Genomic DNA, 52,800 nt, shown 5'->3' with positions numbered 1-52,800 from the left:
GGCCAGAGGCAGCAAAGGCACAAAGCATTTAGAGTTCCATTCTCCAATAGAAACCCAACGATTCACAGACATATGAGAAAAGCATCTAATATGAAAAACAGAGCTGGAAACAGTTAGATGAAAGCAATTTGAAAGACACTATTATGCAGACAGAAAGAAATTTTTTTAATTATTTATCCTCAGAGAAATATGATAACTGCATCTGTGAAATAAGAATAAGATGCTACAAAAATGAACATTCAGAGAACAAAATGAGATCTTAGAAATTAAAAATCTAACAGGATTAAAAATTAAATAGAAAGACTGGAGGTTAAAAATGATCTTCCCAAACAGTAGCAAACTAACAAACAAAAAAAAGAAGGAAAACAGAAGACAATGAAACTAGAGGACAATTTCTGGAAGACCAACAACTAAATAACAGGAGAACTAGAAAGAGAAAGAAAAAACAGAGAAGAGAAAATCCCTGAAAAAAGTATCGTAAGAGAATTTCTCAGAATTGATGGACATGAGTTTCCAAACTGAATGGGCCTAAGAGTGTATAAAAATGTCCCCTCACCAAAGCATAGCATGGCATCATGGAATTTCAGAACACTGGAGACAAAAAGGTGCTACAAACTTCTAAAGAGACAACTAAGTCACAGGAAAGGATCAAGATTCCAAACAGCTCTGGTTGTTAAACACACTGTTGTAGAGAATGATGAAGTATAGCCTTTGACGTTTTAAGAGAATATATTTTTCCCAACCTAAAATTCCATACCCTGTTAAACTATGAATTAAGTGTTTAAAGGGTAAAAACATGTCGAGACGAGCAAAATCTCCCACAACTGTAACTTCCATTCACCGTTTCTCACATTGGAAGGGGAGAGGATGTGTTCCCCAGCAAACAAGAAAAAGGAAGTCGAAGATCAACATAAGAGAAGGGTGAGGACCCCCTGCCAGGAGAGGAGCCACCAGGTTGGACTGGAGAAGTCAAAGGGCTCTGATTTCTTCAAGAAGCTGAGATGCATAGAATGCCTAAAACTTGGACGTATTGGGATGAGATCTACACTACTAGGGAAGATTTGGAGAGTGGATCTAATACGAGGAAAACGAAGCAAATGAAAAAGGGCAGTTTGCTCCAGAGAGAACAAAATGTTGGAAAAAAATAATATACTACATGGTTTAGCTATAAATAACACTTCATCATAAAAATGAAGACATTGAGTCCCCCATCTAACCAAGCAGATGATGAAACCACATCAAAGAACGAGGAGACAGGAAGGCGGCCTAGGGGAAGGTGATAAGGGGCAGGGTGGATAAAAGAGAACGTAATCCACATCTTATAGAGTGAAAATGTAACTGGCATCTAAAACTGAAACATCAAAAAGTAGCGATGCCAGTCTCTTTTCTACAGATGCTAAAATTCAAAAGGAAGCATTTAAAAGAATTGAAAGTGGTGGTGCCTGGGGAGTGGCTGGGGGCGGCCAGGTGGAGGTGGGTGGGGACAGGTGGTGGGTTGGGGGCGGGGTGGAGGAGGTGGGGTGCAGGGTGGGAGTGGTGCGCAGGGAGCGAGGACACTGCCGCTTTTCTTCACAAGGCTGGGATAGCTTGATTCTTCCAACCAAGGCAGGTAGCTGTCTGTGTTCTACTTCCAGGCTGATTCATCAACCTGCCTTCTAGAACGCAAGGTCTACATGGACAGGAGGCCCCATCTGTCTTGTTGCCTCAGCGCCTAAACCAGTACCTGTCAGACAGCAAACCCTCAATTACATGTTTGTGGAATGAATAATTATTGGTTCAAGCTGGGAGGGAACTTTCATTGCAACTCTATCATTTTACAGGTTAGAAAACTGAGGCCCACAAAAGAAAGGGCGGGTTCTCCAGGGCTCAGGGGATGAGTGACAGCTTTGAGGCTAGGCTGTCAACCTCTGGATTCTCTGGCCATCCTCCTGCAAGTCCGGGGGGCTGCCATTGAATCTGCAGATAAGTGACAGCTCTCTTGGGGAAGAGAATTTAAAGAGAGAGGAAAGGTAACAAGAAGAGGGAAGACAAGCACCCAGGAGGAGGTGGCAGAGAGGTGGGTGTGGCACTGCCCAGGCCGGGAGAACAGCATCTCCCAAAAGAGGAGGTGGCCACCCAGGACCCATCAGTAGGCTACTCCTCTGAGGCCCCATGGGAGCTCAGAGTTCAAGATCACACCCCATGGCTGCCGTCCAAGGATCAGGAAGCTGCTCTTGCTGCTGCCAAACTGGCCTCTCAACAGCCAGGAAGCTACAGAATGGCCCTGGGATGCCACAGCAGAAAAAGCACATTTCCTCCACATTTCCCGTGAGCAAAAGCAGCCACAAAGGATGCTCACTGCTGCTTCCAGATACCACCCAGTGCATCCACATTAGGCTGAAACTTATTGGCACTTATTGAATCCCTATTGACAGCAAGTTTTGAGAAATGTGGCTTTCAGCTCTCTGAAACGTCTAGAGTCGAACAGTGGACCGGAGGTTGGGAGCGAGAATTCATAGCCCTCTCTGTTGATTTCACATCATCCCTCTCATCTCTCCCTCTGTCTCAGGCAACTTCACCAGAAACCTCCCTTCTCCCAGCTTCCAAGGAATGCCACCTGCCTGCTGGTAAGTTCATGCAAACAGATGCCTGGAGGGACCCAGGGCCACCCAGCTCTGAATCCTAGAGCTGGCTTTACGTGCCCAAGGACATATTAGTGTCATTAAGGTCCCCTCTCATCCATCAAAGCATCCAGCATCCAATGGGGTGGGGAATTTCAGGTTTAGCTGGTGACATGAGAAGACTATTGGGCAGGATGCCAGGACACAGGCAGGAGGGAGGTCTGTGCCAGGGAGATGCCCCACGTGGGCAGCCTGGTAACCATCACAGCATGGGCACCGGGTAGCAGGAAGCTTGGCCACATGGGTCCCCGGACTGGTGAGCTAGACAAGCCAGGAGACCTTTCCAGAGATAATATCCAGTTGGGACCATGTGAAGTCTGGTGGTGCCTGGAGGGGTCGGGGCTGGAGTCTGCCTGGGTCAAAGAGCTCTTGGCCGTGGAATCCGTCTCCCCTGGGGTTAACCCGTGATGCAGAACCTGATCTCCCATTTCATCTTGCCCTCCTCAGCTGGCTATGCACTTGCCTGGTGCCCAGACAGTCCTGGACAGTCCTTGACAGGAGCAAATTGGGCGACCCCTCTCTCTCCCTCCTGTTGCGGAACATGGGTTCTCCTCTGTTCTCCCAGCCCTCCCCTTGCCCTGCCCCTCTCGGAGTCAGACAGACTTAGGTCCAATCCATGCTCTAGCACTTTCTAGCTCTGAGTCCGTGGGCAAGGTGATGTCGCCCTTCTGAGCCTGGGCTTTCCCATCTGTAAAATAGAGCTGAAGGTAACATTCTCCCAAGGATGTTGTGAGGATTAAATGAATAACATGCGTAAGGCTGTCAGCAGTGCTTGGCACATGATCAGTTGTCTGTTACTGTGTAAAAACTGCTCCAAAGTTTGGTGACTTAAAACAACAGCTTTTTCCTATTTCTTATGATTCTGGGGGCTCAGCTGGAAAGTACCGGTGGTCCTTGTGATGGTGGTGGGGTCACCATTGGCTGCGCTCAGCTGGCAGTTCAGCTGGAGGGGCTGGGAAGCAGTGGGCACCAGTTCCAGCAAGATGGACTTCTTGCACGGCAGCCCAGGGCCCCAAGGAGTCCAGGTGGAAGCAGTCAGTTTCTAGGCTGGAACTGGCACAGCTTCATTTCTGGTGTGTTCTCTTGCTCCAGGTCAGCCCCAAGGCCAGCCTAGAATCAAGGGAAGGGGCAAGAGCCTGTGTCTTCTGGTAGGAAGAGCAACGTGGCACAGGAATGGGAGAGGCTGTTGGGGGCTGACTTTGGAGACAGTGCACTAGCGCATAAGGTTGGCGCAGTGGTGATGGGGAGTGCTGGGAGTTTGGCTTGACCACTCAGATTAGCACCTTCTTGGGGTCTGGCCCAGAACAGTGTTTCCCAGACAGTTGGGGCTGTATTACTGGTGTCCCAGAGATGACTGGATGGCAAAAAGTAACTCTGCCTTTTGAATTCCTTTTCAGTCCTTTTGGTACCATCAAAGAGAACGAACTCAGCTGAGTGCTAGCCTGTCTCTAACTCCTCGAGAACACTGGCCATCTCTGGCTGGGCATTAGCAGTGTCCGGTAGGCAAAGGGTCTAGCCGGTACATAGTATGTTGCTTTGTTTCACTAAGTATAGAATTCTAGGTCGACGGTTTCTTATTTTTTTTCTCTTGTATTACTTTAAGGATGTCTCTCCGTTGTCTTGCCACCTGCAGAGTTTCCCAGGAGAAATATGCTGTCACTCTTTTTCTTTGTTCCTCTGTATGAGCTGTGTTCTTTTTTTCTCTAGATGCTCCTACAGTTCCCCTTTTGTCCCTGGTTTTCAGCCATCTGATTATGTTGTGTCCTTCTGTGGTTTTCCTTCTGTCCTCTTCCGCTTGGGTTCGCTGAGCCTCTTGAATCTGTTGTTTTTAATTTTCATCAAATCTGGAAATTTTTTTACCCTGATTCCTTCCAACAGATTTTTTTGTTTGCCCCAATCTGGGTCTCCAATGATTCATATGTTAGATAACTTGATAGTATCTCAAACGTCACTGATGTTCTATTTATGTTTTTTCCCCTCTTAAATTTTCTCTCTGGGCTTCATTTTGAATGTTTTGTTTTTTCAGTGCTATATCTGCAAACTCACTGCTCATTTCTTCTACAGTGTCCAACCTGTTGATAATTATATCCAGTGTATTTTTTATATAAGATATCGTATCTTTCATTTCTGGACATCCCATTTGGATTTGGGGGGAAGGGCAGGGAGATAACTAGGTTTATTTATTTATTGTTTTTAGTGGAGGTACCGGGGATTGAACCCAGGACGTCATGCATGCTGAGCACATGCTCTACCGCTGAGCTATACCCTCCCTCTTGGGTTTTTTTATACTCTTTTATTTTTCTCCCCGTCGTGCTCATATGTTTCTCTACCTTCTCAGATACAAGAGGCATATGAGTGACGCACATTTATATTATCTCTTTCAATGTCTTTCTCTGCTAATCCCTTCGTCTCTTCATTTCTAAATCTCTCCCTACTGACTGATTTTTCTCCTGACTGTGGGTCATACTTTTCTACGTCTTTACATGCCTTTTGTGGTTGCTTGTTGCTCTTTATCAGATGGAGGAATTTTCCTTCTATTCTTAGTTTTCTGAAAGTTTTTATCAGGAATGGATGTTGGATTTTGTCAAACAGTTGTTTTACATCTACTGAAATGATCACAAGGTTTCCCTTTTTTAGTTTATTAATATGGTGAATTATATCGACTGGTTTTCAAACATTGAACCAACTTGGCATTCCTGAGATAACCCCACTTGGTCACGATGTTTTATCCTTTTTATATATTGTTGGATTTGATTGGCTAAAAATTTGTGTAGAATTTTTACATCTATGTTTGTGAGGGACATGGGTCTGTAGTTTGATTGGATGCTGGACATTGTGAATTTTCTATGGTTTGCTGTAAGAGTTTGTTGCATTCCTTTAAGTAGTGTCAGACTTTGCTCTGATACATAGCTAACATACTTGGAGTAAGAGGTATACTTTTGAGGCTTGCTTTTAAGATTTTTAGGATAGATACAGAGTAGCTGTCAGTCGAAGGTTAATTTAGACCTCTGCTACGGTGATCCCCTTTGGAGGGCTGTACGCAATGCCCCATGTATTACAAGGGCTTTCCACTCTGCCTGATGGGGACACAAACTAATCCCTGCCCCGTGTGTTCTCCAGGAGTTGCTCTGCCTTCGGTGGGTCTTTCCCCGGCCTTTCCTTTCACGTTTGTGTAAATCAGTGCTCAGCCAGACTCAAGGAGACACCTCTGCCGGCCTCTGGATATATGTTCGGCTCCCCCTCCCTGGGACTCTGCCCTGTGAATTTCTAGCACCTTTCTAAATCTGTCTTCTCAATCAGCAAGGCATCCAAGCTCTGTTTGGATTCCCTCCTCCCTGCACTGAAGCCTGGAAACCGCCTTGGGCGGGGAGCTGGGGTAATTACAGGGCTCACCTCATTTGTTTCCTTCTCAGGGATCAGTCCCACGATGCCTTTGTCCAAAGTCTGAAAATCATTGTCTCATATATTTTGTCTGGAGTCCTGGATTTTTAAGGCAGGAAAGTAAACCTAGCCCCTGCCACTTCATCATGGCCAGGAGCTGAAGTCCCATTCTGTTGGTAAACTTGTTTTGTGTGTGTCTGTGACAGGCAGAGCCTTCTGAAGTGTGGGTTCCCGGTCCGAGGCCCCTTTGCCTACGTCTAAGAGCACTGCTAGCTAGCTGTGCTACTTAGGGCCAGCTACTAGTCCTCTCTGTGCCTCCATTTCTATTACTGTCAAATGGAGGGAACAATAACAGCACTGCCCCTGAGGACTGCTGTGAGACATGGCTAAGGTTCCACAGGCAGAGCACCTAAAACAGCGCCCGGGTTTCCACAGTGAGAGGGTGTTCAATAAATACGGGTTATTTCAGGGACAGTCCCGACCACCCAGCTAGGACTCCCTCCAGCTCCCACTCTCCTCCCACCTTCGCTCAGAGAAGGAGGAATCCTTCCTTTCCCTTTTTAAGGCCATCATACCCCCTGGCTAATGAGGGGATAAAAAGATGCTTTGGGGGCATATTTTTCTCTTCATTCCTTTTTTTTTTTTCCTCCTGATTTCTCAGCCCCTCTGTCTTTCCAGAGACTCTTTTCCCTCAGACCAAAACATATTCCTGTCTACAGCCTTCTAAACACAAACACACACAGACATTCCCTCTCTCTCCCTCCGCCTTGTGCTCCCTTCCTTGGGCTTTATTTCCTTTCGCTGCCAAATTTCTTGAAAGAGGGCTCTGTGCTCCCTGCCTCCCATCCCTTACCTCACACTCACCCCACATCTCTGCACACCCTGCCCTGCTCAGACTCCGCTCTCTCGCAAAGCCCGGGGCCACCTTCTAATGCCGTGGCCTCTTCTTAATCCTTGTTCCACTCAGCCTCCCTGGAGAACGTGACAGCGGAGGAAACCTCTTCTTCAGGCCTCCATGATTCTCTGCAAACAACCTGTAGACCTGGACACCCAGAGTCCCTGACAGAACAAGGAGCTCTTGGGGCCAATGAAACATGCCTTCCTGTAGCACGTGACTTGTCTTCTAGGCCATGCTCCAGGGACCCAATATTTGGGCATCTGTGCCCAGACAGCCCGAGACCCCCGTCCAGCACCTGCAAGGGCTTCCTCCCTTGGTCTGTCCTCTTAAGGGTGAAGCAGGACTGGCGTGTGTGCCCCAGGGCCTGAGGCACGACCTGGGGCGGCCGTTGGCAGGTGGAGGGTGTGGGCAGGGCTCGGGTGCATGGCTGGAATGTGCGTGCATTGCATTAATAGGAGACTGTCACTCTGCAGAACAAGCTGAGAGGGTGAAGAGGAAGGGGGAGAGGGCAGGCTGGGGGCCAGGAGCCCTTTGCGTTTACCGGGCCCTACAATTGTTACAGGTGGGCTTGATTTTCCCTCCTCGTCTCTCCTGCTAGCTCTCAACCACCTTCCCCGTCTCCTCCGCTGACTTTGCTCCCTCTCCCATCCTCCTGGAAAAGGCTTCCCAGAAGGATCTAACCCCTGAGCCTCCACTTCTCTACCTCTGTGCCTTAACTGGTGCTCTTTGTCCTACCTGGAAGGCCACTGGCATCATCTCTGCTTAGTGAAGCCTACCTGTTCCTCAAGGTTCAAATTAAATGTGCCACCTCCTTGCAGCCTTCCTGGATTCCCACATCCTGGTGTCTCCTCTCCAGTTACACACGCATGACGTGCCTCCTGAAGGCCACAGTCCTACTCCACACAGGTTGTGGTTATGCCAGTTCAAGCCCCAATCCTCCATAGAGTTGGAGCTTCTTGAGGGCAGAGGACCGATAGTTGGTGCTTAATGGATGTTTACTGAATGAATGGTTGCAGGACATTCTAGATGCTCTGGCAATGTCTGATAATCTACAAGGACAGTTTCCAGGGAGTCTTGAACCGAGGCCTCTAAGATAGCAAACATACCTCCTCTAACTGATTCTTGGGATTTAAAGGGACTTTGGCTTGCTGAAGAGCCACCTCCAACTTGTAGACAGGTAATAATTAGCAGGGCACTGACCCAGGAGGGCAGACGGGCAGAAGTCTTTCCCTCTGTCTGTGCTGTAAATTCAGAGACAGGATGGTGTGGTATGAAGATGAAACGACACGGTGTTTTAAAAGCCCCAGTGGAGGGCCTGGTGCGAGGCTGGCTCTCGAGAAACGGCAGCATCAGCAGGAGCGTCCTTGGTGGCGGTTGTTATCGTTCGGAAGAACTGAGTCTGCAGGGCACGAGGGCTGGGAGGCTGATTCATTCGCAGTCAGTAAGTGGTAATTTCTGCTTGAGGACTGTCTTTCCACTTCCAGCCCCATGCTTGTCAGTACGTGTGTTACTTTCCTATCACTGCCTTAACCAGTTACCACCACGTCAGCGGCTTTAAACACTGCAAATGTATTACCTTACGGTTCTGTAGATGGGAGGTCCAACGTGGGTCTGTGGGGCTAAACTCAAGGCGTTGGCAGGGCTGGGCGCCTCCCTGGGGCCCAGTGCCCCTCCCTCAGTCTTCAAAGCTGGCAACGGTCGGTCATGCTGCCACCCCTCCGACCCTCAGCCGTCAGTGTTTAAAGCCACTGATGTTGAGTATCTTCCCTCTGTACCTTCAGCAGGGAAAGTTGCTCCACTTTTAAGGATTTATGTGATCAGATTGGCCCACCTGGATAATTCACAATAATCATCCCATCTCGAGACCCATACTCTTTATCACAACTGCAAAGTCCCTTCTGCTACATAAGGCAACGTATTCATAAATTCCTGGGACATCTATGGAGGGAGGTAGTCATTATTCTGCCTGACACAGTCTATTCTTTTACAAGTTGTCTTGAATGTGTTTTCTCTGTGGGGACTCTCCAGTTTCCTCTTCAGAGGGTCTCCCCATCGTCATCATAACAGCAAATCACTAGGAAGGGTGACCATCTGCCAGGGACTTTTCTAAGGAGTATGCATTTCTGAACTTCACAAATTCCTTAGGAGGCTCCCCACTCCTTAGGTGTGGACTGTACACAGTCACTTCCTTCCCAAGAGCACAGTCAGGAAAGAGGGCGATAACTTCACAGGAGAGAAACCTGACAAACACCACCTCAGCCAAGTGATGCAGGTCCACATCCGCCGTCACAAGTCACGTCGATAGGATGATATGAGATGAGAACACTTTCCCCCTGGGACCTCCCCGCTGCAAATCCATAATCCCAGTCCAACCATGAGAAAAAAATCAAATTCCAATAAAGGGCGTCCTACAATATACCTGACTAGTACTCCTCAAAACTGTCAAGTTCATCAAAAACAAGTAAAGTCGAGAAACTGTCACAGCCAAAAGGAGCCTCAGGAGCCATGACAACTAAATGTAATGAGATGTCCTGGATGGGATCCTGGAACAGAAAAGGACCTTAAGGGAAAACTAAGGAAATCTGAATAAACTATGAACTTCAGTTAATAATAATGTATCAGTATTGGTTCATTAATTATAACAAATGTTAATTGCAGAGAAAACTGGCTGTGAGATACTCAGGAACTCTGTACTGGCATCTCAATTTTTCTGTAAATCTAAAACTTTTCTAAAAAATAAAGTCAATCAGAGAAACAAATAAATAATACATAAATAATGTAACAGAACCCTACAAGACCAGTGCCATCATTATCCCCATCTTACAGAGAAGGAAACTGAGGCACAAAGAGGTAACCTGCCCTGTAAATGGTGGAGCCAGGATTTGAGTCCTGGATTCTAGCTCCAAAGTCCACACTGTTAACAACCGTGTTTTCCTGCTTCTCTAGGGGCTGTCCAATCTCCGCCATTAACCCGGAAGTTTCCCAAGGTCAGAATCTGTGTCTTCCTTCAGACTAGGGCCGGGATTTTACCTCTGTCCTTCAGGGACAGGAAATATATTACTGCCAGACTGGGCACCATTTCCTGGCCTCACTGCGCACGTCCAGTGTGGAGATACACCCTGAGTTTTGGGGATAGGCCAGTGCTTTTCAACTGGAGTGCTTCTGCTACCACCACCACCCTCCTCCCTACCCCCTTCTCCCCAGGACATTTGGCCATGTCTGGAGACTGTCAGTTGTCACAACTTGGCATCTAGTAGGTAGAAGCCAGGGATGTTGCTAAACTTCCCACAATGCCCAGGACAGTCCCATAACAAGAGTTACCCGGCCCCCAAATATCAAGAGCGTCAAGAGTGAGAAACCCTGAGATAGACCCTGTTTCTAACACTCTCTCCCATTTTCCTCATAAGGACAGTCATATGTGTCTAACCATGGGTACCAATTTTTGGTTTGGGAAATATGGTCACCATAAGTATAGCAGAGACTCTGCGGTGGAGCTCTCGACCCTGGGGAACAGAGAAGGGAGGAGCCCTCGCAGGGTCCTGCTCAGGGCTCTTCCCGCCCGCCTGCCTCAATTGACCAGACTACCTGACCTCTAGCATGATCCTGTTGGCAGGGACGCCAGGATGCCCTATTTCCTGGGGCAGGAGGAAGTTACCGGCCCTGAGGAGGTCACGGCTTGAGTCAGCCCTTCTTGGCGTCAGCTCCAGCAGCACATGCAGACAAGAAAGTGACATCCACAGCGAGGCTCATGGCTTGCTCGGGGCAGCCAGACGGGGAGGCGCAGCGGGGAGCGGGGTGCTGGCAGCCGCCGACTCAGCCCTGTCCTGGCCCACAGCCTTCCTGGGACTTGCCAGATGGGCATGTCTTGGCAGCTGGGTCTCTTTGGGCAAGTCATGACTCTCTGGACCTTGGTTACTTTGTATGTTGAGAGTGGAGAACACTCACTTTCTCTGTCTGTGGGAGGATAGCCTGGTCAGGGAGAAGAGTCTAACTGAGCACTGACTCAGGCAGGCGGCCGGTTCCAGGTGCTGGAGAAAGTGTGGCGGACAAACAGCACTCTGTCCTCAAGGAGGTCGTACTCAGGTGAGGGGAGACAGAAGATGCAGTGGTCCACATGGATCTATTTCGGAGGGGGGTGGGCGGTGAGTCTGTTGGCTCTCAGCTTTGTTCCCTCCCTCCTGTGTTCAGCAGGAAGCCTACAAACTACCTTTCCCAAGCTCCAGTTAGGGTCTGTGACTGGGAGGAACAGGTGAGTTCTGTTTTATGCTCTTAGCTATTCAGAAGCACTTTTTGAATATCCGATGCAATTCCACCCTCCATCCATTTTGCTTTGTTTATCTTCAACAATGTCAGATTGTCCTCAAAAACCCACGACTTGGGTGGGGGGAGCGTACAGCTCAGTGGTAGAGTGTGTGCTTAGCATGCACAAGGGAGGTCCTGGGTTCAAGCCCCAGTACCTCTGTTAAAAAAACAAACAAACAAACAAATAAACAAACCTAACTACACCCCCCCCAAATTTTTAAAATTAATTAATTAATTTTAAAAAACCCATAGACTTGGAAACAGGGCCACAGAAGTGAACAAAATTCTCTCTTCCCACCTCCAAATGTCCTCTGTGCAGATGCCTGAAATTCTACCTCTGAAGCAGTCCTTCAGATTAAGGCAAATAATCTTAAATGAGGCTTTCTGGGAGTCTAGGAATCTTCCAAACTTGTATTGGAAACACCATGCTTATTTGAGGAAAGTTTTTTGAGAGTGCCCACAGCTTTCACTAACTTGTCAAAGAAATATGGAATCCAGAAAAAGCTGCAACCGGTAGGCTAAGGCAAGGCCATCTGTCAATCACATCTATCCCTTCAGGAAGAGCAGTACATCATGGTCTCCAAAGTGGGATTTAAGAAGAAATACTCATTTCTATTTACCTCTGTTTATGTTGGATTTGTTCATATTTACTCTGTTTCATGTTTTCACTTTGAAGCATATTTATTATGTACGTATATAGCAACATAATAGCCCAGATATATAATTCATAAGTAAATGGCACATATGGGGATTCATGTGCATTTTTTTTAAAGTGACAGAGGCAAAATACTTCGGAGGAAGCAGAGCTTGAACAGATACTTGTACACCAATGTTCAGTGTAGGATTATTCATAGCAGCCAAAAGATGAAAACAACCCAAAAGTCCATCAACACATGAATGGGTTAAAAAATGTGACATATCCATACAATAGAATATTATTCAACCATAAAGAGGAATGAAGTTCTGATACACACTGCAACATGGATGAAACCTGAAAACACTGTACTAAGTAAAATAAACAAAAGGACAAATATTCTATAGCACTTATATGAAATATCTAGAATAAGCAAAGTCATAGAGACAGAAAGTAGACTACAGGTTGCAAGGGGCTGGGGGGAGGAATGGGGAGTATTACGGATTGAATTGTGTCCCCCCAAAAAGATACACTGAAGTCCTAAACCCCAGTACCTCAGAATGTGATGTTATTTGGGAATAGAGTCTTTTACAAATTTAACCAGATTAAGATAAGGTCATTTTAGAAGTGGTCCTAATCCAACATGACTGGTGTCCTTTGGACACAGAGATAGGCAGACACAGAGGGACAGTGATGTGAAGAAACAGCGAGAAGACAGCCGTGTGACTGGAGTGATGGATCTACAGGCCAAGGAACACCAAGGATTGCCAGCAAGGATTCTCCCTGAGAGATGTCAGAGAGAGCATGGCTCTGATGACACCTTGATTTCAGACTCCTAGGTTCCAGAACTGTGACACAATAAATTGCTCTTGTTTTAAGCCACCTAGTTTTTCGTACTTCGTCACGGCTGCCGTAAGAAACTAGAGTTACTGCTTAATAGTTGTAAAATTCATTTGGAGTGATGAAATAGTGTTGGAAATAGATAGTGGTGATGGTTGCACAATATTTTGAAAGTAATTAATGCCACTGAATTGTATGCTTAAAATCGTTAAAATGGAAAATTTTATGTTATAAAGATTTTACCACAATTTAAAACAATGAAAAATGTAATATAGCAAAAACCATTAAATTATGCACCTTAAATGGGTAAATTATATCACATATGAATTATGTCTTTATAAAGCTGTTAAAAAATAGAGGGGCAAAAGACCCAGAATAACCAACATATTACTGAAGAAAAACAAAGTCAGAGAACTGACCCTATCCAACATTAAGACTTACTATAAATCGGCAGTAATCAAGACAGTGTGGTGTTGGCAAAAGAACAGACGAACAGATGAGTGGAATGGAATAGAGAGCCCAGAAATACTCACATAAATACAATCCACTCATCTTCGATGAAGGAACAAAGGCATCACAATGGAGCAAAGACACTCTTTTCAACAAATGATGCTGGAACAACTGGACATCCACATGCAAAAAAAAAAATCTAGACAGTTTTCACAAAAACTAACCAAAATGGATCATAGGCCTGTAAACACAGAACTACCAACCCCCTGGAAGATAACAGAGAAGAAAACTAGCTGACCTGGGGTTTGGCAATCATTTTTAGATACAATACCAAAGGAATGATCCATGAAAGAAATAATTGATAAGCTGGATGTAAAATTAAAAACTTCTGCCCTGCAAAAGACACTTTCAAGAGAATGAGCAGACAAGCCACAAACTGGGAGAAAATATTTGCAAAAGACATATCTGATAAAGGACTGTAATCCAAAATATACAAAAACTCTTAAAATTCAACAATAAGAAAATAAACCACCAGATTCAAAAACAGGCAAAAGACCTGAAGAGCCACCTCACTGAAGATGACAGACAGATGCAGACAAGCATATGAAAAGATGCTCAGCTTCATGTCATTAGGGAAATGCAAATTAAAGCTGAGATGAGATACCACCACACACCTATCAGAATGGCAAGAATCCAAAACACTGACAACATCAAACGCTGGTAAGGATGGGGAGCAATGGGAACTCTCAACCACTGCTGGTGGAAATGCATAATGGCACAGCCTCTTCAGAAGAAAGTTTGGAGGTTTCTCAGAAAATTAAACATACCCTTCCATGTGCTCCAAAAATCACACTCCTAGGTATTTATCCAAATGAGCTGAAAACTTATATCCACACAAAAACCTGTACACAAATGTTTACAGTAGTTTATTCATAACTGCCAAAACTTGGACACAAACAAGATGTCCTTCAATTTAAAAAAAAAAAACTGGATAAATAAACTCTGGTACATTCAGATGATGGAACATCATTCAGTGGTAAAAAGAAAAGGGCTATCAAGCCATGAAAAGACCTGGAGGAACATGAAGTATATATTATTAAGTGAAAGAAGCCAATCTGAAAAGGTTACATACCGTATGATTCCAGCTATACGACATTCTGGAAAAGGTAAAACTCTGGAGACAGTAAGAAGGATCAGGGGTTGTCAGGGCTGAGGGGAGGGAAGGATGAATTGGTGGAGCACAGAGGATTTTTAGGGCAGTGAAAATACTCCACATGATACTATAGTGGTAGATACATGTCATTAGATGTTTGTCAAAACCCACCGAATGTGCAATACCAAGAATGAACCCTAATGTTAACTATGGGCTTTCAATGATAATGATGTGACAAATGTAGATCCATCCATTGTAACAAACGCACCACTCTGGCGGGTCTACAGATAGTGGAGGCTGTGCAGGGGGTGGGGGCAGGGGTGTGTGGGAACTCTCTACACTTTCCACTCAGTTTTGCTGTAAACCTAAATCTGCTCTAAAAAATTGTCTCCTTTTTAAAAAAAGTACAAATGTTGACACTGTCCAGAAAATGTTAACAGGTTTACTTATAATTGTTATAAGTTGAATTACTTTTTTAAAAAAGCCTGGAGGCCAGTGCATGAGGGCATTTTTACATGATTAACAGCTCAGAGTTAATTAACTTACCACGAGGAGAAGAGGAGCTACACAAGAGTGGATGATCAGGGCTGACCTGAGCCTCCTCCCTCCTCCCAGGGAAGATGGTGCTGAAGGGAAGGCTGTGGGGCTTAAGCAAGTTGCTTAACCTCTCTGTGCTTCCGTTTCCTCATCTGTGAAATGGGGGATATACTGATATTTAATATTAATTGATACTTAATGTTGTGTCTACTAAACTGGTTGTCAAGTGCTGTGAATTGTGCCTGTCACATAATGAGCACCAGGTAAGGGTTTGAGACTACAGACATGCCTTGTGATGCTCTCCTCGCTTGCTGCTGGGTGAGGGTTGGGGAGGGCAGTGCTGGGCAAGAGAGTTAACATTGACCGAGAGCCTACGATGTTGTACCAAGTGCTCACTTAATTTCTCCCTAGTTGTGAGGTGAGAACTATTCCCCTGGATTTACACAACAGAACTGGAAGCTCAGAGAGTTCAAATGACTCGCCCCAAATCGCAGAGCTAGGTAGCAGTGACTGAGCCAGGATGCAAATTGGGTCTCCAGGACACCAAACCAAGCCCCACTCTTTCTACGATGTTAATTACCAGCGAGACAGAGGGGCGCCAAGGACCACGTCTCCATCTCCGGCAGCCAGCTTGGAGGTGAGGGACACGTTCAGAAGAAGACCACAGTTCTCTCTCTCGGTGCTAAAGGCCGAGTCAGGAATTGGAATGAGCATGGCCCTGGGCTTCAGAAAATGCAGTACAAGTCCCCGCTCCATGAGCTGCTAGTTGTGTGGCCATGGGCAAGTCACTTTGCCTCACTGTGCCTCAGTTTCCTCATCTGTAAAATGGGGATAATAGCTACCTGGATTGTGTGGGTATTCACGGAATCAACAAATCTAGAAATATCTAGCAAGGGGCTGGCAGATAGAACACACCCAACTCATGCGTACTGAATGTAACACCACTTTCCTCACCATCACCAAGAATAGAAAAGAGGACTAGAATCAGGCTTGGGGCCCAGAGCTCCCCTCCCACCATTACATGCCATTTCCTTCAGGAAGGGAGGATCAGAGCCCCATTCCCCCTACTCTGCTCATCAGGGAGGGAGTTCCTCTCAGGGTGTTCCGTTCCGTTCCTGTCTGCAGCCTTCCCCCCACTACACACAAACACACCCCCATCTACACAGCCCTCTGCAGAGAGGTTGCGCCACAGTGTCCCATCTTCCATTCTCCAGGGCATGGAGACTGCAGCTGTGGTCCAGATGCGGAACTCAGCCCAGCCACCGACTGGCCCTGTGCCACAGACAGGAAGCTGGGAAGAGCTGTGCATGCCTGCTGGACACCGGGGAGGGGTGCACACCAAGGGCTGGAGCCCAGCCAGGGCCTGTAATTGCATTGTGCGGCAGGGACTGGATGGGAGAGCTGCGCAGGGTCACTGTCACCCTTAGGTGTCTGGAGGGCTGTGGGAGTGATGGAGGGGGTGGTGAGGATAAGCCCCAGGAGGCAGGAAAGAGCACTGAACTGAGAGTCTGAAAATCTGGGATTTAGTAAGCTTTTGCCACTAACTCACTATGTGACTTGCACTAGCCCCTTCCCCTCTCTGGCCTCTTGTTTTCCCATTTGTGAAAATGGAAATATTGACTGAGCTTTCTGTGTCAGACCCAGTTCTAGGAAACACACTAGCAGACAAAGCGAAGTCCCCTCTCTCCTGGAGCTTTCATTCTACTGATCAACAAGCAAATATATAACAGGAAAAGTGGCAAAAAGATTTATGAGGAATAAAAGTGGTGGGAGGAGACAGAGAGTGAGGGTCTGGGATGGCCTCTCTGAGAAGGTGGCATAAGCAGAGGAAACGAGGAAGGGGGCCACGTGACTATCTAGGGGAAGCACATTCTGGGCAGAGGGAGTAGCAAGTGCAAAGGCCCTGAGGCAAGCACACAAGGCAAGCTGAAAAAACAAACTGAGGAAGCAGCAAGGCTGGAAGGAAAGGAGTGAGGGGAGATTAAGGTGAAGGCCAGTAGAGCCCAGGTAATGGAGGGTGAAGGCCATTGCAAGGACTTTGCTTTTGTCTCTGAACTGATCTGTGGGCCCCAGGAAAGCTAGGCCTGGGCTTGAATGCAGAGCCCACTTGGTGTTGTGTTTGGTAGGGTGGGGGAAGCATCTTCAGCCTCCACTCATTTACTCTGGGGTCCTAGCCGGGTCTTTCAGGAGACAGAAACAGGCCAGGAACAGGGTGAGGTGTGTAAGGCCTAGAGTGAGTGAGGCACTTGGCTCAGATGCAAAACTTTAGGGAGCATCAGAAAACTCGGTAACTAAGATAAACCATATTTTCTTGCAATATATCTAAAAATTAAAATTAATGCAAAAAATCCATAATGAACAAAATGCCAAAATTTTAAATAAAGACAGGCCCTAACCCTGAACTTGTATGATCCTATCTCACTCGATTCACCCTAATCCTGCCCTGGTTCCAATAAAACTTTATTTATACAAATAGGTAGCTGGCTGGCAGGGCTGTAATTTGCTGATTTGGTTTATTTTTATTTTTTATTTTTTAATATTGAACTAAAATGTTTTTTCTTGGCACCTTCCTCAATTTGGTATTAGTGAGGTAAGTGTTACCTCACTAGTCCTGGTCCTGGATAACAGTGAAACTATTAGGTTCCACGTTGAGGGCCCCAGTGATCATCTCTTCTGGGGGCTCAAAGAGGTAAAGGGACTTCCCGAAGGAAACATGTGGATGGTGCAGCTGGGATCTGAACTGGAGTCCCATGCCAAGGCCCACTACCTGGCCATCACACTGTTACTGTGCTCTGTCCTGGAATGTTAATTTAATGTGTTGATTTTCTTTTAACTTTTAATTCAAGTGTAATAGTCAGTCATTAAAAAAGTGCTTGTACTTTAAATGATCAGCTTGCTGAATTTTCACAAACTGAGCACACCTGTATAACCAGCATCTGGGATTAAATTTAAAGCATATTTTACATTTCCAACAGACATATTAGTTAGTACTGGGCCAGATTCAGAGAATTTTTAATCCCAAGCAAGCGACTTGGAACTGTAAGGCTAGAAGACTGAGCTGATCCAGAGTTTAGAGGCCCTGGATAGAGACTGAGAAGCAGGGTGGGTAGTGGTGCGGTGCTAGGATCTGTGGTTGGGGAGGAGGCCCCACTTGAAGGAGAAGACAGAAAGAGACCGTGGGGCTGCCCTGGAGATAATGTCCATCCCCCTTTACGTCCTCCCACTTCCACCCTTGGACGCAGATGAGGCCAAGCCTGCAGGCCCAGGTAAGCCGGTGAGAATGTTGCCCTCGCCAAGCCCGGCGGGTGCGTCCCAGTGACTCAGCCCTTACTGGGAAGGGGGAGACCGCCCCGCTCCCCGGAGCTTCCAGAAAGCAGCCTGATTCGGGCTGGCTCCCGGGACGCCAGGCCAGGCCCCGCAGCAGGCAGCCCGGCCCCGGGAGCGGGACTCCCACCTCCCAGCCCAGGGCCCCCTCTTCCGCCAGCAGCCACGTGGGCTCCTCGAGGGGACTCGGCCTTGGGTGACGAGAGCCTTGGGGCCACGGCGGTCCTGGCCACGACGGCGCCGCGAGGACCTACGAGTGCTGTGAGTAGTGACTGCGGGGCCTGGGGGACATTAAGGAGAGGCCTCGAGTCCCTAGCTCGGCCCCGGCATCCCAGTCCCGGCTTCAAGCCCGGGCTGGAAGGCGGAACCGGGAGAACTGGCCTGGCGCCTCCGCCTCTCTAATTGCTCACGGGCCTTCGTGGTGGGGAGCCCAGACTCGGCTCCGAGGCGTCCTTGGTCAAGCGTAGCCGACAGGCTGTCACCCCAGCGGGCAGTCCCACCTGAGGATCATCGCACGGGCCCGCCCACCCCGACACAGCGGGCCAAAGGCTCCAAGCCCTCCCCTGTCCTCCAGGACCTGGTCCCTGGGCGACGCTGAGGGTCGTTGAATTCCCCCCGTTCCCAATGCGTGGCTCCTTCCTACCCCCGGCCCTGAGAAGGGATCCAGCTCACAATTCCAAATGTGTCGCCCAGCTGCCCCCGCCTGGAGGGGCTCCCTCTCTCCCCTTTCCGGCGCACCCGCAAGCTGGAAGGCCTAGAATTCCAGTCTGGAGCCAAAAGAAGGGCTGAACTAGAGAACCTCTCTTTGCCTGCAAAGTTAGGTTTCTGACCCAAATTCCCACGCACATCTAGTAGGGCTTGGGGCATTAGGGATGCTCAGGGCTGCTCTAGGACGCGGGAGGCTAGATAGTCACTAACCGGATTTCCCGAAGAGACAACTTCTGGCGCCAGGTCCGTGCCAGAGCGTAGGACCCCAGGCGAAGACCGAGGGGGTGGGCAGACGGTGCCTGAGAAACGTGATCACTCCCATCTTTGGGACAACGAGATTTGGGGGCACAAGTACCCAGGCAATTGGCTCGAGGTGGTTGTGGTCACCGTGCTTTCCCTCTCGCGTTCTCTTGCTTTTACGAAAACTTTTGTAGCGTGTGGGACCGGCGAAGGGAAACGCGCGGCCCCCTCTGCAGCCCCCCCGGGGCTCTGAGCCTGGGAGGGGGGCGGGGATTTGGGGATACTGGGGCCCAGCTCTGAGAACGCTGAGGAAAAGCTCGGAGCCGGCTTCCTGTCGGGGCTTCGGCAGCGGCGCCCCGCAGACAGACGTGTCCGGCCCAGGCTGCGCCTAGCCCGGCGAGGGGGAAGGGACGTGGTAAGGGGGCGCTTGGAAAGGCGAGGAGGGGGCGGGGAGAGGGTGGGCCGGGGAAAAGGGGAGGGGAGAGGCGAGCAGGGGAGGAGCGAGGGGGCTGCAGGGAGAGAAGGCAGAAGGAAGGGGCCGAGCGGCGCGTGCTGGCGCTGAAATGGGAGAAAGGAGCGAGTGAGAGGGGAGGGGCGCGGGGCGAGCGCGGAGGAGCCGAGTGGCTCCTGGGCTGGGGCGCCCGTGGCCGGCACGCATGGCAGGCCCCGCGTGGTGATCCCCGCGGGGCGAGAGAGAAGCGCTCAGCTCGCAAGAGTAAGTCAGGCCCGGACCAAGCTGGAAAGGGGGAGGCGCGCGGCGGGGAGGCGCGTGGCTGCTGCCGGATCGCCCCCTGCCCGGCCCCCTTTCCCCCCGCACGCTCGCGGGGACCGTCCGCCCAGCCCGCTGAGCCCTGTTTCCCGCAGGTCCCGGGCCGATGTCCCAGGTGAGTGGCCAGCGACCCCCTCACTGCGATGCGCCCCATGGAGCCCCCAGCGCAGCCCCGGACCCAGGTAGGACCAGGGATGGAGAGCGAGGCTGGACTGGAGCGGGGTAGGCGGCTGGGGTTGGGGGGGTGGTAATTCTCCCCCCTCCTCCCTGAGACGTGGGGAGACGGTTCGGGGGAGCTTGGGTGGAGGTGAGGGCAAGGAGTCTGGATATGAGAACCGAATCCAAGGAGAGTGGAGGGCTGGGGCAATGGGGGCAGGGCCCGAACGGAGGCCGCGGCCGCGCCAAGTTGGCTCAAGCTCCCCCAACTCCTAACACCAGACACACACACACCGCAGTGTCTGTCTGTCCGTCTGGGATTTGTGTCCCAACCGTTTCTGCCCAGTGTGTAAATATTTATGGGGGCCTCAGGTGGGGGTGGGGGTGTCTGAATCTTTCTCTCCTTCCCTTCCCCCAACCCAACCAGAGCCTAGCGCTTCCCGAAAACTTTTGTCCGCAGCAAGCGGCTGCAGGACCCAGCCCCTCCCCTCCTTGCCATCTCGTCTCGCTCGCCTTCTTCCCTACCCAAACCTGGCCAGTCCCCGCCACTCCTACCCTGCAAGCACACAGGCACACAGACACACACACACACATTCTCTCTCTTACTCTTTCTCACGCACTCACTCCAACCAAGTGCCCACGACCCGAATGAAATGCCCCTCCCTCCAACTCACAGGGTCTGTAATCTCCCTGGGATTCCTGCAGGAGCCTCCCAACCCCAAGAGGGTTGGTGACTCCCTGATGGCGTCTGGAGGGATTGGAGAGTCCTGGGACTGTGGCTCTCAGGTCCAAATGTAGGCTGAGGCCCACAGTGGAACATAGGGTCTGAGAGAAGTCAGGTACATGTGGGATTTGTTCAGGGGCAGGGGGGTGGTGTGCGGGAGTATAGGCCCAGATTTCATGCCTTTAATCCCAGCTCTAGGTGAATCTAATCTCCTGCCTTCCTCTCGCCCACCCCCATTACCCGCTTCTCCCCTCTTTGAGTCTCTGAATAATGGAGGTCTGGTCCTGGACCTCTGACACTAACTCCCTGCATGGCCTTGGACAAGTTCCTTCCCCTTTCTGGCCTCAGTATCCACATCCACCCATAGAGGCTGGTCTGCCTGTTCAGAGAGGCCGGTCTCAAGCCCCCAAGTCTACCCGGTGTGGACGCTGGCACTCTGGACACCCAGGGCTGTGGGGGCGGGTGTCTCCTAAAGCAGAGTGAGGACGAGTGGGAGGTGTCTGGCCAGGGACCAGCACATACATGAGGCTAATGTGTCTGCTGTACATCCCGCCAGCCCTCAGATTCCCCCTCTCTGTGGGGGCCCTGGAGCAGGGACTTCTGGGGAATAAACTCCTCCAAGAACTGGGCTCCTGCAGCCTGAGAAAGAGCTAGGGCAGGGGCCAGGGAAGGTTCTGCTGTGTCTGGGAACTTTTTCTCTCCCGCTCCTGGCCTCCTGCTTCTCTCCCACCCTCCCACTCTCCCGTGCTTTCTTTCTCGGCTTATCCATTTTCTCTGCTCTCTCCTCCACTACTTCCTTCCAAGATCCTCTCCCTTGTGTGACCCATTCTGAGCCCCAGCAAGGAAAGGAGGGGCTGAATGTGCTGGGGCAGGGACAAGGGCCAGGGTGGGCCATTGGGAGGGTTAAGCCCTAGGCTGTAACTTGAGGCCCCCCCAGTGCCCCATTGAGCCCCCTTCCCAGCCTGGGCTGGGCCAGACAATGTGGCTTTCATAACATGAGAAGGCCTGGCTCTGCTGCCTTGGGAGAATGAGCCTGCTGCCCAGGAAGCCCAAACCGCAGGAGACCCAGCCAAAACCCCACAGACGCCTGAAGCCGAGACCAGAATCCCCCACGCGCCCTGCTGAGCACTGACAGAACAGCAAGGCCATGGCGCTGCCCCCCAGGGGCCCTGCTGGCGGGACAGCCAGGGAGCAAGTCAGCCCCTCCCTCAGCCGCCCAAGATGCAGACAGGGTGCAAGGGGACTTAGGACAGCTCTGGTTGGGGCAGGTGGCCAAGCCCCCACACCCTTGGCTCCCCCAGTGGCCTCCTCCCCACCCACTCCCAAGAGCCCCGGTAGCCTGGCTTCCTAATGCACAGCAGATTTCTGTTCAGCGCTGGATCGTCAAATTCCTGCTCTTGGTTCTAAATTTTCTAAATTGAATTTCTTGGGGAATTGGAGCCTTCAGACTTAAAATAAAATCGACCGGACCCAGCCTAACTGGTCAGCTCAGGCTCTCTCCAGTCCTCAGCCTGGTGGCCTGAGACTGTGACCCATGTGTCACAAGTGAGTATCAAGCTAGTCTACAATTTTGCCTTCTTGGTGCCAGGTGCCACCCCTAATCCTCGACTTCTCAATCTCTCTCCTTCCCCTGATCTGGGGCGATTCAAACTGCAGAACCCAGTCCTCACCAGCAGACATTTGCTGAGTGTCCACTGGGTGTGCAGAGGTGGATCCTGACCCCACCCCAGGGAGTGAGCTGGGGAGGCCTGCAGTCTAGTTGAGGACCTGGACTTCACTCCCTAGTTAGTATTTACAACAGGAAACCCTGGGCACTAAGTTCTTTATAAGTGGGCCACTTAGAGGAGGCACTGTTGGCTTGAGGATCAGGGAAGGCTTCCTGGAGGTGAGGGTCCAGCTGGGTCATGAAGGAGGAGTTAGATTTGGGGAGAGGGGAAGGGTAGGACTTTCTGGTCAATAGAAACAATATAAACTCAGTTGGATCAGGCAGAAGGCCCATTGGTATCCTGGGGCCACGGAGAGGTTGACTGGCCAGGAACACAGGATCCTTGTCCATTGATTAGGATGAAAATAGAGAATGAAGCCTTGAATACCAGGCTAAGGAGAGATTGGAATGCAGGATTCCAGTCACTACTCTCTGAGCAGATCAGATCCTGGCTGTCTCTCTGCAGAGATGGCCTGAGCTCCAAGGAGGAAGTCTGGGTCCACTGTCCACAAAAACAATGGAGAGAGCTGGGCTAGAGGGACCAGGGATGGAGCTCAGGGCCCAGGGCCCTAAGGGCACATTCCAGGCTTGGAGTGAATCTGTCTCACCTAGAAGAGGTTCCCCCAACTCCTTCTCGGTCCAGGAGCAGCAGGCAGAGGGAACACACAGGATCCGGCTGAAGTTTGAATCTCTTAGCTTCCCTCTCAGGCTTATGGATTTAAACATGACTCTTCCACCCTCTTCTGGAGCTGTCTTTCTAGAACTCAGGGCATTCATTGACCAGAACCTTCTCCTGTGGTAGGGGTGAAAATGTGTCGAGTCAGAGGGGCTCTTGCCTTTCTGTGTTTCCCCCTTGGAGATGGGGACCCTTGAGAGAGGTGCAGGACTGGGCCTTCTGCTCAGAGATGCCACCAGCATGATGCACATTAAAAAAAAGGTGGCTCTCGGGTCAGATGGAGCAGGTGTGCTGCTAGGTGAGCAGATGGCACCTCCGGGGAGGGCAAGACCCCAACCAGGGACTCCAGCCCCACCCCCGTCCCCCGGGACAGATGCTTTCGTGCACAACTTGAAATGCTTGTCCACACAATTGCCCTTGGCCTTGGCTGGCCTCCCCGCCATCCGGGAGTTTCTCCGCAGAGATGCCCTCCCCTCTGTGGCTGGATAGGGGTTCTTCTGGTCACAAGAAGGAAAACTGGGTTCTTTGGGTCTCTTGATGTTGAGCACATGGGCTCTTCCTCTTGTCTGGCTTTTCTGCTCCATGTGCTCCCAGAGAGAGCTGTTTCTTGGTCCAGCATCTTGGCTTCGGGGCACCTGGGCAGCATGTCTTCCTGCCACTTCTTGTTCCTTCCCAGTCTACTTCCGTGTCTCTGAGCCCTCCATATTGCTTCTCCAAGCGTCTGCTGGGTCCCCTCTGCTGCCCTCTTGGCTCCAGGAGGTCTGTTCCTCTGTGTTTCCAGGTCAAGATGACTGGACTGGACTTTCTTTTCTCCCTGGTTTCCTTCCAAGGTCTGATGCTCACCCCAGAATGGCACGTTTCCTGCAGGAGGGGCCTCCTCAGAACTTAGTCTGTGCTGTCTGTAATTTCCTGTTCCCACCAGATTCAAGGTCACCAGCCATGTAGGTGACTATTAGGAGAGACTGCCCGGAAAGTGGCGACGTGGAGGGAAGGAGGGCAGAGGTGGGGACCAGTCTGCCTCACCCCTCTTTCTCACCTTCCTTTGTCTCCAACCCTGAGGGCCAAGAGATCCAAAATCCTGGCTCTTTCCACTACAGAACTGACGGTGTCACCTCTGTGTGCCCTGGTGACCTCAGGAGGAAGCCAGGGAAGTGACTCCAAGGCCCGCCACGCCCCGGCTATCATTCTAGGTTTCCCGCCGTTCACGCCGCTGCTGATCTCGCTGGGGTCTTGGCTTCTGCAGCTGTTCTCGAAATATCCTGTCCTCCTTCTTTGCTAACTGATTATTCAAGACCCAGTGTGGGCATTGTCTTCTCCAAGAAGCCTCCTAGGCACACACACACACACACCCTGGGATAAGTGCCCATCTTCTGTGCTTCCGCAGTTCTTAGATGCCTCTGCTGTAACTCTTGCTGCTCGGTGCACGTCACTGCCCCCCACCCCCGACTCCTGAGGCAGTGACCTGGTCTTTCTCATTTTGGTCCACCCAGTGCTTGACGTATTGGGAGGTGCCTCATGGCCAGTTACACCAAACAGCACAGGAAGGAAGGAGGAAAGGAAGGAAGGAAGGGAGAGGAGGGAGGGCAGGGAGGGGGATGGGTGGGTGGAGGGGTGCGGGAATGGCCCCTGCAGGCCAGCACTGCTGAGTGTTTCATTTACTCTTTGAAACCCTGAGGGACAAGCATTGTGAACCCCCTTTCCATGCTAGGTGACCCAGTTCTGGTAACTCACCCAAGCTGGTATCTGGTAAAAACCAGGCCTTGGGTCTTCCAGCTCCTCACCCAGGCCTTTGTCTTTACACCTCCTGGAAGGGTCAGCACTCTGGCTTCGGCTTCGGGGGCCCTGGTAGGAGGACTCTGGGGCCAGAGGCCGGAGCTGGGCAGCCCCCTCCTTCCCTGGGAATTCAGACTCAAGCTGTAAGCCCCCCTCTTCATGCTGACAGAGGCGCCATGGAGCAGGCAGCGTGGCTCCCCCTTGGGGGTCTGCTCCCCCTCGTCCCAGCCCTGTGATCTTCAAAAAGCCACTTGACCTTTCATAACCCAGGGAGTAAGAAGGGCTGCCCAAGGAATGGATGGAGCTTGTGGGCACCAGGGGTGGCAGGAGCCTCAGCCCCTCCTGCCTCCCAGCCCCAGCTCCCAGCTGCAGGCAGGGCCTGTGGTTTCCTTGGGCAGGTGTGAGCATGCCTGCTGTTCTCCCTGTGACCCACGTGGGGCCCCCGGGCCATGCGAGGCCAGGGTCTTTGAAACAAGGACCACTCGGGTCTCTGAGCCCCTGGATCGCTCCCTCCCCTCAGGATGCTCCCACCTCCCAGACCTGCATGCCCAACCTGAACGGATCCCTCTAATGACCTCCCTCCCCTTTCTCCCCCATCCCCTCTCATTTGGAGCCAGCCAGAGAAGGGCACCCTATGTAAGGCCCTCTGTGCACTGTGATTGGTTCCTCTTCTATTCCCAAGACTAGCCTTTGTCTCTCCATCTCTGTCCCTGTGGGTGTGTCTCCAACTCTGTGTGTGGTGTGTACGGGTGGGTGCTAATTTCTTACTTCTTGGGTTTATCACCCTTTCTCTTCATCTTTTTCTCCGTCTCCTTGTGTCACTCTCCTCTCCCCAGCCCTTTGGCCTCTGTGTCTCTCTGAGTCTCTCATTTCTGTCTCCACTGCTCCCAACATGGCATGGGGGAGGGGCACCCTCCTGAGGCCCCGATCCTTCCAACTGCACATCCTGGGGGCTGTCATGGCTTAGCCTGGGTCCTGGCCCCGTGACCCCAGGCATCACCCGCCCTGTCTACCCTCAGGCCTTCCCGCACCCGATTTCCTTTCTGCCTCCCTGCCCACCTCCCAGCCCCAGCCCCCAGAACTTTCTTCCCCTGGGCCCAGGCGGCCCTGGTCTTACCACCTCAGGAACTGTGGGTTTGAAGGTGGCTCCATTTCTGCCTTCCGCCCACCCTGCACGGAGGGGCCAAGCTACTCACTGTAATTACGTGTGGCTGCCGTCTGCCTCTTCCCAGCCCTCTTAGGCCATCTCCCTGTCTCTCTTCCTGCCCATAGCCCCTCTGCCTCGTCCCAGGCTTCTCTGACTCTCTGATCCAATTTCTCACTGTCTGTCTCCCTCTCGCTCTGTTCTGTATCCCACTTCCTCTCCATCACCTCTGCCTCTGACCCGTCTTTATCTTTCTCTCCATCGCTGATTTTCACTCAATTGCTGAGCCTCCCGCCTGTCCCGGGCTGTCTGTCACTGGGTTTCTGGGGCTCTCTCCTTCCGCCCAGTCTCCTGCATTCTGATGCACTCTTTTTGCTTCTACCTTTCACTATCCCTTTGATTCTTTCTCTCTCCATGTCACTCTTGACGCCTGTCCCTGTCTCTCCATCGCTGACCGTCTGTCTGTTCTCTCAGCTGTGTTTCTGCCTCCTCCCCCCACTTTCCTTTACACTGCACATCTCTGGCCCCTCTCCCTGCCAGTGTGCGCACACACATGCATGCACACACACCCTTGCTCACTCATGGGCTGTGGTTTGAGAACTTTCTATTTTGGAGTCTGGCACTATTGCCAGATATGGTAAGGGCTGGGTAACTGGTACAGTGACCAAGAATGAGGGCTCACGGCATTCTGGGCTATGGGAAGGGACCGGGGCCAGGCAAACAGGAGGGCACCAGGAAAATGTCCCTTGGTTGTCTGCTTTCTCCCTAGCCCAGACCCCATCCCTCCTGCCTGGGCTGGAGGTAGTGACAGGATCTGCTCACCCTGTGGAGGCAGCGCTAGAGGAGGGCTCCCTGGAGGAGGCGGCACCCAACATGCCCCAAGGCAATGGCTCTGGGGCCCCCCTGGGCCTGGACAGCACTGACCTCGATGTCCCCACAGAAGCTGTGACACGTGAGTCCTAGGGGACCAGGGAATTGGGGTGGCAACATGTAGGGGTTGCACTAGAGAATGCAATCCAGATGGGCTGGCAAAAATGTCGTGGATGCCCGTGGGACCTTGACGTGAGGGCAGTGGAAAGGTGTATGACACTGTCACTGTCCTTGCTGTCTAGGAAGAAGACCGCCACACAAAATGATTCATATAAAATTAGTTCAAAATAGTGTGGACAGGCTTCAGGCAATATGGTTCAGGACAAGAGAGTGTGAGGTTTACAGAGGAGGTGCCCCTCACCTCTAGAAGGGAGTCGGCCCAGGACAGGGAGCTGGAGCCCGAGGCAGCCCCAGCCATGAGGGTGTCACGGGAAAACTGGCAGGAGAGACACCCTCAGCTGCTCTGGGTGGAAAGGAGGGAAACTCAGCTCTTCCCAGGTTTGGCTTAATGTCTCCAAGGAGGTCCTGGAGGGGGGAAGTTTGCCACCATCACCCTCAGAAGCAGGGGATGAAGCTGCCAGAATTATTTTCTAATCACTAGTAAGATGCACAGAATCTATGGACACATTGGCACTTCCCAATTTTCTTTCCCTGAATGGCCTCACGTGCTCTCCAAACCAGAGGCACTCAGGCAGCGGGATAGCTCTTGCCAAGCCCGTGTTACAGGTGAGGAAACTGAGGCAAAAGACCCGCTTGCCCTGGACATAAACTGGGGAGCACAGGTCTCCTGGCCCAGGGCCCTTTCCTATGCCTGCTGCTCAGCTGGCATGGCCAAGTGGGGAGCCGCCTTCAGCCAGGGCATCTGGGGCTAAGTTGGACTCCCTGGAAGTCAGGGTTACTAAATCCTGCAAGCACTTTGCCCTCAGCCTCCTCCAGACACACCCACCAGCAGAACTGAGAGAAAGAGGTGAGCGCCGGGGCCACAGAGGAGGGGGCCTGGATGGAGTTGGACAGACACTCCTGTGTCTCTGCGCCCTGAGTGTTTGCTCTGTGACTCAGCCCCCATGGCCACCCCCATGGCCGTGGCCACAGGCGAGCTCTGTGTCTGGACAAATCTCCTGGGGCCCTCAGCTCACCACACACTCCCGCCCTCTGGTCACTGTGCCCGTGTTTAGGCAACAGGGCAGGGGGCACCAAAGCTGGCCAAGGACTCAGCCCAGTCACCCCCCGTGGGGCCAGGAGGTGGGGGCAGGATGATTTAGGCCTGGCCACTTCCCATGTCCTTACCCCTGTTTACGCAGATGCAGGCACCGGTCACAGCTCCGGGCCAAAGGCTCCCAGCATGGAGCCTCCCCAGAGACCTGTCTCCCATCCTCTCCCTGCCTCCCCAGCTTGTCCTCAGCTCCTTTCTCCCATTCTCCATCCTCTCCCCGCTCCACTGCCTAGCTGTGGAAACTTTGCCAAGTTTTATAACCGCTGAGCCTCAGCTTTTTCATCTGTGAAATGGACTAGTAATAGTGGCTCTATTTTATGCTTAAGGAAATTTCTACACATACAGTTCTCAGCACTGTGTCTGGCACCTCGTTACAGCTCAAAACATGTCAGCTACTAGTTATAAGTGTAGTGATGGTTGTGATAGTAGCCGCTTATTCCTCAGTCCCTGATCTCCCAATCTCTGCCAGCCTCCTTGCCTCTCTGCCCTCAGAGCCCCAGCTCTTAGCCTCCAGGCTAATCCCACCTCTGGTCCTTAGCTGTGTGACCTTGGACAAGTTACTGTACTTCTCTGGAACTCAATTCCCTCATCTGTAAAAGGAGGATACTGCCCTAGGAGATGCTGAGAATAATTCCCTTGTCAAGTGTTCAGAACCGTGGCCAGCGTGCAGCGAGTGCCCAGTGCTGTGCTACCGCCATTACTAGAAGGCCCAGGCCCCTTGGTCAAAGGAAGCACCGAAGTCCCCTTCCACTCTCTTCAGCCTCCAGGGCCCCCCAAACATCCCCTCCTGCCACAGTCTAAACCCAGAGGCCTGGCCTGGAGAGAGCTGGGGATCCAGACCCCGGTGCCTGAGAGGTGGACATGCCCCATGTTTACATGTTTACCGAAGGTCCTCAGGGCCAGAGGGTCCCACCCAGGAGTCAGGGGCCCTGAGCAACCAAGGGGTCCTCGAGCTCTCACGATGCCCTCTCAGTCTCCTCCCCCAACACACACAGACCACTGCCCTCAACTCTTGAGAGCAGAACCGTGCCATCCAGGTGGGCAGATTGAATGAGGTGAGGGAAGGAACTGGGTGTTTTGGGGGGATATCTGTGTCCAGCTTCCCCGAACCCCACTGATAGAGCCAAATTTTGGTCCCTCAGCCCGGGATGGGGACCCAGAATTCCCAGCTTTGGGGCCTCCCTGCTGCCCTCCCTCTTCCCTTCTTCTCTCCCTCCTCACCCAGACCCCAAGGGCCCCTCAGCAAATTCTGCCGCCACCCCACAGAGGCCAGATGGGAGGCAGGGACTAGGGGCAGAAGGAACAGGAGACAGGGGAGCTGCTGTGAGGAGCCCCTGGATTCCAGGGCCAGGGCATTCATCCCCAAACAGATGTTTCCAATAAATCACCCAGTGTACGAAGGGCAAAAACAGCTGGGGGCTGAGCAGGGGCCAAGGTGATAGTTAACTACTTCCCTGCTGTCCCTCCACCCCGACTACCACCACTTTTGCCGAGATCCTAGGACCCTAAGAGCAGGAGAGTGGAGTTCACGCTGGGTAAGAAGGTGGGGTGCAGGCCTCTGAGCCTCTCCCCTTGCCTTGCAGCTCTGTCTTTTCTGGAATGAGGCCTGGCTGGGGGGTCAGGAGCCAGGCTCGACTCATCTGCTCTTTCGTGGTTTTCCTCTGGGCAAGTCGGTTCTGCTCTCTGGGCCTCGGTTTCCCCATCTGGAGAATACAGATCAGCCAGGTGACCTGTGGTGGCTCTGGGAACTAAGATAACAGGATTAGAGCAGAACTCTGGGAGGCTGTGCGCCCCCCACCACACACACACACTTCTTCCATTGCCTTTTCTCATCATCCCTCTAGGCCAGCCTCAGGGGAACCCCTTGAGCTGCACCCCACTAGTGGCGAATGGCTCTGGACACCCCTCGGAGCTGGGCGGAACCAGGAGGACGGGAAACGGTGCCCTGGGTGGCCCCAAGGCCCACCGGAAGCTGCAGACACACCCATCTCTCGGCAGCCAGGGCAGCAGGAAGAGCAAGGGCAGCACCAAATCTGCTGCCTCCCAGATCCCTCTCCAGGCGCAGGAAGGTGAGCACCCCCTCCCGCCTCTCCCTGGGAGAAGCCTCCAAAGCTGGGTTCCTCAAAGTCTGATGCACGGACCAGCAGCATCTTTACCAGGTTAGAAGTGTGGCATCTCAGCCCCACGCGGATCCGCCAGATCTGAACCTCTGGATGAGGCCCAGGAGTCTGGGTTTTAACAAGCCCTCCAGGGAGTCTGATGCAAGACTCTTAAATTGGAGAACCTTGCTGATGACACTTGTCGGGTAAAGTGAGGGATAACTGAGTTCTCAAGGCCAGCCCCTTCTCATCCTTGGAGCCATCTGGGCTGATTCAGCTTAAGTCACCCCATTTCTGGAAACAGGAATTTTCCTTGAAGACTGGGCCATCTGTTTAGCAAAGGCAGAACCCTGAGCAGAATAAAATGATGCTCCATCAGCTCCTTAATTGGGGGCGAGGTGGAGGCCACAAGGTGTAGTGGGAGGTCAGGGCACCCAGATACATCAGCCATTGTTCTCACCACATGGAGGACCTCTGCAGGGCCACCCTGGACAGCCAGCTCCCCTGGGCAGCCAGCTCCCCTGTCCCACCATGTGTCAGTTCAGTGTGGGTGACGGCTGCCTATAACCCAGAGGTGCTTGACCTTCACCCCGGAACTTTTAAGTAATTTCAGTCCATGCTGGGGGACCCTGGCCTGGTCCTCTGCAAACAGGATTCAGTGTGCCCATTTGCACATAACACGTACATAACCTTCCCACCCCATGGAGCAGATTCTGCCCAAGTCTTATTTATGTAGGGGGTATTCATGCATTTAAAGTGTGCTGGGCATCTGCTGTGAGCCAGGCACTGTGCTGTGTACTGGGTACCCAGTCCATGGCCTCGTAAATCTCTAATGAGAGAGGCAAACAGGTAATCACCCTGTGCCTTGATGAATGGTAAGTGACAGTGCCACACACGGCGATGCTGTGGACACAGGGTAACACCCACACCAGCCCAGAAAGCTGGGGCGGGGAGTCTGAGAAGGCTCCAGAGGTGTCTGAGCAAGTCTTAAAAGACCAGTGGGAGAATCTAGTCAGGGGGCATTAGCACAGAGATGAGAACAGGCTAGTGTGGCTAGATTATGAAGGTCAAGGTGAGGAATGGCAGGAGGTGAGACTCCAACCAGACAGGAGCTGGGGCAGGAACGGTGGGAGTGGCTTATAAACTATACAGTGGATCTAGACTTCATCTAGAGGACAATAGGAAGCCTTGAAGGGTTTTAAACAAGGTGGTGACCTCATCAGATTTGCATTTGGAAAGAACTCCCTTATCCAGTTTGCAGATAGATGGCAGGGGTTCCAGCTGCACAAGCCCCTACTCCCTGTACAGAGGAAAGTGGGTGGGGGCGTCAGACCCTCCATGGCAGGGTGAGCTTCTCACAGGACCAGCAGCCTTGTGCCAGGGGCCCACCTGGTCAGGGGCCCTGGACACTGCCCGTGGCCTGGCCCCGGGGAGGGGTGCCAACTCAGCATCCTGACAGCATGCTGAGCTGTTGAGAGCATGGGCTGCGGAGCCGGCTCCACCACTTACCAGCTCGGTGTCCACGGCAGGATCGCGGGTTAGCTGGCTTCCCATGTATCTACTCAGGACCGATGATGTGCCAGGCATTATTCTAGGGACTGTAACAGACACAGATGCCCACCCTCGTGGTGCTTACACCTCAGTACATGGAGAGCTGTGTAAGCACTGGAGGGTGGTAAGTCCTAGGAAGAGAGGCAGAGCAGGCCAGGGTGAGGGGATGGGGCTGCTGGGTGGGGCGGGCAGCTTGCAATATTAAAGAGGGAGTTCAGGGAAGGCCCCCAAGAGGAGATATCTGGGCAAGGAAGGAGGGGCCAGAGTGACTAGAGCATCAGGGGGAAGGGGAGCAGTGCCTACGAGGCCGGGAGCAGCCAGTGTGGCCACAGCCTACACTGACGACAGGGAGAGATGAGCAGGAGTAGGATTCTGGATAGATTTTGAAGTGACTTCTCTTGAGCCTCAGTTTCTTCATCTACAGAGAGAGGCTAATATAGCCCCACCTTGAGGAGTTATTGCAAGTTTAAATGAATTGAATGTACATGCAACACTTAGAACAATGGTGCCTGGGACACGTCATCGCTCTATGGGTTCGTTAAATACATGCCTGAGGGTCATTAACACCGGGACTGGGATCCAGACCACCTGGGCTCAGACCCTCGCTCCACGTTAACTCTGTGCCTCGGGCTTGTCACCTGGAAGGTGGGTTCCCCCTTTCACGGAGCGGGGTGGGAGGTGTTGTATGAGCATAATTCCCGCGCTCGGTGACTCCGCTGTGGCTGGTCCCCGGCCCCTGGCTGTCTCGCCCGCAGACTGCTGCGTCCACTGCATCCTGTCCTGCCTGTTCTGCGAGTTCCTGACGCTGTGCAACATCGTCCTGGACTGCGCCACGTGCGGTTCGTGCAGCTCCGAGGACTCATGCCTCTGCTGCTGCTGCTGCGGCTCTGGCGAGTGCGCCGACTGCGACCTGCCCTGCGACCTGGACTGCGGCATCCTGGACGCCTGCTGCGAATCAGCAGACTGCCTGGAGATCTGCATGGAGTGCTGCGGGCTCTGCTTCTCCTCCTGACCCGCAGGCTCCAGCAGCATCCCTGGCTGTCGCACACGGCTGGCCCGCCCCTCCCTTGGGCCTCTCCCACCCACCCAGCCCGGTGAAGGGGGCTGCCTGTCCTCCTCCCTGGTTTCCCAGGACAACAGCACCTAGGACCTGGGGGTGGGGGGACCGCTCCTGAATTAACTGCCAGGGCTGCTGAACACTGTGAAAGTGGGGGGATCGGGCAGGGATGTGTGGGGGCTGGGACGCCGGGGCTGTGCGCTTTTCTACCTCTCACTGCCCCTGTGCCTGCCTCCCCTGCATGCCCCCCCAGCTTAGAGGACAGCAAAATGTGAAAAGAGACACCCCACCCAACCTCAGCCAAGCCCCTCCCTCATCTCCTCTCCTGGGATCTTGTGGGGGCCTCACCCAAACAGTGACCTGAGAGGGCAAGGCTGGACTTGGGCCTGGGTGGGTGGGAGAGGAACCAGTATAGAAAAGACTGGAAAGGGAGAGGGAGGGAATGGAGGGAGGGTCTGTTCTATTTGTTGCTGTAAATAAAGATGTTTGTCCATCTCAGATTTCCTTAGGACTCATGAGTGATGGCCATGGACTATGACTCTCAAAAGCAAACATTCCCCACAACCCCCTATAAAGCCCCCAAATGAATGAAGCTTCCCTGGCCTCTGGGGTCCCCTCCCTTGTTCATATTCCCTACTAACAGAAAGAAGGAAGAGGGGTACCCACTTCCCACTGTTACTTCCCTCTTCCTGCCAGAGGGATGGAGCAGCCCAGAAAGGGAAGAGTTAAGCCTTGGCATAGAATTAATTAACAACAGATGTGTTCGGGTTTTGATTAATTAATCTCCTGCTGACTCCAGCTTCTCGAGGCCGTGATGGCTCCAAGGCATAGGGTGACGCCTATATCGGTGGCAGAGCAGTGCTTGGGGAGGGGGTACCCTGGGCTGTACTGGGAGGAGAGTTTGGCCTGAGTTGGGGTCACGTGGCCCAGCCTCAGTTGTCCCCTGATTGCCAGAGCGCCTGAGATAGAAGAAAACTCCCAAGACTCTGAGGTGGAGCCTCAGAGGCCATGTGTCCAGCACACTTGGTGCACTGGGGAGGGGCAGACCTGAGCACGGAGGCTGAGGGTGGGGAGGGCTGTCTGGACTGAGCCCCTCCCCACCACATCCTGGACCTGGAGAAGGCTGGGAGGGGTCCAGGGTGAGTGAGAGGATGTCTCATGGTTGGACCTGGATTATCCTGAGGGGAGGACATGTTTGAAGAAGGCCCTGAAAAGTGGAGACCTCTTGGGAAGTTGGTGGGCTCTGCTTCTAGGAATAAAGGGTGGAGTGGCCTGGAGGGATTCTAGAAGGAAGGAGCAGCTCAGAAAAAGGGCCAGAGGAAACCTGAACTCTCTTAAGGAATGCCACAGGATGGAGCAGCCCACGGCCTTGGGAGTGCGTTGCAGGGTGACAGGAGGAGGTGACAAGAGGTGGTGAGAAGGACTCCCCTGTCGCCCCCTCCGACTCATACACATATTCACAGGCCTCACTGCCAACACAAGTTTTTCTGACCTCTTGGACCACATAGGAAACTCAGGACACAGAGGAAGTGACCTCCCCAGAATCACAAAGTCAAAATCAAAACTAGGAGAGAAGCCCCACTTCCTTGGCCCCTCAACATTCATTTATTTTTCTCAGTTTTTTTTTTTTTGCTTAGTTATTGCATGCCCACAGTACAAAGTTTTCAAAAGTCTAAATCCATGCATATTTAAGCATTTACATGTGTCATTTTCTTTTTCTTTTTCTTTTTTTTGCAAAAACTTCAGAATGCACCTTGCACCATGTTTATCACTTGACCATTCATGTCTTGGGCATCTTCCCAGTCAGCACGCCGAAGAGCAGCCTGGAGCCTCCCTGAAGGCTGAGCCACGCTCCCGCTGCCTGGCTCCTGCTTAATCCCTTCCGTTAATTTCCCTGTTATAAGCAAGACTGCATGAGCAAGTCCTTTTGTACCAACGAGCTGTATCTATGGAATATTCCTGGAGGTGGGATTGTTGGGCCTCGGGGCACATGCGTTTGTGACTTTGGCCTCTGAGCAGGGGTGCCAGGCAGCTCCCGTGGCCACAGGGAGCATCCATTTCTCTCACTGCTGTGGCTTTTTGTCCACAGAGGGACAGACGATGGTAGGAGGGCTTCCGTTCAGTCCCCACTCAACCCAGGTCCTCCAAGGCTAGTGTCCGAGAGACATTAGGGTGGCTGGGAGGACTGTGGTGGGGGCTGCTCCTGACCAACTCGAGGTCTGATCCAGGTGGGCAGGAAGGCCCCCTCCCCGGCCTCTCCCCTCCGTGGGGGCCCGGCAGGAAGAGGCACCTCTGCAGTCCAAATAGTGATTTCCTGCTGCAGGACAGTGGCTGAAACCCGAGAGGCTGAGCTGGGTCGGGGCGAGACGGGGGCGGGATTCAGCCAGCCTCCACCAGCACACACATACACACAAACTCACACACTCTCCTTACAGCCACACGCTCATGTACATTCCACAAAGTCTCAGACACACACACACACACCAGGCGTACACACACATGCGCTCACACGCTGCACATTTCAGAGCCTCCCACACGGCCACCCTGCTCAGCCTGATCCCTGTGTTGCTCCCCCTCTTTCCACGCCTGCCCTGCCTTCCCCACCTCCCATGTCCTTGCCCAGGTGGCCCTCACCTCTGCTGAGAAGCAGATGGCATTTACCTGAGAGGCCACCCACCCCCCAGCTCTGCCCACAGACCCTTCCTGGACAAGCCCTGGCTCTGGACCCTTCCCCTCCACACCATGGCCCATCCCTGCTGGCTCCCCGTCTCTGCTTTCTAACCAGCTGGTCTGAGCCAGGTTTTGCCGTGGGGCCTGGGGAGGAGTCGCTGTCACTCTCCGGGCCTCAGTTTCCTCACGTGTACGAGGGAACAGCAATGAGCCTAGTGGAAATCTAATGGCTGCCACCGCGTCCAAGGAAGTAGCCTGGTTTCCTTTCATTGGTGGAGCAGCAGACCAGCCCCCCCCACATCCCGGGAGACTTCCTGAGGGCCACCCCCAGGCCTTGGGGTGTCTAAGCCTAGACAGGCATTACCACGTTTGTGAGAGGGCAAGGTGGCGAGGCCAGGCTGAGTTGTCCCTGGCCAGGACTGTTTGTGACTGCTGGGTGGTCCTGTGTGCCAAACCCGAGAGCAAGCAGCTGAGCCAGGGGTTGGCTTGTGAGGGAAGGGGTGGTCGGCCCACCCCCCTGCCTCCATAGCCTCCACCAGCTTCTCCTGTTCTCTGGCACATTTAATTGGCATTCCCCGTGCTCCTACCCAGAGCTGGGCCAACTTGGAGTCAGGCCTTGACATCCCATGGCTCCTGGGCCAGGAGGGGAACACCTTTAAGCCACCCCATGCCCCGGGCCTTTGCCAGCTCCCGTGGGAAGATGAGGCGGTGGTGGGGAGTCAGGGCTGCTCCCCATGGCTCTCAAGATAGTTGCTGCAGACACTGCCTGTTGCTGAGCAGTGGGAAGGAGTGTGGTCCTCTCAGGACTGGCCCGTGCAAGGAGGGGCGGGGGAAAAGCAGGGACAGGAGCCTCAGGGCACATGTGGGAGCAGCAGTGGGGACAGAGGTCACAGGCCTGGCCCCTTGTCCCCTCCATATTCATTCTCTTTGTCGCATTCCAACTTTCCTAGGATGGCAAGCAGATAAGCGTGGGATGGTGCCTGTGGCCACGCCCCCCCCATTGCCCCGGCTCTCCCCTCCCCTTCCACCTCCTCCAGAGAAAAGCCCCTCCCAGCCTTCCCGGCCCCTCGCCTGGCTCTCCTACCTTTCCCTGACGCTCAACAGCCCTCAGTTCCTGCTGGCTCTGGGTCACAGCCTCATTCCCTCCTAGTGCAGACAGGAAGCGGGGCTCAGAGGTGGGAAAGAGAGATGTTCACATGCTGCATCTGCCTGGCATTTCTCAGTTTTGCCACCTCAGGGGGCCCAGGGAAAGTGCTAAGGCCCACCCCTGGGCTAGTCACCGTGTCAGGGGACAGAGGGCTACATTGGGCCAGGCCTCTGTGGCCGGAGAGGGTGGGTGACATGGCTGACCACCTCCAGAACCATGTGGTCAAATTTCCCAAAGAAGTAGAGGTGCTATGACCAAAAGGAGGGCCGAGGCTGGCAGGTTAAACAACAGAAGTCACTATGAGTGGGCCCAGAGGAGGTGCCTGGGTAAGGGAGTCCTGGCTGGAAAACACAAGTTGTCTAATGCCGTTCAGGGCATCTGGCTGAGGAAGAGAAGTCGTGGACTAAGGCCTTCAAATATCCGAAGCCTGGGAGGAGAGTGAGGCTCCGTCTCAGGCTCCAGCAGGCAGAGGTAAGCCCTAGAGGCAGACAGGATAACAAGGAGAGAGCTCCCAGCCCCAGGCAAGAGAGACCTCTGAGAACCACCCAAGGGGTGTGCACTGCAGTGGTGGTGGGGGGGAGTGTGTTCTAAGAACTGTTCTGGGTGAGGGGTGTCGATGGGGTCCCTGCGCTGGTGTTGACTGGTGGCAGGGAGGACAGATGCAGGAGGGTGGTTACAGGTGGCCCCCTGCACTTCCTGCTAAGTCAGACCTTCCATGGCTCATCGACGCAGGGACCGTCTGATAAGAGAGAAGCAGAGATTGAAGGTAAACGGGAGATGGAGCAAAATGGAGGAAAGGAGGCGGAGAGACCACGAGGCAGAGGGATCAGGACAGCGCAGACAAAGCATCCCCAAGGCCCTGGAGGCAGAAACTCGAGGCAGGCAGGCTGTGGGCACACGTCCCTGGGCTCGTGCCAAGGTCACCCGCCTGGGCTGCAGGAGCGGCATTGCCCCTCCTCGGCGCTGGGGCCCTCCCGTGCCTGGAGCGTCCACAGCACCGGGCAGCTCAGCATTAATTAGGGGCCCGGCTAATGGCTCGGAAGATTGGCCCGTTCCAGGGACGCTGCTGAATAGAGACCTCGGTGAGATTTATTCCTAATTATCTCATTTGTCTCCCCCCATTACTCTTTATGGCTGGGATTTATGGGGCCATTAATGGGGCCTGGCCAGGCCAGGATGAGTGTGAGCCTTGAGATGCTTCATAATAATAACAATAACAACGCTCACCCTGGCCAGATTCATGGGCTCTTGCCCTTCCCACCCCCCGTCCTTGGGACCTCAGCTACCTGCTGCCCATATGTCCTTTTTGCTTCTGGCACCCTAGGTCCTCAGCTCCACGTCCTCAGTCACCTGTGGAGTTCAAGTCTGTGGCCACCCTCCACCCACCCCAGTCCACCCCAAGCCTGTCTTTTAGCCCTCTCTGGTGCCACTGACTGGGAGCTTCAATATGGGAGAGGGGAGTGTCCATTCTGACGGTAACGCCTCTGGGACAAGGCCTTTACCAGTAATTGATGAGTTTGGCTGCAAGCAGCAGAAAACCCAGATAAAGATGGCTTATTCTGTAAGGATATGCATTATCTCCTTAACAAAAATTGCAGAGGTAGGTGATCTCAAGCAAATTGGAAACTCAAAGATACTGTCAAGGAGCCTGGATTTCATCCTTTTGCTCTGTCATCCTCAGCATGTGGTCCATGTCTTCCCTCCTTGTCACAAAATGGCTACCACAGCTCCAGGCATCAAGATCACACAGCATCCACACAGAACAAAAAAAAAAAAACGAGAGAGAGAGAGACAGACATTCTTCTCCTAAATCTTTCACCAGAGAGGGGAAAAGCATTTCAAGAAGTTGCTAGCAGGTCTCCTTAAATCTTTGTCCAGACTGGGTCACACGTTGACTTCCCCAGAAGCAGGCTGTAAACTAGGCTTTGAGTGCAAGTACATTTGTTTAGGAGGGGATTCCAGGAAACATCAGTAGGAGAGTGGGGAGTGAGATGGGGAGGGAAGGCAGCCAATAAAGGGTGTTATCAAATTGGTTCCCACTGTGAGCAGCTAGCACTCAATCCTGCCTTCGAGGGAGCTGAAGTATTTATACACCAAACCCTCCTTGAGGGCTTTTCCCAAAGGAGTGTCAATATTCTGGCACATGCCACTTGACTGAACTGCTGAAGGAAGGAGTAAAAGGGGTGGAGATGCCAACAGACAGAGAGCTAGAGAGCTCTTCACCAGTAAGGCCTGAAGAGACAGGTGGGCCCAGTCACCTGTAATGGGTGTGCAGTGACCGGCAGACAGACCAACCTGATCCAAGTCAATTACTCTTTCCCGTTACACTTTCTCTTTGTTATCTTAAGAGGTAGGCCTGGGAGGAGGTGTGCAGTTTCCCAAGGGGCTGGTAAAGTTCTATATCTTATTTGAGTGCAGCTTATATGAATGTGTTCAGCATGTAAAAATTCACTGAGCTGTACAGTTATGATGTGTGCAATTTGTGTGTAAATGTTGCACTTCAAGAAAAGATTAGATAGATATAGATGTAGATGATGTAGATGATTTAGATGTAAATGCAGATGTAGATGCAGACGTAGATGATGTGGATGTAGATGCAGAGGCAGAGGCAGATGGTGTAGATGTAGATGATGATGTGCATACAGATGTAGATGTAGATATATTCCTGAGTCACACATAAGAATGGGAAGAAGCAAGGGGGTTATCCAGTCCTGTCCCTTCGTTTTATATAAGGAAACGCTGAGGCTCAGTGACTTAGCCAAGATCCCAAGTCCGGTTAGCACCCTGGCTGGATAAGCACCCAGCTCTCCCAGTGCCTGGCTTGTCATATTTCCTTTTACACCACCCTGTGTGACAACTTGTGTCCCGAAGAGGACATGGGATTTTGATGCCTCTGAGGACAAGCCTCACTCTGAGTTCTTCTCTCCTTTGGATGGCACAGAGTCTTTATACAAGACAGCAGATCCACACATCCTAAGACTTCGCTGGCAGCATTTCTGGGAAGTGAGATTCACGTGGTGGAGAGGGTAGTGCAGAAGAGACGGGTCTTGCCAGAAAGAAGAAGGGATTCATACTGAGTGAATAAGTACTGTATTTGTTATCTACTGCTATGTAACAAGTAGACCCAAATCAACAACTTAAAACCACAATGAACGTTTATTCTTTTGCACAGTTTCTGTGGGTCAGGGATTAGGACGGGGCTGAGCTGGGTGGGTCTGCTTCAGGGTCTTCTGTGAGGCTGGAGTCAAGGTGTCGGCCAGAGCTACAGTCATCTGCAAGCTTGGTGGGACTGGAGACTCCACTTCCAAGTGGCTCCCTCACACAGCTGCAAGTCTGTGCTGGCCATTAACAGAGGCCTCAGTTAATGTCCCCTTGAAGGCACACCTCTCCAGAGGGCTGTCTGAGTGTCCTCATACCATTGGCCGCTGAATTCCCCACAATGAGTGCTCTCAAGAGAACCAGATGGGAGCCACAATGTCTGTTATGACCTGGCCTTGGAGTCTCACACATCTTGGAAACTGGCCACCATATTTACTATGAACCAGGCTCCATAGTCTGTTTAATCTTCATTCAGCTGTTGTTAGAAATTTTTATCAAGTTTCTATAACATGCCAGGCTCACTCAAGTGCTCAGCACCTCTGTGGTTGGAATCACCCAAGTATTTATGGTCAAATTATATCTGACAAGGATCCAAGAAAATTCAAGAAAAGACAGTCTCTTCAATAAATGGTACTGGGATCATTGAATGTTTCCATATAAAAGAATGAAACTGGACCTCTGTCTTACACCACTCACAAAAGTTAACTCAAAAGGGATTAAAGATTTAACTGTGAGAGCTGAAACTATGAAACTCCTAGAAGAAAACATAAGAATAAAGCTCCTTGACATGGGTGTTGGCAATGACTTTTTGGATATGACACCTGAAGCACAAGCTACAAAATCAAAAATACACAAGTGGGACGACATCAAACCAAAAGCCTCCACACAGCAAAGGAAACCATCAACAAAGTGAAAAGACAACCAGTGGAATGGGAGAGAAATATTTGCAAACCGTATATCTGATAAGAGGTTAATATTCCCAAACTATGAAAAACTCATACAACTCAATAGCAAAGAAATAAATAACTCAATTTTAAAGTGAGCAAAGGACCAGAAGAGACATTTTTCCAGGTGGGCCAACAGGTGCATGAAACAATGCTCAACATCACTCGTCATTCAGGAAATGCAAATTAAAACCACAACGAGCTATCACTTCACGCCTGTTAGAATGGTCACCATCTATAAGACAAGCTATAACAAATGATGACATGAGTGTGGAAAAAAGGGAACCCTTGTGCATTGTTGGTGGGATTGTAAACTGGAGCAGCCAGTAAGAAAAACAGTATGGAGGATCCTCAAAAAATTAAAAATAGAACTACCATATGATCCAGCAATTCTACTTCTGGGACTATATCCAAAGGAAATGAAAACACTAACTTTAAAAGACACATGCACCCCCATGTTCATAGCAGCACTATTTACAATAGCCAAGACATGGAAACAACATAAGTGTCCATAGATGGATGAATGGATGAGGAAGTTGTGGTATATATAATGGAATATTATCCAGCCACGAAAAAGGAAATCCTACCATTTGTGAACTTAAAGGCATTATGCTAAGTAAAGTAAGTCAAAGACAAATACTGTATGTTCTCACTTATATGTGGAATCTTTAAAAAAAAAAGGAAAAGAAAAAAGAAAAGATACTGACTGATCTATTTCCCTTCTCATGACATTAGTTGCTTTGTGAGAGGAATGGAGAGTGTGCCCCAAAGCCTCACTTTCCTGGCCAGGAATCCAGAGAGCTCTGTGACTGCCATGCTAGTGACAGAAACCCTATGCAAACCAACTTAAACAAAAAAAAAAAAAAAGGAATTTATTGGCTCACATAGCTGGAAGGAACATTCTAGTATTTGAAAAACTAAAGAAAGGTCTTCAGCAATCAGTGGGAGCTGGGGACCCAGTGCTACCAGGATTCTCTCCCTCTCCTTTCTTCAGTCTCAGCTCTGTAACTCCCTGTATGTTGGCCTCAGTGCCTCCTGTTACAGACAGTTCTCCTCCCCACTGCTGGATAGGGGGAGAGCAAGGTGGATAGGAATCAGCGGTGCCAGCAACCCCAGTGGGAAAAAGGACTTTGCAATCCCAGGAGAGGACTCAGGATGGCTCTCTGGGATTGCACGTCCATCCTCTAGATGGATCTCTGTTGCCAGGAGCATTGGATACACTGATCGATCGGCCTGGGTCATCTGTTTACTCCTGTTGGGAGGGGGCTTTGGTAATTGAGAGCCTCATTAGAACCACATGGAGGGGAAGAGGAGCAGTTCCCCCAAACCAGGATATTGTTTTAGAAGGAGAGAAAGGTTACTGGGAAGACAAAAGAAAAAGAGATGCTTAAGACACACCCCACCTCCTAAGGAGAGAGGGCCCTTTTAAGTGGCTCTTGCTACTAAAACTTGCTCTGCATCTTGCTGGTACATTGAGTGAAACCAGCCTGATTGCCCAGAGAAGTGCTTCCCATTGAAAACCACTAGGGGCCACTGTTCACACTGACTCCGTGTGAATGGTCCCCCTTGAAGGTGGACTGTATGTGGCAGCCCTGAACTTGCTCATGGCTGGTTGGACCAGGGATGGATGGCTGAGCCATGAAAGAAGCCAGCCATCACTTGGGGTCTTGTCCCAAAACTCTGGCCGAAGGATCACTCCATTTTGGATGATGGCTCTATGAGTTGGGACCAGTTATGAAAATTCAGAGTATTCCAAATTATGTGTCCTTGCGGGAGTTGGGGTTGGGGTGGTTCATACAGGGAATGGGTTTAGTGGGGCATGGAAAAACGGAGAAGCCAATGAGGGTGGTGAGGAGCCCCGGAGATTAGCCAGGCTGGGAAGGGATGGAGGGAAAACAGGAGGAGGTGATGTTAGGGATGTTGATGGTTTCCAGAAGTCAGGGCCATGTGGAAGGAATTGACCCACACCAGGGGCTGCCTTGCTGAAGCTGCACCCACGAAATAAGGCTGTCTTGGGGAGGAGGAGCCACAGAGGGGACACAGCTGTTTCTGGAGGAGCCACCCCAGTCAAAGAGAGAGGGAAACAGACACCCTGGACTCTCCCTAACTTCTGTCCTACCACCACCCTGCAGCGGCCTCCACCAGCTGAACTCAGATGGAAACCGGCTGAGGTAGAAGCCCGAGAAATGCAGGCGGCGAGGCTCATTGTCCCTGTGACGCAGAGCAGAGGAAAGGCAGGGACTGGATCTGAAGACAAACAGGTAAGTGACAGACACAATGGCCACCGGCCCCATCAGATCCTCTCCCTTGGGAAGAGCAAAGGCCACCACTTTCATACAGGCTGCTGACACATTCTAGTTCTGGAAGCTCGGAGTCCCTGAGTGACTACCCGTCTGTGTCTGCACGTTCCTGGCTGTCTTACAATGAGCCCTCAGCCTCTGAAAGTTCCTCACGGTACATCCTTTCAGCCAGGCACCCGTCAGTTCTGGGAGTCTGAGCTGCTGCCCCTCTGGATCCAGCCTGGGCTGACAGGCTCGCTGCCAAAGGCAGAGCATCAGCCGTGGGGCTGTGTGGGCAGGAAGCACGGCCCACAGTCCTGGGCCTGGACGCCCGCTTGCCCGGGGTCAGGAGGGAGGAGGTCCTCCTGTGGTTTCCCAACGTCACCACCACCACACTCCGGGAAAGATTTTGAACTGCACGAAAATGAAAACACATGTCAACATTTGTAGGATGCAGCTAGCACAGGACTTAGAGGGCAATTTATACCACTACTTGCCTTTATTAGAAAAGAAGAAGGATTTCAAATCAATATCAGAAATCCCACCTAAGGAAGTCAGAAAAAGAAAAGCAAGTGAAACCCGAAATAAGCAGAAGGAAGGAAATAATAAAAATCAGAGCAGAAAGCAATGAACTAGGAAGAAAAAAAACCATAGAGAAAATGGATGAAAACAAAAGCTGATTCCTTAAGCAAAATCAGTACAATTGATAAAGCTCTAGTCAGTCCAAAATTACCAGAAAAACACTTTTATATATAAACATTTATCATTGAAAACTATGAAATACTTACATAAATCTGACCAAAAAATGTTCAAGACACTGAAAAATTAAAATACATTGCTGAGAGAACTAAAAGAAATGGAAAGATCTACTGTGTACATGAATCAGAAAACCCAATATTGTTAAAATAGTGATTCTCCCCAAAACTAATCCTTAGATTCAGTGGAAGCCCAATCAAAATTCCAGCAGGTTTTTACATGGAAGTTGACAAGTTGATTCTAAAATTCATATATAGAGGAAAATGACAGAGAATAGCCAAAACAACTTTGAAAAAGAACAACTTGGAGAATTTACACTATCTGATGTACAAGTCTGCAGTCACTGGGACAGATAGACTGATGGAACTGGCAGAAAGATCAGTGGAACGGAATAGAATGTCCCAAAATAGACACATGCATACATGATCAATTTATCTTCAACAAAGGTGCCAAGGCAATTCAAATTTCAAAGGAGTCCCCTTCCTGACACAGTAATTCTATGTCACCAAAAGCTGGCTGGATGCTACAGAGGCAAAAATATAGATGACCCCATATCCCTGTGATGTTGGCTGATGGTTTCCAACGGGACTGCCAGCTCCTGGAGCTCAGGCACCAGGAAGAGGACACAGACCAGTGGACAGCATGAGGAGGGCCAGGCCACCGGGGGAAAGCGAGGGATGGGGTTTAGAGGCAGAAGAGAGAGCTCAGATCACCTAGCTTGTTTTCTGGGCAAAACGCCCAGCACAGAGAAGACCAAAATATTGTAATAACATATTTCTTCCCCAAATTTCATCCTGTAAAATTATTGGCCAGTAATTACCTAGCAAATTAGAGAAGCTACCAGGAACCCTATTAGGTACCTGAGGATATAATTGGTCCCTAATTAGAAAAAGTTGTCAAACGGGAACAATTATCTCCGTTCTATTTCATTTCCTCCCCTCCTCAAGCCAGATCTCTCTGCTTCCCCGCCATTGGTTCTTCCTGCTACTCCTACTACTGGGGGGTGGAGGGGAGGGGACAGAGGCTGCTGTCCATCACCACCACCACCACCAGCCCAGGAGGTAGCACCAGAGGCCTGTCCTGTGTCCCCAGGAGCCCCAGGCCCTCACCACTTTGTTTTCTAAAGCCCTGTTCACTTGTCTCTTCTCCAACTAAACTACAGGCTCCCTGTGGGTGTGAATTTGTCTTATCTCCCTGTCTCCAGACCTAGCCCATGGCCTGGCTTCCAGAAAAGCCTTAGAAAGGATTGTTGAAATGAAATGATGGGGGGTGTGGAGGGTATAGCTCAGTGGCAGATCACGTGATTAGCATGCATAAGGTCCTGATTTCAATCCCCAGCACCTCCATTAAAAAATAAAGAAGAGAAATGAAATGGCAACTCTGGGCCCCAGAGTGATGGTGCTGAGTGTCTTCACCCAGGCATAGGGGAGGGAGCAGATTGCATGACCTCACTTGCCCAGAAAAGCCATCCTGCCCACATCCTTTGGAGGAAGTAGGAAGGAAGGAAGGAAGGGCTGGGAGTGCAATAAACCTTGAAGTACCACCAAGGAGTGTGGGCTTCATCCTGTAAGCACTGGGGAATCATTCAGCAAAGACATTCATTCAGCAAAGACATTCACCTTGAAACCAGGTGCTCATGACATAATCAAGAGGAGAAAGGTGAGAAATAGAGAAAGGAGGTGGGAGGTGGGGACAGGGGGCTGGTGCAGGGGAGGTAGGGTGGATTAGTGGGTGACGGCGAATGGGTACAGGATTCTGATTGGAAGTGATGCAAATGTTCTCAAACTAGATTGCGGTGATGGCCAGACAACTCTAAATGTACTAAAAACCATTGCATTGTACGTTGAAAATTAGCAAACTTTCTTGTTTGCAAATTATACCTCAATAAAGCTATTCAGATTTTTCAACAGGGCAGGGGGATTCTGCGCACTGGGAAGAGAGTGGTTTCTCTTCGAAACCGTGGGCAGCTCTGGACCCCAACAGAAAATGAAGCTGTCCTGCATTAGGAGATGGAGCCCTTCTGGAAAAGAGTGGGACAGAGTGGCAGGGGACAGGAGAACCTCAGGGAAACAGCTCCAAAGATAATTGTCATGCCAAGTCCCTTCATTGTGGATAGCCAAGCAGACGGGGCCCCTATGTCCAGCACACCACACTCTACCTGCTGCCTCCTGTCTGCAGCGAGGGAACCAGGGTGGTTCTGCACCCAGCCACCAGGCCAGGTCAAGACTGAGTAACAAGGAGAGGTGGGGTGCCCAGGTATGGAGCAGAGGAGAGAAAAGCAAGAAGAAAGAACCTGGCAGCCCTAGGATTGAATCCCATGTCTGCCACTTAACTGGCTGTGACCTTGAGCAAGTGTCTTAACCTCTCGTGGTCCCAATTTCCTTATCTTCCTCAAGGGGGCGCAGTTGAAGTTACCCACTTAAGCAGCTGTGGAGAATAGGGTGCAGTGCCTTAAGGCCCCCTTCCACAGGAGCTGTGCAGGGGCGTCATCACTCTGGTGGGGGTGAGAAAATCCTGGTGATAGGGCAGAGCCTCATGGACCCCCCCAAATCTCCATGACCAGAGCCAGTAGGGGTGGGGTCAGGGGTCAATAAATCACTGATCCCAGAACTGCAGGGGGTACAAGAGGGAGAGGGGCTCCCTCTGCAACACGCGATGTCTCTCCTTGCAGCCACCTCCCCATCCCCACCCACCTTCCATTCCAGAAGCTTCCAGCATGAGGGTCTTTCAGGCTTCTCCAAAGAAGGGACTAATTAAACCTTAATTGACACAGCACTAATTAGCTTCTTAATTACACGGAACCACATGATTAGCCACTCAGCAGACACTAATCATTCATTAGGAAGCAGCCTCCCCTCTCCTCCTTCCCTTTTCTAGAACCTACCAGCTAAGGCACCTGAGGGGCCCAAGGTAAGAGGAGCCCCCCAACCCCAACCCAGCGTCTGAGCCGGTCCTGGTCACAAAGGAGCAGCTGGAGGGGTTCACGCTGCCTTGGCCTGAAGTCGGTGCCCTTCCATGGTAATAATATAAATAATAACAAGTTCTACCATTCTGAGCATCTCAGATTCAGGAGCCTGCAGCCCTTCCTCCTTCACAACCCCTGGCCCAAATCAGGAAGGAATCATGGGCTCTGGAACCCCGAGTTCCAGACTCCTTGGGGAGAGGGGAGCCCAGGGCAGGCCGAGCTTGGAGAGTGAGAGCACAGGGAACCAGCACTCATGAAATACCCACCTCGCGCCGGTCACCTCCCACAGCTTAGCGTCTAGAGCCTCTGACACCCAACAGAACAGGTATTTTCCAGGCAGGGAGACACAGCTTCCACAAGAGTGAGAAAAGCTCCCAGGAAGTTAACATGGCTAATGAGTGATGGGGTCAGATTCAAACCCAGGTCTGACTCCAAAGCCAAGCTACTTTCTACCAGTCCTGCTGCCTCCTGCAGAATTTCCCAGGCCTCATGAAGTTCAAAAATGGGACCTGGAGTGGAAGGTGACTTGCCCCTCCCCATGAGGCCAGCTGCCTCCAGCAACGCAGCTTAATTTCTCTGTAAGCAGGGAGCAGGGCCTCAGGGAACAGGGACAGGCTGCTGGGTTCAGATCCCCACTCTTCCTAAATTGTGTAGCATTGGGTGCGTTACTCTTACCCTCTCTGTGCCTCAGCTTTCTCCTCTATAAAATGGGAAGAATAATAGTACCACCTCCCAACCCCCAAGGCCTGCTGTGAGGATTAGATGAGCCAATGCATGAAGAGTGCTCAGAGGCATGTCTGCCTTGCAAAGCCAGTGCTTTTTAAAAATTTATTTATTTTTATTACAGTGTAGTTGATTTACAGTGTTGTGTTACTTTCAGGTGTACAGCAAAGTGATTCCGTTACACACATATATATCTCTATTCTTTTCCAGATTTTTCTCCCTTATAGGTTATTACAACATAGGATACAGTTCCCGGTGCTAGACTGCAGGTCTTGTTCTGTGCTTTGTAAGGGCGGCAGTCACTGTTTTCTGTAATGGAGGCTGCTCATACATCCAGGAGAGCATCTTGGGATTTGGGGTCCCCTTTCCTTCTTTCCCACCTCTCAGGTTTCCTCTCGCCTGTCTAGCCTTGGGAGTGCTCTCAATAGCGCCACCTCCCTAGCCTCTGGGAAGGCCCCCCCCCCCAGGCTTTTGCTCCCAGATGTGACCTTTTCTATATGCCTCCGCAGCCCCAGCCCGTGCTGGCTCCTGAGGGCCCTGAGGTAGCCAGACCTCCTGGCCATAGGGGTCACACAGACGCTCCAGCCCATCCCACGAGAGGTGTGGGCAGGAAGGGGCTCCACCCTGCATGTCCTGCTTCTCCCAGGACAGCCCTCTTTTTCGCCCATTGCCCTGATGTAATTATTCGCAGGGCCCTCTTCCACTCTTAAAGCGTCCTGATTTGGACAATACATGACATGATCCCACAGTGGACACCCCCTCCCCTGCCTGCCATCGGCCAGCTGCTGGGCACACCAATCCCAGAGCATCCTCAGCCTCGGAGGAGTTGGATTGTCAGCACCCCCTCCCCTGGCAGAAGAAGAAAAACAAAAGCACGGAGTTGTGAGTGGAGGACTTCCCCAAATTCCCACCGCCAGGAAGAGGGGGAGTTGGGGTGCTAACCCACGACTGGGGGGCTTCAGAAGCCCACAGCCCCGCCCCTCCTGCCCAGCCACACTTCTTCTCCGGGTTGACAGGAGAGCGCTACGTTCTAGAGAAGGGCCATGTGGGAGGAGGAGGGTCAGGGCTACTTGTGGTGAGTGTGGCTGGGCACACTGTGACTTAGGGAAAGGGGTTAAGGCAATCGGTGTCCGGTGTAAAGGCTGCTGGGTGTGAAGGGGGCAGGTGGCCCAAGGGATTGGGAGTAGGTGACAGAGAGGAATCTGCAGAGGGCAGGGGACAGGGCCTTAGGCCAACCACCCAAATGACTACCCACCCAGATGAGGCGCAGTTCCGTATTAATGCTCTGCCACTGGCTGAAGGACTTGAGATACGTATCCCGGGCGGAGGGGCCCCAGAGGGCTTGAACCCAGAGCCGGTGGAGGATGCTGCCCTTCTGTTGGCTGGGTGTTGAAAAATGCACCGCAGGTGGGAACAGCTTGTGCCAACATTGAAAAATACATCTCTGATCTCTTGGAATACGGTGAGTGGACCAGCTTGTCAAGCCCTGGGATGCTTTAATGGACGTGAAGCCAAAAGGGATATTGTGGCCTGTTTGAGGAGAGCCTTGGATTCCCTGGTGAGCATTTATCCTTATTGTGGAGTCCGGGGAATCAGCCCCTGAGGTGCAGCCATGCTGGCTTCCGGGGAGCCAGAGATTTGCTCCCTGCACCTCGCTACCTCCTCCCACCCTTCTTGCCCTCCTGAGTCCTCCCTCTCTAGAGAGCCAGGCCTGGTCTCCAGGGCTGAGATGCTCAGGATGACCCACTCCTTTCCTAACTGGTGGGAGGTAGGGGGAGGTGAAGATGCTCCAGCATCTAGGGGCAGGGCCAGCCACTCCTACCCCCACCAGGTCCCTAGTGTCACCGTGAGAGACACAGCAATTAGGTCAGAACGCCCCTCCAGATGCTCACCCCTTCTCATTATCTGGAAACTGTTACAGTGTATCAGGGAAAGCCCCATGGGGTGTTTTCCCATCTGTTGCTCTATTTTTGACACATGCTGCTCTCCACCCTGGAATTCCCGAGCCTCCTCTCCTCTCATCTAAGCCCTTCCTGTCCTTGGACAAGTTACCAAGTCTCTCCATGCTTTTTTTCTCCTCATCAGTAATGCGAATATGACAGTCCCTAACTCCTGGGGGTCAGAGAGGACTCAGGGGATTAATGCATACCCAGTGTTTAGTTCAGGGTCCAGCACAGAGTAGGTGCTCAATAAACAGTGGCCCCAGTTCTTCTCAAGGCCCAGCCCAAAGCCCTCTTTCTCCAGGAAGCCCTCCCTGACCACTCCAGCCTGAAGTGGGCACTCCGCCTTCTGCCTTCCACTGCCCAGCTCCTCAGGCCTTGTCACATCTTGATGTGCATCCTTTGTCACAGACATACACCTTGCCCCCACGTTTATTGGGAGCTCACCATGTGCCAGGCACTAAGTGCTTTACATCTGTTAACTCATTTAACCCTCACAACATCCCTATCCCATTTTACAGAGAAGGAAAATGAGACACAGAGAGGTTAAGTAACTTGCTAAAGGTCACACAGCAAGTAAAGCGATGGACCCAGGCCAAGAACCAAGGCAGTCAAACACCAAAGTCCATGCTTTTACCTTCTACTGTAATCATGTTGATAAATGTTTGCCAGGGGGATGGGCAGGATACACACATGACAAGTACCCATGGGCTTTGTGGAGTTTCCAGTTTCACTGCTATACACACTTGGGGCTCTGTGCCTGGGCTGCGCATGTGTGTTCATTGCATGTGGATCGTGTGCATGCAGAGATGTGTCTCAAGGCTGCATCTTGCATGCATGGGGAGCTTAGACACAACGTGTCCAGAGCATGTACATAAGTGTACAATGTCTATGTGTGCGCCTGGTGTGTATTTCTGCAGGGGGGTGGTAGGAGGGCAAATCACACTCCTTTGTGTAGCTGTCACTCTGCCTTAACAACAGTTAAGTACCCAGGAGGGAAGTGGAGCAGGACTTATTTCCCCTTCTTTAGAAATCAAGATGCCAGAGCCTGGAGCAGCTGCCTGACTGGCACCCTGTGTGCATGTGGAGTGTGAAAATTATGTGATCCAAGTACGTACGCCTGTGTGTGTATCTGCGTGTTCACACTACACGCTCCCGTGCACCTGTGTGTCGGCAGTGCATTGGTAGGTGTGTCTGGGTGCACAGAGGAGATACACGACCTGTGTGTGATGATGCAGGCATGCGTGTGTCTGCACACTGAGAGACATGTCGGCACATGGACGAGGAAACGTGGCTGCCAAGACTGCAAAGTAAGACAGACCTGACTTCCACCCCTGCCTCTGCCTCTGTCCAGCTGTGTCACTATGGACAAGTTGCTTCATCTCCCAGGGCTCAGTTTCTGCATCACAAAATGGGAATAATCATACCTAGCTCACAAGAGAGTCGGGAGGATTAGAGGGACCACATGTGAAGCACAGAAGGTGCTCAGCGCACCGGTGCTATCTGAGGATGTTTGTGTGCCCATGCTCGTGTGTGCAATGAGGGTGTGTCCTGGAGCTGTGTGTGCTCACAGGGTGCGGGGGGCATAATGAGTGAGCACACAGGTGTGAAAGTGCTGTGCACACTGCAGGTGTGTGCCAGGGCTGTGGGTGTTAACACCCGTGTGGCGGTGTGCGTCTGTTGCACACTCTGTGTGCCTCGAGGGGGCGCTGTGCCCCAGGCCCCTGGTTTCGGTGGGGCCGGAGATGCGGGCCTGGCAGGTGAGGAGGGTATCTCTGGCTGTCAGCCCCGCGGTGGGTGGGGGTGCCCCCGCCGGCAGTGATTGAGCCCCCGCTCTCCCACCAGGGCTGCCAAAATACAGAGAGACAGGGTGTAATTACCGGCACTTACCGCGGCCATTACCCCCCTCGCCGCGGCGCGTGACACACGACCCGTCAGCTCGGCGTTCGCGCCATTAAGGGGCCTCATTAGCATCCCGGCTCAGAAGCAAAATTACCCTCACTGCTCATTTCAAGATGTCATCAATTTTAATTTAGGGCCCAAAGATAGTACAATGGGAAGGCCCTCCCGGCCCGCCGCACACGGAAAGGGAGGAGAGGATGGGGGAGCGGCAGGGGCAGCCAGGGCCAAGGGGCTGCGGAGAGGGAGGAGAGGGACGAGGCACGGCGGCCCAGTGAGGAGGGGAGGGAAACGCTGGTCCCCTCCTGCCCCAAAGAGGCCCCCAGGCTAGGGCCTCTGCTGGCATCCTCTCGGGAGGAAAAAGAAACTGAGGACACAGTCAGGGGCAGGGGCCTGACCCAGCCACCCCTCAAGGGCCACCTGGAAGTATCTGGAGCCACACCTGGAGTGAGATGCTGTGCCTGGCACTTCCCTTTGGCTATTCTTTTAATTCCCACAACGACCTTGGGAGGTAGAGATGGCAACCCCCATTCCAGGAGGGGAAACTGAGGCAGAGACTATCTCCCTCACCCCCGTAGCACAGCAAGCCCTGTCAGAGCCACGTTTCAGCACAGGCCCATTTGTTTTTGCTGCTCCCTGCCTTCCTGGCCCCAGAACCTGCGCCTCGTGGAATAGTTCTGCTCAATGCCTGGGCCCACCAGCCTCATCCGGCAGTCTCACCAGCACTGCCATCCGCAGGTGCCCCCAGTCGTCTGGCCTCCACACACTGTGTGCCCCATGCCTGAATGTTCCCTCCCTCTCCTTGCTCCCTCACAATCCAGTTTAATATCACCTCTGTCTTCCTGCAAATCCCTCTCTGAATCATGGCTGTTCATGTGTCTGTCTTCCTGGCTCCACTTGCCTGGGGACTGTCTCCTAGTGAGTAGGTACTGTCCCTTATCCACCCAAGCATCCCAGGCACCCAGCACAAGACCAGCTCTAAGTGGGTGCTTGGGGTTTGCTGAGTAATTGAATGGCTACCATTTCCCAGCCAGTCTTCCTGCCCTCAGGTGGAGATGAGGTCTGCCGTCTGGATGAAAAAGGACCATGGAGGTCTACCCAGCCCACCCTCCATGACTTAGGTGAGCACCTGGGGCACAAGATGTGGTGGGCGGGGCCTGGAGAAGGGCTATTTCAGTCTGTCTGTGATGGTGCAAGAGCAGGTAGCCACAAATGTTTGCTGAGTGACTGAGTGATTGAATACATGGATGAATGAACACGCGAGTGAGAAACGCCTCTCGCCGGTCGCTTTCAGGTCCCTCCAGGGTCAGAAATCTTAGCTATTCCCTCTCCAGGCTTCACAGCAACTTGACTTATCAGCACTCCTGGGGCATTTTCATTTTGCAGGCAGAGCCTGGGCACATGCTTTGCCCTTAAAGAGCCTCTTTCTGAAAGAGGAACTTCACAGGCCACTGGAGATTTTCCAGAAGACCCAGTGTGGGAGGTGGGAGGACCCTGCTCATTATTTCCAGCCA

The 52,800-nt window shown here is 52.0% G+C and overlaps 1 protein-coding gene across 6 annotated transcripts; it reads left to right on the top strand.

The window, feature by feature from the left end:
• Positions 1–18,099: 18,099 nt before the first annotated feature.
• Positions 18,100–33,308, top strand: MDFI (MyoD family inhibitor). 6 transcript variants are annotated; one of them, XM_072945028.1, is made up of 5 exons: positions 18,108–18,440; positions 19,992–20,078; positions 26,844–27,026; positions 30,002–30,226; positions 32,563–33,304. In XM_072945028.1, the coding sequence occupies exons 2-5, from the start codon at positions 20,003–20,005 to the stop codon at positions 32,817–32,819; spliced, it is 741 nt and encodes a 246-aa protein (XP_072801129.1). In that variant the 5' UTR covers positions 18,108–18,440; positions 19,992–20,002; the 3' UTR covers positions 32,820–33,304. The 6 variants fall into 6 exon arrangements, with proteins under 6 accessions (XP_072801132.1, XP_072801129.1, XP_072801133.1 ...); XM_072945029.1 differs by lacking the exon at positions 18,108–18,440 and adding an exon at positions 19,050–19,542; XM_072945027.1 differs by lacking the exon at positions 18,108–18,440 and adding an exon at positions 19,627–19,842.
• The last annotated feature ends 19,492 nt before the right edge of the window (positions 33,309–52,800 follow it).

This window comes from Vicugna pacos, chromosome 20 (genome assembly GCF_048564905.1).
Source record: "Vicugna pacos chromosome 20, VicPac4, whole genome shotgun sequence".
NCBI classification, from domain to species: Eukaryota; Metazoa; Chordata; class Mammalia; order Artiodactyla; family Camelidae; genus Vicugna; species Vicugna pacos.
This window is presented reverse-complemented; position numbering and strand designations above follow the sequence as displayed.

Bases quoted from the DNA above. Each gene is read 5' to 3' on its own strand.
- MDFI (XM_072945028.1), top strand. From the start codon at position 20,003: ATGTCCCAGGTGAGTGGCCAGCGACCCCCTCACTGCGATGCGCCCCAT. The intron at 20,079-26,843 runs GTAGGACCAGGG...CTTTCTCCCTAG, and splicing joins CAGCGCAGCCCCGGACCCAG to CCCAGACCCCATCCCTCCTG. The intron at 30,227-32,562 runs GTGAGCACCCCC...TCTCGCCCGCAG, and splicing joins CCCTCTCCAGGCGCAGGAAG to ACTGCTGCGTCCACTGCATC.